At 37.1% G+C, this 72,089-nt stretch overlaps 1 protein-coding gene and 1 non-coding gene across 4 annotated transcripts; one reads left to right on the top strand and one right to left on the bottom strand.

Moving 5' to 3' along the window:
• The first annotated feature begins 33,426 nt into the window (after window positions 1-33,426).
• Window positions 33,427-58,684, top strand: PWWP3B (PWWP domain containing 3B). 3 transcript variants are annotated; one of them, XM_056125776.1, is made up of 4 exons: window positions 33,427-33,555; window positions 52,566-52,687; window positions 55,220-55,294; window positions 56,374-58,684. In XM_056125776.1, exon 4 carries the CDS (start codon window positions 56,585-56,587, stop codon window positions 58,628-58,630), a length of 2,046 nt encoding a protein of 681 aa, XP_055981751.1. In that variant the 5' UTR covers window positions 33,427-33,555; window positions 52,566-52,687; window positions 55,220-55,294; window positions 56,374-56,584; the 3' UTR covers window positions 58,631-58,684. The 3 variants fall into 3 exon arrangements, with proteins under 3 accessions (XP_055981751.1, XP_055981750.1, XP_055981752.1); XM_056125775.1 differs by having other exon boundaries at window positions 52,546-52,687; XM_056125777.1 differs by lacking the exon at window positions 33,427-33,555 and adding an exon at window positions 38,188-38,226.
• On the bottom strand, window positions 44,867-44,973 carry LOC130034343 (U6 spliceosomal RNA). The gene has a single exon (XR_008794109.1). It is a non-coding gene; the product is annotated as a U6 spliceosomal RNA (small nuclear RNA).
• Window positions 58,685-72,089: the final 13,405 nt, after the last annotated feature.

Genomic DNA, 72,089 nt, shown 5'->3' with positions numbered 1-72,089 from the left:
GACCCTAACAAGAGATGATATCTGCCTACAGGTGCTCCTGTGCTGATTTATTAATGATTCTCTAGGTGACCAATGAGCTATTGTCGGAATGAAGAAAGTGTAATAATCCTCACTTGCTCTTTCTTGACTTACTTACACTTCTAGAAGTCACTTATTATGTGGGGACATTCAAGAACCCCTTATGTTGACATTAGTAATGGATAAGGAACTGGTACTTGCATCCAATCTCCAATTCTCTCTCATACTGTCATAAGCTATCTCAGAAAGCTATCCTTGAATTTTTAGTGCCTGTGATGAACTAATTGATGGCTAATGGCCCAGTTATTGAGGATATGTATTCAATGAAATCATCTTCAGTATAATATAATTTAACATTAGAATTCCTTGATGATCCAACTTTTGCATATTTTTTGTTTTTAATTTTAAATAGTGAGACATCATGAGGTACAGTTGCAGACTTACACATTTTTGTGCTTGGGTTTCAATTATACAATGATCAAATGCCTATCCCTCCACCAGTGCCCAATTCCCATCACCACGGATCCCAGTATTCCTCGCACCTCCCAACCCCCCATCCCACCCTGCCTCTATGGCAGGACATTCGCTTTTGTTCTCTCTCTCTTATTGGGTGTAGTGGTTTGCAAAAGACGCAATGGGTGACAATCATGTTCAGTCTATACTCTACTTTCAGCATGCTTCTCCCATCCTGGGAGGATCCTCCCAACACCTTTATTTGGTGTTCCCTTCTCTATATGAGCTCCCTTTTCCCCTAGCATGTGTGGTCGGCCTCCAAGCCATGGAGTAAAATTCCTGGTACTAATCTTGGCTGTTCTTGGGTGTTAGTCTCCTATTTTGTTACTTTATGTTCCCCAGATGAATGCAATCTTTCTATGTCTATCCCTTTCTTTCTGAGTCATTTTGCTTAACATGATACTTTCCATGTAGTACCACTTGTATGAAACTTTTGTGACTTTTTCTTTTCTAACAGCTACATAGTACTCCATTGTACAAATGTACCAAAGTTTCTTTAACCAGTCATCTGTTCTCGGGAACTCAGGTTTTTTCCAGATTCAGGCTATTGTAAAGAGTGCTGCAATGAACAGACAGTTGCAGATGTCACTTTGACTATACATTTTTGCCTCTCTGGGATATATTCCCAGGAGTGCTATTGCTGTATCAAATGGGAGCTCAATTTCTAATTTTTTGAGAATCCTCCATACTGTTTTCCAAAAGGGCTAAGCCAGTCGGCATTCCCACCAACAGTGAAAGAGTGTCCCTTTCTCGCCATGTCCACGCCAGCCCGGTTGCGTTTGTTCTTGTGCATATGGGCCAGTCTCTGTGGTGTGAAATGATATTTCATTGTGGTTTTGATCTGCATCTCCCTGATGATTAATGATGTGAAGCATTTTCTCATGTGCCTTTTAGCCATTCGGATTTCTTCTTGTGAAAGTTTCTATTCATTTCATCTCCCCATTTTTTGATGGGGTTGAATGTTTTCTTTTTGTGGAGTTTAACCAGTACTTTGTATATCCTTGACATTAACCCCTTATCGGATGTGTATTTGGAGAATATACTTTCCCATTCTTCAGACTGTCTTTGTATTTTGGTCACTGTTTCTTTAGAGGTGCAGAAGCTTCTTAGTTTAAGATAGTCCCATTTATCTATCTCTGTTTTCACTTGCTTGGCCAGCGGTGTGACATCTTGGAAGACACCATTAGCTTCTGTGTCATGGAGGGTTTTGCCAAATTTTTCCTCAATGTACCTTATGGATTCCGGTCTGATGTTGAGGTCTTTAATCCACTTAGATCTTACTTTTGTACATGGAGTTAGGCAGAGATCTGAGCCCATTTTTTTGAATGTAGCCATCCAGTTTTGCCAGCACAATTTGTTAAAGAGGCTTTCCCTGCTCCACTTCACTTTTCTTGCCCACTTATCGAAGATTAGGTGATCGTATGCTTGCGGGGAGATGTCAGTATATTCAACCCTGTTCCATAGGTCTGCAGCTCTGCCTTTGTTCCAGTACCATGTGGTTTTAATTATTACTGCCTTGTAGTAGAGTTTGAAGTTAGGGAGGTTGATTCCTCCCATTTTCTTTTTCCCAAGAATTGCTTTAGCTATTCGTGGGGGCTTATTGTTCCATATAAATTTCAGTAGTGTTTGCTCCATTTTTGAAGAATGTCATGGGTATCCTAATAGGGATCACGTTGAATTTATAGAGTGCTTTGGGAAGTATTGCCATTTTGACAATGTTAATTCTCCCGATCCATGAACAGGAGATAATTTTACATTTCCTCATATCCTCTTTTATTTCCTGAAGTAGCGTTTTGTAGTTTTATTTGTACAAGTCCTTTACTTCCTTTGTTAAGGTAATTCCTAGGTACTTGATTTTCTAGGGCACAATTGTAAATGGGATTGTTTTCTTCATGTCACTTTCTTCTCTTTCACTATTTGCATATAGGAAAGCCATGGACTTTTGGGTATTGATTTTATAGCCTGCAAGTTTACTATGCAAGCCTATTGTTTCTAGAAATTTCTTGGTAGAGGTTTTAGGATTCTCTAAATATAGTATCATATCATCTGTGAATAGTGAGAGCTTGATTTCTTCCTTTCCTACCTGGATGCCCCTAATATCTTTTTCCTGCCTAATCGCTATTGCAAGTACTTCCAGTACTATTTTGAACAGCAGTGGAGAGAGTGGACATCCTTGTATCGTACCTGATCTTAGAGGAAAGGCTCTCAGTTTTTTGCCATTAAGGATGATGCCTTCTGTAGGCTTGTGGTAGATGACTTTAGCTATATTGAGGAAAGTCCCCTCTATCTCCATTTTGGTGAGTGTTTTCATCATAAATGGGTGCTGGATCTTGTCAAATGCTTTCTCTGCATCTATTGATATGATCATATGATATTTATTTTTTCTTTTGTTGATATGGTGGATTATGCTGATTGATTTCCGAGTGTTAAACCAGCCTGGCATCCCCGGGATGAATCCCACTTGGACATGGTGTATGATCTTCTTGATGAATAGTTGAATTCTATTTGCTAGTATTTTGTTGAGAATCTTCTCATCCATGTTCATCAGGGATATCGGCCTGTAGTTTTCTTTTCTCGTGGTATCTGTGTTTCCTTTTGGTATTAGAGAGATATAGGCTCATAGAAACTGTTTGGGAGAGTTTCCGTTTTTTCAATTTCCTGGAAAAGCTTGAGAAGGCCTGGCAGTAGGTCATCTTTAAATGTTTGGAAAAATTCGCCAGTGAATCCATCTGGACCTGGGCCTTTGTTTTGGGGAAGACTTTTGATTACAGTTTCAATTTTGTTGATGTTAATAGGTCTATTCAGATACTCCAGATCTTCTTGATTCAGCTTTGGGAGATTATAGGAGTCCAGGAATTTGTCCATTTCTTCTAGGTTCTCTTGTTTCGTGGCATACAGACTTTCAAAGTAGTCTCTGATGATCTTTTGGATTTCTTTGGTTTCTGTTGTGATATCCCCCTTCTCATTTCTTATTCAGTTTATTAGGGTTCTGTCTCTGTTTCTTTCTGAGTGTTGCTAGTGGTTTATCTATCTTGTTTATTTTCTCGAAGAACCAGCTCTTGGTTTCATTGATCTTTCAGATTGTTTCTTTGGTTTCCACGTCATTGATTTCTGCTCTAAGTTTTCTGATCTCTCTCCTTCTGCCTGATTTAGGCTCTTCTGTTGATCCTTCTCTAAGCTCTTGAGTTGTGAGGTCAAGTTGTTTATGGGCATCCTTTCTACAGACCTAAGATATGCTTGCAGAGCTATAAATTTTCCCCTTAATACGGCTTTCGCTGCTTCCCATAGGTTCTGGTAGCTCGTGTCTTCATTCTCATTTGTTACCAGGTATCTTTTGATTTCTTCCTTGACTTCGTTCCTGACCCACTAGATGTTCAGCATTGATCACTTGATCACTTGACTTCCCATTAATCATCGATTTGCTCGAGTGGGCGCCAGTAACATCTCCATTTGTCCCTGTCACGTGCTAGTCTAGCCCAATGGTGTCTGTTCGCTCTAGGAACCGGAAGAGCCTCAAACCGATCGTTCATGATCTTGATGAAGAAGTCTGACCATCTGGTAGGTGGGTGGCCACGCAGTCTTTTGACATCCTGTGGAATCCTGTCAGTAACAGCTCTGGTCCAGCGGTGGTCTTTAAATCTCATTACGTGACCAGCCATCTGACTTTTGACGCCTTGGCAAAGGAGACAGCGTCCCTGATTCTTGATCGTCGACGGTCAGAACTCCAGACTCTTTCTCTCATTTGAGTGAAATGTGATATTCCAAGCATAGCTCTTTCAATTCCTCTTTGGGAGATCTGAAGAGCGTTCTCATACTGTTTGTGTAGGGCCAAGGTTTCTGAGGCATTGATAATGCAGGAAAAACAGTGGAATCAAAGAGATGTGCCCGGAGCAAGAGGTTCTTCGTCCTCTTAGCTATTTCTTCGACGCTCTTGAAGGCAGTCCAAGCTACTGTCTTCCTCCTGCGCATCTCGGTGCCAGGTCATTTGTCATGTTGACTTCTGAACTATGTACACATAGCTGTTTCATTCAGAAATGGTTGTTCCGTTGAGAGGGAATGGGTGTCAGGAACGAGGCTGTTTCTCATAAACATTGTCTTCGTAGGATTCAGCTGTAGTCCGACCTTTCCACACTCACGGTTGAAGTCGGCCAGCATTTGTGCCGCTTGGCTAATGTTTGGCGTTTTTAAAACAATGTCATCAGCAAAGTGGAGGTGGTGTAGTTGCCGACCATCTATCTTCACTCCCTTCCTTCCCATTCCTGTCGTTACATGATGTTCTCGAGGATGGCATTGAAGAGTTTCGGTGAAATGGTATCACCCTGCTGAACCCCTCTTGACATCAATGATTACTTCGTTGTAGAATGGTGAGATCCTGGTAGTAAATCCGTAGTACAGCTCACGGAGGATCTTGATGTATTGAGCTTGAATGCCCTGATTTACTAGGGCTTCAATGACCACTTCCGTCTCAGCAGAATCAAAGGCCTTCTTTAAATCAATGAACGTTAGACAGAGCGACATCTTGAACTCCCGAGAAACCTCAATGAGCTTGGTTATCGTGTGCATATGGTCGATGGTGCTAAATCCTTTGCGGAACCCGGCTTGCTCGCATGGTTGTCCTTCATCTAGTGTTCTGCCAATCCTATTCAGGATGACTCAAGTGAACAACTTGTAGATGACAGACAATAGGCAGATCGGGCCATAGTTGCTAATGTCATGGATTTCTCCCTTCTTGTACAGTAGTACAGTCCTGCTGGTTTTCCATTGGGACGGAACTTTGCATTCAGACAGGTAGCATGTTAAGAGCTGAGCCAGCATATTGATGAGTACTGACGGAAGATTCTTCAGGTGTTCAGGTCTGACCTTGTCTTGGCCGGGTGCTGTTCATTTCTTTACTGACAAAATGGCGTGTCGGATTTCGGAAGGGAGAACGTTGGGAACGACATATCCATCCTGTAGAATTTGGTATGTCGGCAAGTGGACATGGCTATCGAAGAGATTTGAGTAGAAGCCATTGATAATCTTCTCTATTGCTGTTCTGGAAGATGTGATAGATCCATCAGGATGTCGGAGGGCAGTCATCTTGGTCTTGTAGTTGGCGAAGGACAGGCAGGCATTACGAATACTTTTCCCGGCTCCTGCCGCATCTACCAGCACTTCTGCTCTTCTCTCTTTGAGGTCTTCCTTGATCACATCTCTGCACTGCTTTGTGAGCTTGGACATTCGCTTGCGGTTGCCTGAGGCATGCTCCAAACCACATTGGCAAATAAGCTCAAGAGTTTTCGAAGACAGGCGTTTTTTTGTAGCTATCTCTCTCTTGGTGTTCCTCGCACAATCATGGAGGTGCTGAACCTGTCGATCGTATTCCTCATCAATGTTGTCAACAATGGCATCTTCCCATGTTGCCGCAATAGTGCCAAAGAGTTCCCAGTTGGTGGTCGTTCTGGGAGTTCTCTTTTTAAACTTTGCAGCCCCTTCTCCCCGCTCTGTGAAGTAGAATTTTGCACAAAGGAGACGGTGGTCCGATCCCCTTTGGAATTTTGGGACAATAGTGACATTGGTCAGGCATAACCGTCGATTGAATATGATGTGGTCTATTTCGTGTGGAATCGTCCACCGGGAGACTCCCATGTCCAACGTTTAGATTCGGCCTTCTGGAACTGTGAGTTACCATGGAGGGTCTTGGTCGACATGATGAACTCAGACAGTCTCTCACCCTGTTTGTTCCATTCTAGGCCATGGGTCCCGAAGTGAAGTTCTTCAGCTGATCTTCTCAGTCCTATCTTGTCATTAAAATCACCACAATGATCTTGTAGAAGGTGTGGTCTTCTTTATAGAACTTCTCCAGCTCCATGTAGAACTTCTCAATTTCTCCTTCATCATAATTAGATGTTGGTGAGTAGACAACGAAGATAGAAACTGCTGGCAGTGAGCCACATCTATTCAAATGTAAACGTCCGATTCGGCTTGTTAGGCATTCGAATGAATCACTGCTCATGGACAAGTTTGTGTTGACAAGGACACCGACGTCTCCGACACCTATTTATCGCATGTTCCGAGGAACAATTCTTCTCCAGTGTCGAAAACAGCATGATGAGATTGGTGCCTTCTTGTCTCGGTTAGACCAGTGATGTCATACTTGATCTTTCGCACTTGTACCATCGGTTCCTCGATGGATGCATCTGATGCTAGCGTATGTGCATTGAAAGTATAGACTATCATTTTGTATTCCGTCGTTGTGGCAGCCTAGTTCGGCCTTGAGATTTTATCGGCCTCTCCTTTCTCGTCTTTCTCAATGCTGCCATCTTGGTGAAGCCTTCAGGGTCAGGTGAATGAGACCCATTGTATTTACTGGTTTTGGCATATCGAATACAGAACGGATAGCTTGCGAGGCTCTGCCGTGCGGGCGGAAAACTCTCGGTAGCTTGCCAGGCTTTCCAAGAGGGATGTTCAGCATTGAGTTGTTTAATTTCCAGGTGTTTGATTTGGTTCTCCGTTTCTGTGTGTGATTCACTTCTATCCTCAGTGCATCATGGTCTGAAAAGATGGCTGATACTATTTCTATCTTCCTGATTCTGTTGAGGTATATTTTGTGTCCTAGCACATGGTCTATTTTGGAAAATGTTCCGTGTGCACTGGAGAAGAATGTGTATTTTTTCTTTTTGGTTTGTAAAGCCCTGTATAGGTCTACAAGAGCTTTCTCTTCTATTTCTTCTTTCAAAGCCAATGATTCCTTGCTGGGTTTTGTTCTTGTTCATCTGTCCAGAGGTGATAAGGTCATGTTGAAGTCTCCAAGTACTATTGTGTTGCTAGCAATGTCCTCCTTAAAATCTGTTATCAGTTGTTTTAAATATTTAGCTGTTCCCTCATTAGGTGCGTATACATTTAAGAGTACGATTTCTTCCTGCTGTACATATCCCTCGATGAAGAGAAAATAGCCTTCACTGTCCCTTCTAATCTTTTTCAAGGTGAAATTAATGTTGTCGGATACTAGTATGGCCACCCCAGCTTTTTTGAAGAGCTGTTTGCTTGCAGGATTGTCTTCCATCCTTTGACTTTGAGTCTGTGTTTGCTCTGAGTGTTGAGATGAGTTTCTTGTAGGCAGCAGAATGTTGCGTTCTGTCTCTGTATCCATTTTGCTACTCTGTGTCTCTTAAATGGTGAATTTAGACCATTGACATTGAGAGAGAGTATGGTTATGGGGTTTTGTGTCATCTTTCTGTGCGGGTGTGTTGTGGTTGTAGGGTTTGTCTTGTCTTATAGTAGCCCCTTTAGCCCTTGTTTTAGGTTTGGTTTTGAGTCTATGAAGTTCCTGAGCTGCTGTTTATCTAGAAAATCGTGTACCGTTCCTTCAATTTTGAGTGAGAGTTTAGTCAGATAGAGTATTCTTGGTGAAGCCTTCATTTCAGTGAGATTTTTCACTATATCTCACCACTGCCTTCGGGCTTGGAGAGTTTCCTCTGATAGATCTGCTGTGAATCTCAGGGGTGATCCTTTGTATGTGATTTCCTTCTTCGCCCTTGCTGCTTGCAGTATTGTGTCTCTATTGGCAGCATCGATCATTCTAACTATAATATGTCTTGGAGTGTTTTTGTTAGGGTCTCTTTTAGCTGGCACCCTTCGGACTTCTTGAATCTGAATGGCTGCATTGTGGAGCTCTGGGAATTTCTCAGCGATGATTTGTTTAACCATGGTTTTTTCATTGGGATTGTTTCCCTGAGCTTCTGGTAGTCCAATGACTCTAATGTTGTTTCTTTTGGAATTGTCTCCTAGGACTCTGATTCTCTGTAGTGCTATTTTGAGGTCCTTTGCCACTGTTTGTTGTTGCGTGTTGGCTTGCTGCAGCTGATCTTCCAGTTCACTGATTCTTTCCTCAGCTGTGGTCATTCTATTTTTGAGGGCACAGATTGAGTTTTTGATTTCATCTATGGAATCTCTGATTTGTGCCATTTTTGTGCGAATCTCTCCAATTTCCGCTCTCATTTCTTCCTGTATTTTGTAGATTGTGCGATCGATTGTTTCTTTCATGTCCTCTTTCAATTTACTGGATATCTGTCTGTTTCATTGAGTTGATTGAACATCTTAATGACTTCATATCTGAATTCTTTGTCGGAGAGGTCCCTAAGGTGGCTAGCACCTACTGAGGCTTCTGGACTTGTTTCCTCGCCATCTCCCTGTGGCGGGCATTTGCGTTGTTTCTTCATGTTGGTGTGTAGGTGTAGGGCTTAGATTTCTTGGTATGAGTAAACTATTTGCAGCCGCATAAGCGTTGGCCCGCCCAAACATAGGCCACGCCCACTTTTTAAAAGCCACGCCTACTTCTAACGTGGCCACACCCCCACGGATACCTGGTGTGTGTCCGGGGAGTAAAGACTGTGTGGGGAGAATAGACCAGCTCGGCTTGGGCGGCGGAAAGGGAGAGGCAGAGAGGCTCAGATATGCTTTGTCTCCTAGCATCTGGGGGACACCTGGGGGCTTGCAGGGTGAAATCCAAGTCCCGGGTTCGAGAAGAGGCGGGAAAACTTACCTGGGTGGGGAGAAGAGATCAGCTCGTCTTGGGTGGCGAGAAGGGAGAGCTGCATATTTTAATTTGTATGTTTGTCTGAGGACTGAGCACTAGGTCCAAAGTCCCTTGGTCAGTGACTGAGACCTGTAGTTTTAGGCAAGCTAAACATTTCCCAAACATGCATCCAGTTTGTTGAATGTATAATCTTAGGATCAATTCATGTCAAGTAGTGTTGAAATTGGATTAGGCGCTTTTTGAATTTTGCGAGCTGGTTCACCAAATCTGTTATGAAAGACCTCAAAAGGGACAAAAACCCAAATCACAGAAGTTAGAAAAGACACTTATTAATGTTCCCCTGTGTCTTCTACCCATTCTTTGAAAAGTGCTCACCACTTCAATGCATTTGTCCAAAAAATTTGTCAGAATGGAGATATAGTAAAGGGGTTAAAGAGTTTGCCTAGTATGCAGACAATTCCACTTTGAATCCCCAGAACTACATACACTGCATACTGCCAAGGGGGTCACTCCTGATACAGAGCAATGAATAACCCCTGAAAACCACAGGGTGTGACCCAAAACAAACCATAAAAGAAATCTCAACTGATATTTCTTGTTATTAATTCATCTCCTTGATTAGGATGGCTACATTAACTAAAGTATAGATTTTGCTCTCTTTTTCTATTTTCTTTTGGTGGGGCCACACCATCTGGTGCTCAAGGGGCTTACTGCTGGCTCTGTGCCCAAGGATCTATCCTGTAATGCTCATGGTACCATATGTGATGCCTTACCCTCTGTACTATGTCCGTAATACCAGACTAAGATATAAATGTAAGCTTTTCATCTGAAGAATAATTTGTATTTTCCCGGTTCTGTGGAAACCTTGCAACAATTAGAACATCTAGTAACATTTTGCCTTCTACAGCAACTGACATGCCTTCATGTCTTGAAGCATACATATTTTAAAGAGCATTTAAAACGAGGGAGTTCATTATACCTGTATTAACATCAGGACTATGTATTATCCACCATTTTGAACTATTTCACCTTTGAGGTGAGGAATGTAGGTGTCATATATTCTGAACATATTGGATTAGACCCATATCCTCCTACTTTTCACTATCTCACTAGGATGGTAGTTGATTCCTGCCACTACTGTCTCTATGCTGTCTCAACATTTCTTATGTTTTCATTAATTTTGGTTTCCTTTAAGGATTAAAACTTTTAGAAGCAATTCATTATTGATATGTATTTTAAATACGTAATTTTTCCTTCACATTTTATTTACAGTAATTTCACTATGATATATGTTGGTCAGATTTTTTTGCATTTGTTGATTTTATAGCATTTATTGAATGACTTACAATATTTTTAAATCAGTAAAGTGTCAGAATAAATCCTGAGTACAGCCAGGCATGGCTCAAACTTCCCACATCCCACGACAGTTTTAGAAGTACTTAAATATTCCCACTTCCCATATTTATTTCATTCATTTCATATTTTTCTCTTTCTAAGACTATAATTACAGTTCCCTTCACCTTTTGTTTTTAAAGTTATTATGTCTGAAACCTAATCAGATACAGCTTTGTAAGGGTTTACTTCACAGAGATTCAATAAAATATATATATTTTAAAAAAGACAAAATATCTTAATTCAGGAAGGTTATTTAAAGGTGAAAATCAGTCTTTGGAGAGGCTAATCAATATTCGTAGGACTTAGGTTTTCCTATTTTTTTTAAATCCTCAGATATATGTAGGTCTTTCTCTACTGGTATAAGATACAATAATTCTATTTTTGCTCATCTAGTCCAGTGATACTACTCGAAGTTCTGCTGGATATGTATCAATAATTGCCTGCTGTTTTTTTATATCAGCAAGCGTCATTTGGTCAACCATCCAGTCAAACTTTTCCTTGCATTTAGCTTTCTGTTTCACAATCACGATCATCCTGTTGTTCATTGATTGTTTCGAGCAGGCACCAGTAATGTCTCCTTCTTCCTAGCCCTGAGATTTTAAAAGAGACATATTCAATGCTCTTTCAGGGTTAGGAGAATGAGACCCATCATTGTTACTGGTATTTGGCATATTGAGTACGACACGGGAAGTTTGCTAGACTCTGCTGTGTGGGCAGGATACTTTTGGTAGCCAGCCGGGTTCTCCAAAGGGAAAAAAATGAGATAATAAGATGTCGCGTGGCCGCAGGAGCTGTGTTTTATAGTCTCTGCATCTTGGCCATTGATAGAACCAACCTGGCGCTGGTGGCAGCTGGTGGGTGTGACATCTACCTACTCGAAGATGGGGGATCTGGGTGGAGAAGGCCCAGTCCCAATCTGAGCAGGCTTGGAGATCTCAGCCCTGGGACCCACATGCCTGGGTTCCTCTGCCAGTTCCTTCATGCATGAGGCTTGTCCGGACTTGTGGAGAGTGGTCTCAGCATGGCTGTGGCTGGTTCTGGAGGTCTTTGGCTGCTGAGGCTCTGCTAGGGGGGAGGGGGCAGGAAAACTCAACCCTCCTCCCTCCACAGGGCCCCAGTGAGGACAGCCAGGCATGGGGGCAGGAGACTCTTTTTATTTATTTATACTTTCTTTTTATTTATTTTTATTATTTTGTGTGTGTGGGCCACACCTAGCATTGCTCAGGACTTAGTCCTGGATCTGTGCTCAGGGATTACTTCTGGTGATGTTCAGGGAACCATGTGAGATGCCAGGGATCGACCCCAGGTCAGCCATATGCAATGTCTATACCCCAACAGCTGTACTCTACTCTACCCCATATTTAGAGATTCTTGTTGGCTATTAGTTTTGCTTGCCCACTAGCTTTCTTATACCTTCGAAGAAATATATAAATGCTAGAGAGATAACATGAATGAAGCTAGTCTGTCATTTCTAAATAAGTTATTTTCCAATTTTTGTAGATACTGCTGATATTCCTTTCAAAGTTTTTTCAAAAAGTTACCAACTTAGGTTATATGATGCAATTTATACATTGTTTCTCAATGTTGTTGTCAAGATTTAATATGATGAAACTTTAAATAATGTTCAAATTTGGGATCAGAGATTTATTACAGGTGTTAGGTTACATGTATACATGACTTGGACTTAGCTCTCTGGCACAATATGGCCTTACAAGCATTGCCAAGTGCAGCCTTGGAGGCCCTTTAGCACAGTTTCCATGATCTTAGTGGTACTTGGCACCTCAGATTTCCAGAAGAAGTATATCCGTGGGTCTTAGCACTGAACCACCAGCCCTTTTGTCCAAGTATTGGCAAAGTGTTCCTTGTACCCTTTGTACTATAAAGCTTGGGAGGTCTAAGGACACCCTTAAAATTTATGTAGGTAATAGAGTACTTTATTGTGGTCTTAAGATATATTCTTTTCAACTTTAATAGTTTAGCATATCAAAATATGTTAAAATTTAACATATTTTGATACGCTTTTTAAAAATTTTTATTAGTGAAACAGTTGTAGATTTACAATTTTTTGTGCTTGGGTTTCAATTATACAATGATCAAACACCCATCCCTCCATCAATGCCCATTTTCTACCACCACAAGTCCCAGTATCCCTCCCCCCCCCATCCCACCCTGCCTCTGTGGCAGGGTATTCCCTTTTGTTCTCTCTCTCCTTTTTGGTGTTGTGGTTTGCAAAAGAGGCATTAAGTGGCAATCATGTTTGCTCTATAGTCTACTTTCAGCATACTTCTCCCATCCTGGGATGATCCTCCCAACATTCTTTATTTGGTGCTCCTTTCTCTATCTGAGCTCCCTTTTCCCCTAGAATGTGTGGCTGGCCTCCAAGCCATGGAGCAAAACTTCTGGTACTAATCTCGGCCACTCTTGTGTATTAGTCTCCTATTTTGTTACTTTAACATATTTTGATATGCTTTTTTGGAAATTTTCCTTCCTCACTAATCTTTTTCGGAAGTAATGTCTGACATAAAATCATTTGTCTGAAATTATTTCATTTCATTGTCACTTGACCCGTAGATAATACTTATATGTGTATAGTTATTTTTTCATTTAGTATACTATGTTGTTATATCTCTGGAAATACATTTTTGAATGAATACATTGGTTGCTATCTGATTTACAAGTTGTATTCGACAATAGTAGAATGGATGTTATAAATATTTGATAATCTTGAGCTAAATTCTTTGACTATCTTATCACATTTTGCAGTGTTACAACATATGTATATAAAAATGTGATTTTGTTTCCCATACTGTCTCTTTTTCCCACTTTCTCCAGACCTAAATGCCACTCACTTAACTACCTGTCATGTCTGGCACTTGCTTTCTACTGATCTATATCTTACATATCTTTGTTATATTTCTTCTTATCTAAGAAATGTATTATAATCTCTCAAAATTATAATACCATTTTATATTTTAATTTATTTTTAGTTTAATTAACAGCTTAAATGTTAAGTTCGGGGGCCAGAGTGATAATACAGAGGTTAGGATACTTGTCTTTCTTGTGGTCAACATGAGTTTGATCCCAGGCATTCCAGATGTTCTCCTAAGCACTGCCAAGAGTAATTCCTGATTGCAGAGCTAAGAGTACCCCTGAGCATCACAATTGTGGCCCCCAAACTAAAACCAAAGTTTAAAGTCATCACAGACTATTTTGCCTTTTTAGGTTTCTTAATTTTCAACCTTGGACAAACTACTGTAAAATCTATCTAATAAATTAATTTTCATTAATAATAAATGATGACATTTTAAGGGGAACATTAAGAAATTACTATTATACATAATAAATATAATGAATTATTAAACATAAAGTTTATATACAGGTGATACTCCTGTAGATGATGTCTTCTTTTCCAAAAATTACAGCTCAGAAGTGTCAGAGTTTTGAACTCACTGAGGAAATTTTGAACACTGAGGTAGATAAATAAGAAAGTGTTTCATTAGAGCCATAGTTGTATTGGGGTTGGGATTAATATGTGTTATTACTTTGAAAGAAATTATCCAAATATTTCCTGCTTAAATTTTTTCAAACAAAAAATTTAAGAATAAATTAAAATATCTTATTATACCTTACGATTTTAAAATTCAATAAAGGGACCAGGGAGTTAGTATAGTATATAAGATACTGTATCACACTGTTTCACTGTCATCCCATTGTTCATCAATTTCCTCGAGCAGCCACCAGTAACATCTCCTTCGTCTTAGCCCTGGAATTTTAGAAAGTGCCACATTTGAGGCTCTTTCGGGGTCAGGGGAATGAGACCCATCATTGTTACTGGGTTTTGGCATATTAAATATGCCACAGGGAGTTTGCAAAACTCTGCCGTGCAGGCAGGATACTCTTGGTAGCCTGTCGGGTTCTCCAAGAGTAAGATAATAAGAGGTCGCTTGTGGGAGCTGGGTTTTATAGTTTCTGGGTCTTGGCCATTGATGGGATTACACAGCACCAGGGGCAGTTGTTGGCTGTAATGCCTACCTACTGGAAGATGGGGGATCTGGGTGGAGGAGGCCCAGTCCGATCCAAGAAGGCTTGGAGATCTCAGCCCTGGGTCCCACATTCATTGGCTCCTCTGCTGGTTATATAAGGTACATGCATTACATATGCTGACCCAGGTTCAATTTTCGACACCCTATATGGTTCCTGAGCTTGCCAGGAGTAATCCTTAATCATGGTGCCAGGAAAAGGCCCTGAGGACTGCAGGATATGACACTAAAACAAACAAAAGTCCAGTAAGGCTCCTGCTTGAATTAGTGCAGATTAAATGTTTAAGCATGCCATTTTAAAATGTAAAACAACCAATATTGACTTAACTTCTTAAATAGGATTGTTCAGAATTACTTGTCAAAAATTTCATAGTTCTTTATTTCCTTAGTGTCTTTATGGGGCCTTTATTACGTTCCTTTAGTGGTATGATTTTTTACCTGATTCTTAATGCTTTTTGTATCTTTGCATTGGTATCTGTACATTAAGATAAGTATTCTCTTCTAATAGCTTTTACAGGTTTACTTCAACATGAAAGACCTTCACCAGTTAGTTAATTTTGAAGTATTGTCTTAGTTAACTTTTAGAATTCCAAGGGAAATAGGACTTGTTTTCATGGTATTTAGTTGCTAAAAACCACTGCCTTGTACTCTGAAGGGGCTGCTTCCTGGGCTTCACTATTGAGTTTAACTGTTGACTGTAATCTTTGTTTGCCAGGGTCTTCATGGTGAGATCCTGGATAAATAGGGTTATTCCACAGTCAGTGAGGACCACTTGCTAACTTTGCAGTAACTTGTTGTCTGATGAGTACCCCAGATCTACTCTCCAATCAGATAGTGCCACTTTCTGGGCTTCACATTCAAGTGTGTGGTGATAAAGAGGTGAGGTCAGGGACATTGGCAGGAGTAGCATTCCTGACAAAATATAATCTTTCAACCTCTGGTCAGGCCCACAATACCCATTTGCACTCCTAAAACCATTTGATTCTCTTATCAGAATTTTCTCCCCTATCTTTTGCCCTTGAGAAAGAATCCGGAGTTCCAACATCCATCGACAATCAAGAATCAGGGACGCTGTCTCGTTTGCCAAGGTGTCAAAAATCAGATGGGCTGGTCACGTAATGAGATTTAAAGACGACCGCTGGACTAGAGCTGTTACCGACTGGATTCCACGGGATGTCAAAAGACCGCATGGCCGCCCACCCACTAGATGGTCAGACTTCTTTATCAAGATCATGAACGATCAGTTTGAGGCTCTTCATGTTCCCAGAGCGAACAGATGCCATTGGGCTACACTAGCACGCGACAGGGACAAATGGAGATGTTACTGGCGCCCGCTCGAGCAAATCGACAACTAACGGGAAGTTAAGTGATTAAGTGATTAAGTGATCTTTTGCCCTATTGCTCAAGCCTTCCCAAGCCTTGTATCTCCAGTCTTTAACTTTGTATGCATTTCAAAAGGATGCTATGTACGGCTAATAGAATATAGTTTCTTTGCTTGGTCTTTGGTCAAGGTCTTGCTAGAATCTGGGTGCTTGCCTGGTCTTGAATAAATCTTGTTTCTAAGAAACATTGTAAGTAAGTGAATTTTCTCGTTCTGTCAGGGTTGAAATCACTCAACAGTGGAACATATTCTATACTCCGCAATTCGATGGTACCTAGGGTGGCCCTCCAGGTTGAATATAAAACCACAGGGAGTGTCCTGAAATTGGGTATGATTACTGGGTAAACTGTGCTATTAGATAGGCTTTCGGCTATGCTTCACTGTTATTCAAGACTGTGGGATGGGTTCCTTTCTCATGTGGGATTTCTAGAAGTAGCCTCAAGTTGGATAGAACTGAAGAAAGTTTTCCATATTTGAACAAAGTGACAATTCAGGTTCCCTGATCTAATCTAATGTTGGTTGTGTTTCATTATTAGGTGGATTTATTGGCTGATTTTTCTCTTGGTGAGGCCACAAGTTATGCTCAGTAATCAAAGCAGGTGTGTGGGATTTTTTTTTCTGTTTCTAGGTGAAGTTATTGATTGAACTTGTAGTATAAGCTCTGACCTATAAATATAAAAAAAATGACTGAACCATCAGCCTATAGTATAGGCTCTGAAGTCCCTCACAGTTTATGGCCATGTTTTCTGGTTATGCGAGTCAAGAGGCATTACTTAATGCAAGTCTGGTTTGGTTTCAACCCCAGGTGGGCAATCAGACTTGCTCTATGCTTTTCAGGTGTCTTTGCATGCATTTCTCAAGAGAGCTAGGACTAAAAGCCATACTCTGCCTTGAGTGAGAATGAAAATTAGCTCTCATCACAGGGAAATTGTAAGATATATTTAACAGCTGCTGGACATCTGTGGTTATGCCTTCCAAATGAACAGGACTGCGAATTCTGATTAGCAGTTGGCTAAGGCTGCAAGTTTGTTCCTCTGCCCAGCCAGAGTGTTACAATGAACCCCATAGTCTAAACCTGTTAATGGGACATCTCCTTTAAAGAACTATGAGTCACCCCCCAAAATACTCAGCCAATCAGGCTGATGGTTCAGTGCCAGGGCTAAATAATGCCACATTGTTTGGACCCTTCTGTGTGGAGATCATGAGGGCCACCTTGGTGGTGCTCAGAGACTTCCAGAGCCACATTCATCATGCTTCATGCTTCCAGGGCAATACTCAAAGATGCTTGATAAATCATGTGATTCTGGGGTTCCAACACCATTTGGGAGCTTGCAAGATATGTACCCTAACCCCTGCACCATCTCCATAGAACCTTGAAATAGCCTATTGACTGGGGATACAAATGAGTCAGAACTGCCAAAGCTCCCTGGGTGGAGGGGAAAATAACTAGATTCTACAGATATTCAGAGTCTCATAATTCTGGGAAAGGTGAATGTCTATTTCAGGTTATTTTTCCTGCTGAAGAAACCCTAAGCCCAGGGGTGGCCACTCATAGTGGCATTATGCCCACCTTAGGGAAAGTCAGTGGGATAAAAGTTAAGCTTATTATCTTATACTTTTAACATAGTCCTTCTTGTTTTGTGGTCCAGGGGTGTGCTTCAGTTTGTTCCCTGTTTCTGGAATTTTCACAGTGATGTCTTGCTCATATGCAGTTCTTAGCTGAGCTTCTAGTGAAAGTGATTAAAGCAGAAATGACCAATATATCTCAACGATATTAATCCACAATCCTTTTAGAGTATATATTAGAGTGATACATTACAACACAGTAATAAAAATTCAAAAATCCTACAAATTCACATTCAACACTGATGAATGTAATATATGATTAATGAAAAATACATGCTGTATAGTTCCATTCATATGAAATTAAAAATTATACAAACCTAGTGTTGTTAGATCAATAGAAATTTTGGTTCATAAAGCATAGTTGCCAAATAGAAAGGGCACAAAGATTATCTATAATAGGGCTGGAGCAATAGCACAGAGGTAAGGCGTTTGCCTTGCACGCAGCAAGCCAGGCCAAGCCGGGTTCGATTCTTCCACCCCTCTCGTAGAGCCCAGCAAGCTAAAGAGAGTATCTCGCCTGCATGGCAAAGCCTTGCAAGCTACCCGTGACATATGCAATATGCCAAACACAGTAACAACAAGTCTCACGATGGAGACGTTACTGGGTCCGCTCGAGCAAATTGATGAATAACAGGAGGACCGTGACTGTGATATGTATATATATATATATATATATATATATATATATATATTTGCATGCAGCCGACCCAGGTTCGATGGTGCCTGAGCACTGCCAAGAGTAATTCCTGAGTACAGAGACAGGAGTAACTCCTAAGCATTTCCAGGTCTGACACAAAAAGCTCAAAAAAAATGATATTGAGTCATGCAGTTAATATTTGTTTAATTTATAAAATGTTTGCCTGTATTAAATAAAATGAAACAGAAAAAAACATTGAAAAGTTAGTTCAGATCAGTACACTTTATATAGGAATATGGGTCAACTATTAAACGGAAATATATTTTTTCACTTTAATAAAAATAATGCTGAATTGGAGTCAGAAAGATAGTTCATCAGGTAGAGTGCTTACCTTGAATACAGCCAATCCAAGTTGGTTCCCCTGGCACCCCATGATCTCTGAGCCTCACTGAGAGTGATCCCTGATTGCAGAGCCAGGAGTAAGTCCTGTGTACCACCGGTATGGCCCCAAACCAAACTACACCCAAAATAATGCAGAATAAAACTAAAAGTATACAATATATAATCTTTTCAACGAAATCAAAACTACTATAATACTGATAGCTATTAAAGGTAATTTTAAACTTTGAAAGATATGCATAAGATATTATAAATTAATGTTGCAGTATATAATATCACTAACAGTGAGATCCATCCATATACTTTTGTCAGCATCTTCTGTTTATTTTTAATCTTGGAAAAATGACAAGCAAGTGATTTTATATCATTTTATCCATACGTAAAGAGGTAATGCAGATTACCAACCCCTTCTGTAATTGCAGCTAGCTAAAGAACACTGGAAATCACAAAGAAAACTGCAAATGTAGGAAAGGATAAGACAGATTGGATAGGAAACCTGGGATATGAAGAAAAAAAAAACAAGTAATTTGTTCAGTATCCTTATTGCACCCCATATGTCCCAGAGAGTGCATTGCAAAAAGCCTCCAACAACAAATACCAACAGGCACAGAAAAACTAGATAAATAAATACAAGCTCCAAGGAAAGTTTGTTTTTCCTGGAACCTGGATAATGGTGGCTTTAAGACAACAGCAACAACAACAAATCCCACCTTACTCAAGTGAAACACTGATTACAAAATTAAACAGTGTCAGTGAAGCAAGCAGGAAATTGATTGTCAACCCCACTATTGACCCCATGGAAACAGCTGCACACTCAATTTACCCACTTGGTGTTAATCTATGTCCCATCTCTTAGAAGCAGGTGGCACTGAGATTGATTCTTCAGCCAGGTATAGAGAGGGTAGCAGGAAGCTGGTCTTATATTGTTATTACCTACAGAAGCAGACAATACTCAAATTTATCTGCCATCATACACTGCCACGTGGTGAGTTAAGAGCCTATAATCTGAACTTGCATCAACAACACAGAAAAGATAGTGTAAATCAGTATAGAATACGTTTCTTCATTTTTCACTCATGTCAGTGATGTCAATTGAGAAGCTGAACCTCCTCAGGCACCCAGTAGCTTACAGGAGTTAACAAGAAGGTGCAAAACAGGTTATCTGGAAAACTTTCCTTGGATGTTAGTGGACACAGCATGGATCTTAGATTCTATGTCACTGAATTGCACTGAGGTAGTTCACAACAGTACCCCACTTTTACCTGGGTGACTTCAATGAAAATGAGATCAAATCTAAGTACTCAGTTGGCTGGGTCTTCTACTATAGCTCAACATGGAGAGAAGCCTACCAAAAATAAGATCAAGTAGGATCTTATTATATGAGATCATAGTATATAATGTCTCAAATACAATATGTAAAATACCCCTGCTATAACTATAAATTATATCAGATGATTCAGATCCTAGTTTAAAAAAAAACAGAAAATGAATGATAATAAAGAGCCAAAAGATGCAAGCACCAAGATGAATCAGATGTTAGAACAATCTTGAGAAAAAAAGATTTTAAGGATCCATATATCGAGAACACGGATTAAACAAAATTGAAAACATTAAATCTAAGCAGCAAACACTGAAACTTTGTACTGCGTCTGTCAAATTGACAGGCTGGAATGAAGTTGGGGTTGCGGTGGTGAGGGAATCTGGGAACACTGGTGGAGGGAAGTTGACACAGGTGGAGGGATTGGTATTGAATTATTGTGTGCTTTAAACTTAAATATCAGCAATGTTATGAATCATGGCTCTTTAATAAAAAATTTTAATTAAATAACTATAATAAATTTTTTCAACAGGCATCTAAGAATTCTCTTGAAACAAATAAAAATTGAGGATCCCAGTAGAGTAATATGAATTACAAAAAACAGAAAGTATAGTAGTTTTAGAAATAACATTGCAGTAATAAAAAGAAATATTTCATTGGATGAAATCATAGTAGAGATGACAGGGTAAAAAGATGGAATCAATGAATTTGTCAGTAATTCAATAGAATCATTCAATTTGAACATAAAATAGTAAATAGGGTAAACAGACTGAAAAAAAATAGTTATCTTAGTGCCCTGTGGAATAATAACAAAAGATTCAACATTCATATTACTTAGGGTTCCAGGAGAAGGGAATGTGATTGAAAATGTATTCAGAAAAATAATAGGGGTATTTTATTTTCAAGTCTCTCAGAGGATAAAACCGTCAACTGAATTCTTTATTTGACAAAATATACTTTACCAACAAAAGCGAAAATGACTTTCGCAGACAGAAGGAAACTAAACAAATACGTTGCCAAGAAATCTATCAATAAAGAATTGCTAAAAATTTCTCTAAACAAATTAAAGGATGCCATAGTATTTGAAACTTAAAATAATAAAAAACATGTTAGTGGATAAAAATAAAGGTGTACATGTCTCTGAAATGTTATTTAATGACTGAAGCAAAATAATAGCTCCATTTTATTAATGTGCTACCTAATATTTATAAAAGAAAATTTAAGACAAATATATATTATAAGTAGGTAAGATAAGGATTCATTATGGAAAATAAAGCATTTTCACTTTATACAAAGTGGTGAAATATTGAAACCATAAATACATTACATTACACATGCATATTTTATAACTAAGACAACCACCAACAAAACTATATGTCACTTTCCTCTAAAACACTGAAAATAAATTAGGATGAATATCCCCAAATTATCAAATATTGTACTGAAAGTTCAGAAATGGGAATCAGAGAAACATGAAGGAAAAAAGCAAGGAAACATCTATCACTGCACATTTAAACTCAGACATAACAATTATCTAAAGATTAGCATAATGGACTGAAAAAAAAAACCAAATGTTTATTGAAAAAAAATTCATACTGCTCGCAGTTATTTCTCCTGTCATCCTGTAAGAAAGGCAGAATAGACAGAACAACTTACAGTTAATCCCTCACCACCTTCCTAGAGGATTAACTACAAAAACTCACCCTCAGCAGAAGTCCATCAAGCTCAATGAGCAAAAACAATATAACTGAAGACATAAACACCAGTAAATTATCAGACAGTGTCTTTAATGACACTATGATGAGGATGTTCAGTGAGTTCAAAAAACAATAGCACAGGTAATGAGTAAGCACAAGAAAATATGATAGTCGAAATGAAAAGGCCATTGCAATCAGAAATGACAGAAATGAAGAACATGGTAGGTGCCACATAAAAGATAGCAGAAGCTTTGAACAACAGAATAATGGAAGCTGAGTAAAAGATCGAGGGCTATGTTCTTTTGAATGAATATTTTTTTCTGTCTTGGGGATAGATACCAAAAAAGTGGAATTGTTGAGTCAGGGAGTTAGATACAAAGGTAGTATTAAGGAATGGTAGAGCCAAACAACAGAGTCAACAATGATGAAATCACGATACAGGAACTTTATTAACCAAACTTGAAAGGTGCCTGTCAAGAGGTCAGGCTGTATGTAGTTGGAGGATATGGGAGACAACCTGGGAATATTGGTGGAGGGATGTTGAACACAGGTGGTGTGATCTGGATGCTTCAATATTGTATGTGTAAAACTCAAAGATGAATAACTGTATATAAAAGTAAGTAAAGTAAAGGCCCTCCCGTTGATCGTCGATTTGCTCGAGCGGGCCCAGTAACGTCTCCATTGGAGACTTTGTTGTTACTGTGTCTGGCATATCCAATACTCTCGGTAGCTTGCCGGGCTCTCCGAGAGGGACGGAGGAATCGAACTCGGGTCGGCCATGTTGGCCGCTTGTAAGGCGAACGCCCTACCCGCTGTGAAGAAAACAATTTGAATTACTAATTTTTAAAACATTGAGGTGCCCCCAAATGAGGAGAAACCCACAAAGAAACAGCAGAAAGTGGAAAGTAGTCTGAAAAGAAATGAGCAGTATTCCAGAAGTATGGGATGAGTTAAAGAGGAATAACAGAAGAATCACTGGAGTTCCTGAAGAACAGGGAGGCAAATGTAAAGAAACAGTTGTTAAAGAAATAACCAATAAAAAAAATCTTCCCAGAGTTGAGGATTACATGCACCAAGATCCAAGAGTTCCTAACGGTCCTGATGAAAACAGACCAAGGTAGGAAAGTACAAAACATATATACTCAAAATGACAAAATTTAAAGAGACAGAATATTGAAAGCAGCATGATCAAAAAAGAACTTACATACAAAGGAAAACATTATCAAAATAAATATCTATAATATATACAAACTTTTTGGAGCTAGAGAGATCTTAGCTAGAATCAATGAATTTGAAAATAGGACTATAAGGAAAATCAACAAAACAAAAACAAAAATTTTGACAATTGTAGGGATGAAATTTTGGGCCTTATGAATGCAAGCTTATTCTCTAACTCAAAACACCAAGCCTCACATCCAGAATTGAAAGGAAATTATTTTCTAGAAAGTCAATAAAATTGAGGCTCCTCTAGAACAATGACAAAATAAAAGAATAGCTTTATCAACATCATGAATAAAGCATGGGATGTTTTTTTCTTCAGGCATTTAAAGGATGAACAGTTTTTCACAAAACTAGGTCTGTTTGGATAAGTATGTAATACTGTGACAGTTTTGTTCTTACAAATTAAACAATGTTGCTATTTAAATGAACAAAATCCTCAAAATACCAATGAATCTTAATCAAGATGAAATATACACTTCAAATACCCTCATATCTATTAAGCAAATTTTACTAAAATTCAATTTTAGAAGTAAATATCTATTTAGTTTTTCCAAAAAAATCCATCAATTTTTTAAAAAAAAATTAAAACATTCCATTCCCTTTCACCCTATGATATGCATGTATATGTATGCATTTATAAGTGTATATAAATAAATGATTGATTGGTAGGTAGAAATACACCGAGTAGAGACTGAGTTTATCTATTCAAAGTGCATACTTGAACAATTCTGGTCCATCCTGATCCATTTTTTATGTATTCCTCATGAAATAAAATGGTCCCTTCTTGATTTAACATCCTCAAGAAAATTACAAAATGTAGCTTGCTAATTCTATTTTTCTGGTTCCCTTGCTTTAAGGTAGGCTGACATTCAGTAAGTATGTATTCTTATAGTCATATTACTTGTTTGTAGCACATGTACAATAGTGATCATTTTTACTCTTTTAAAATGTCTTAGAAAGAATTATATGTTTTGTGTATCAGTTGATGAAAGTTTGCTATAGACAAATTTATTTCTGTAAACTGGGATCAATTTTAATTAAACCTGGGAATTAAATTAAATTCAGGTAAGGAAATCAATGAAATAAATAAAAAATCTATAAATATTGTGCTTGGTGAGAAAGAGTATCAAAATAGAACAGTTATAAACCAGAGAACCTGCTCTGTTTGCATAAGTAAATAGGGTTTTGTAGTTATTAAAGATAACTTTTGTAAAGTCTTAGACACAGGATGTCTGCCAGTTGTTTCAAAGAAATCTTGCAGCTGGAAGTACATGCAGACTATTAGAAGACACAAAACAGAGCATATAAAATAGCAAACTTTCCAAATATATCTGCATGAAACTGGGATTAAGATATCAATTTTCAGAGATATAAAGTAGCATCTCTCAGGAAGCAAATGAAACAGAAACAATAGAGATTTGATGCAGAGCAACAAATAATCAGTACCCATGTTTTCCCCCTCTCCCTACCCAAACTGAAACAAAAGTGCAGAATATGTAGTTTCCCCACATCTGAGAATGGGAGTATTTTCATTTCTTTAACTTTTGCACTTTTTAATTGCTTTCTCCAGAAAGCAGTAATAATTTGCAATTTGGATCACTGTTTAACAGATTTTGAGTTTTGAATATGGCAAAGACAGGTTTACTTTATACAATGTTATTAGAACTATGATTTGATTCTATTGACAATTCTTCTACTTATATATTATTCGTAAAATTCAACTTCTAACATTTAGAGATATTCTTTGAATTCCAAGGTGCATCTGTCTTAATGCTAACAAGTCATATTTCTTATGATCTGGGCTTCTTGAATAATCTTGCATATTCTGACATTTACATAAATTAACAATGGGCATCACTAAATATACATGTCTCCTTATCGTAGAGTTAGCAACTCTCATAGTGAGAGAACTGCAAGAACCTATCACTTTTTCAAAAAGTTTATGAGATGAAGCCAAACTATCGCTCTTAACAGCCCCTTTTTCATTGAGGGCTGAAGGTGAATACCTGGGTGAGGGGTGAGGTGTTCTAATTATATGTGTTGTAAACCATAGTTAACAGTATTGTTAATTAAAGAACATAAGTCAATTAAAAAGGTACAAAAATAAAAAATATCTAAAACTATCTACAAAACAGTGGCCACTATTGTTTCAGAAATGTCATGTGCATTTTTATAACTTTATATTCTACAAAGATAGAAAACAAAGAATATTTTGGTGCAGCTCAGTTGATTTTCTCTTTTCAATTTGATAGTATTTTATATAATGTATATCTGAAACAAAAAAGGCTCTTCTAACACTTTGGGCCCAATTATAAAATAAAGATCAATCCATATACACTTAAGTCTATTTTTTATCCTTCCTTTTAAAAGGTCAGGGAATATCACCCTGTAGCCATCTGGAAACTGCCAAAGATTTGGGTGTAAGAAACACTTTACACTCACACTTGACAATTTTATTGCTCTAAATTTAGTATTGGATTTTGTGGAAGAAAATAACAAAAGGGGTTATTAGAGAAAACTGACTGCTCAATTAAAATTAGAACACAGGTACCTTAGAACATGAAATAGTTTTATCCATGGCTGCCTCATTAACTACAGAGACAAAATGGTACGTATAATAAGCACTGCCGAAAGAAGAGTCAGTTCTTCCTGAAATGAGGAGTCTATAATACGTGCTCAATTAAGATTGGAACACAGGTACCTTAGAACATAAAAGAGTTTTATCCATGACTGCTTCATTAACTAGAAAGACAAAATGACATTTACGATAAGCACGGCAGAAAAAAGAACAAGGAGTAAAAATGGCCAGTTCTTCCTGAAATGAAGAACCCATGTGCATGAAAAATGGGCAATTTAAAAGGATACAGGCAAATGTTTCTATTTTGACATCAGTGCAGGTGAGGCATATTAAATGAATTTTACAATGTAGACACAATATTAAAATAAGATTCATTATGACAGAGGATAGTATATTCTAAGTTAATTTTTTATTTTATTTTGTGTCCTTTTCAGTTTTCCTAAACTGTTCTTATTCAAATTATATGTATGTCTTAAACATAAGGACCTAGAATGTGACCAAATATACATATATTACAGAAATTATAAAGTATATTTTAAAAAACAGTATAAGCTTGAGTTTTAATTAGAATAAGAGCAGTTTCCTAAACAGTTCTTATTCAACTTAGAGTACCATTATATGTATATCTTTAAACATAAGAACCTAGAATGTGACCAAATATATACATATATATATTAATTTTATTGAATCACCGTGAGATAGCTACAAGCTTTCATGTTTGGGTTACAATCACACAATGATCAAACACCCGTCCCTCCACCAGGACACATCCCCTAACACCAATATCCCCGGAATACCCCCCTTTCCACCCTCCCCCTGCCTCTATGGCAGACAAGATTCTCCATAATCTCTCTCTACTTTTGGGCATTATGGTTTGCAATACAGACACTTAGAGGTTATCATGTTTGGTCCTTTATCCACTTTCTGCACACATCTCCCCTCCTGACCAATTCCTCCAGCCATCTTTTTCTTAGTGATCCCTTTTCTATAGCAGATGCCTTCTCCCCTCTGCTCATGAGGCAGGCTTTTAGCTATGGAGCAATCTATCTGTTCCATGTATCTACTGTCCTTAGGTGTCAGCCTCATGTTATGTTGTTTTATACCCCACAAATGAGTACAGTCCTTCTATGTCTGTCCCTCTTTTCTGGCTCATTTCACTTAGCATGATACTCTCCATGTCTATCCATTTATAAGCAAAGTTCATGACTTCATCTCTCCTGACAGCTGCATAGTATTCCATTGTGTAGATATACCAAAATGTCTTTAACCAGTCATCTGTTGTAGGGCATATGGGTTGTTTCCAGATTTTGGCTATTGTGAACAGTGCTGCAATGAACACATAGGTACAGATGTCATTTCTACTGTGCCTTTTTGCATCCTCAGGATATATTCCCAGAAATTGAGCTTCCACATTACCTCACAAATAAATATATATTACAGAAATTTTAAAGTGTATTTTAAAGAAATAGTATAAACTTGAGTTTTAAAATATAATTAAAACACTTGCATATAGCAAGATGATATATGTGCCACATTAATTTTACCATTATAATTTGAACTGTTTAAGAAGTAAATGCTTTTCATGTGAGACTCTTAATGGAAAAAAATGTCTTGGAAATTGATGTTTGAATCTCTCACATTCATGGAATCAAAATTTTTTAGAAATAGTCTAGGAAACTAAAATATTCATACACAATTTAATTGTCTGAAAATTCATTACAGAACTTATAATTTAAGTTTAGGTTTGCATGAAATCCCACTAACTATTGACATTATCATTTGTTTTTATAATATCACAATAAAATTCTTCAAAAGGAATAACTGAAGATTGACACATTTTGTAGCATTGTCTGAAGAACTCCTTTTCTTTTGTTAAAATTTAATTAATTATAATTCAGTTTCTCGATATCATAAACATTTAATTGGTTTAATAATAGCTTCTGTAAGCAGCAAAATCAATAACTGCACTGATACCTGTATTTGTATGTGTGTGTATTTTGGTAACTCAAAAAAGAACAAATATGACTTTCACTTTGAAACAAATCATAGAAGACAAAAATATAACTTAACTTGTGCTTCCAAAAGTCCTTTGAAAAGTAGTATTCTGTACATAGGGGGTTACCACCAAACACTTCACAGAACAATTTCATAAGGACTAAATATTCATCCATAATCCCTGACTTTATGGTCTATTAGTGTGATTTTCAGCTTTATGTATTGTTTGATATGTTTTATAAGTTATTCATTGGACCTGGGGAACGCTAACAATATTCCATGAAAATTAGTGGCAATTGCTTCTTAACTTTAGGCCATTTCATCTTATGAAAGATTTCATAAGGAATAATCTGTAGCACTGTAGCACTGTCCCCACATTGTTCATCAATTTGCTCAAGTGGGCCCAGTAACATCTCCATTGTGAGACTTGTTACTGAGTTTGGCATATCAAATACATTACGAGTAGCTTGCCAGGCTTTCCTGTGTGGGCAAGATACTCTCGGTAGCTTGCCAGGCTGTCTGAGAGGGGCGAAGGAATCGAACCCAGATCGGCGGCAAGCAAGGCAAATGCCCTACCCGCTGGGCAATTGCTCCATTTTCCAATATAGGCTGTGTACAAAATTCAGAATCACTAATCATTTTTATGAGTCTATCCCAAACCACACATATTAGGGAAAATACAGGAGACAGAGCTATATGAGTTGTGAGTCCTATAACAGACATCTGCATATGTTTTTAAATTATCAACACTGTAGAAACTTGTCGAAATGAATGTCATATATCAATAAGGCATATGTTGTGCTACAGAACAAATAATTTTGCATAAGTGTTAAATTATTTGTAAGTATGGGTCAGAACTATAATATAGTAGATGAAGCCCTTGCCTTGCACACGATCAAGCCAGGTTCAAACAACATGGAACAGTATCCCATATTGTCCCTTGAACCAGCCAGGAGTGATTCCTGAGTGCAGAACCAGGGGTAACCACTGAGTACTACTTGGTATGTCCCTAAAAAGTGTTTGTGAATATAAAATTACTGAGTAAATAAAGTTTTGAATGTCAAATTTTAGTGTTTATTTCCTACACTCCATTAGATAGTTTTATACATGCTCTGGAATATACTAAGCTATAGGGAACATTCCTCTACTATAGTTCATGCCATCCTACTACTGGAAAATGACAAATGTTCTCTGTCAACTTCTCTAGGCTTTCAACTTTGGGGGATAATGCAAAGTATTTCCCAAATAGTTATTCTAATTTATACTCCAGCAGTGTATTGAATCTTTTAGTATAACATCTTGCCCTCACCAGCACTGGTATATTGGCTATTTATATTTTGGTATGTGTATTTTCTGTATTCCCCTTGTTTCCATTTTATCATTTAGGAAGCGTAGTTGCAATATTGTGTTGATGAACAAAATTTCTGTGCTCTCCCATGACCAAAGTGTCCAAGGTCTTCCAACATAGGTCATTCTAGTTCATCACTTCATTTTTACTGTCACTTTCCCCACTGCTTGGTAATCTGGGTTCCTTTGAAAGGATTTTAATGCCAAAGAAAAATGAAAACAATATTAACAATACGAAAAGAACCACCCCCTCCTCCCTCCCTACAAGCAACAGAGACTTTTTGTTCTGAAAAGCAACGTTTTTCAAGAACTTACGATTTTAACGAAGAAAGTGTTATTACTTACCTATTTTTTATTTTACAGTGAACACTGTTTTAGCATTATGTCCTTGCTAAACAGCAGAACTGATTCCAAAATTTTGCCAAGTCTCAATAAAGTGAAACTTTTTTTGTAGAGTTGAAATATTGAGAAGTTTTGGTTATTGAAATGAAATCAGATGCTTGCTAAAACGTGCAATTAGAAATCACATCAGACTTTACAAGACTTTCTTTATGAGAAAGATCACAATGTTCTAATGATTCTCAGAAAAACAAGTTCAAGGCTATTTTTATTTGACCAATTGTGTTCATTGCAAGCATTTCTAGGTTCATGCCTTTTAACTTTGACTTATTGTAATTTTACTATTGATACTTTTTTCAATTTCAGTAGTTAGGAAAGTCACTGCATTTTTTTTTTCGGGGTCCGGGGGATCACACGCAGTAACTCTCAGGGGTTCCAATGCTCTGGCTCTGCTCTCAGGACTTGCTCCTCGTGGTGCTCGGGGGACCGTACGGAATGCCAGGGATCGAAATAGGGTTGGCCACGTGCAAGGCAACCTCCCAAGCTGCTGTACTATGGCTATGGCCCCTGTCAATGCATTTTGTTGAAGATTTTTCTTTATGAACGACCTAAGGGTGAGGGTTTATAAGATCTGAGGGAAACACAGTATGTCTCTATACTGATTCAAAACCGTGTAGAATTATTCAACCTAAAACAAGTTACTAATTTACCTCAACCAGAAGCAAAATGCTGAGCATTTTTCTTTCTCAGCAGGACCCGACCAGAAGGTCTTAACTTTACTCTAAATCCAAGAGAAAGCCTGACAAACATGTGTAAGGAATACTTCGATGAGTTCTTTACTGCATCCAAAAAATTTTTGGATGTGTTGCTTTTTGTTTGTTTTCTTTTTTTTTTCCAGGAAATCTCCCACCCTAGGGATCTGAAAGCAAATTGAAAAGACATATGTTGTCATTAAGCTTTCAAGCATTTTTGAAGGAAGATTTCTTCCCTTTCACTGTATTTTAGTTCAACTTGGAGATTCTCCTCCCTCTCTGAGGGAAGGACCTTCTGCTTTCCCCATCACACAGAGGGGGTGGAGCGTTCTCGAGGAGCTTGAAAGGGAGCTGTGGGAGCCGTGCCTGGCCAGTCTTGTGGGAGGAGCTGCGTTACATACAGACCTCAGAGGCTTCCGCCCGGAGGAGCAGCTGGGAGGTAATGGCTGGCGAAAAGGCTAGTTCTTTTCGGTGATTTCTGCAGACTTGGGAGGAAAGGTGAGGAAAGAAGGGACTGCTGCTTTGGAGCAGGGCGAGGGGAGCGTCGTTGGGCGAGTCGGTCTTTCTCTGAGGAATGCATATGTGGGTTTCAAAAATCCTCCCTGTATTTCTTAAAGCCCACGTTTGCAAAGTGGGGGAGGTGGTGATCAGATTACACCTGCGGGGGTGGGGGGCTCCTTGGTAAGATTTCCGAAAGCTCGCCTTGGAACGGGCGTTTTAGGTTTTAGTCAAAAAGTTGGGGTAAGATAAATGATGACACCGAATCAGAGACACTGATTTTCTTCTTTTCTTCTTTGGAAAAATAAGAAAGGATGATGATCACCCCAAATGCAAAAGTAGTTGTGGGAGTTGGCTTTTTTTTTATGACTTTGGCTGCCTCGATTGTGTTTCCAACAAGTTTGACTGTTTTGGTGATGTTTGCATAGTGATCTTCTAAAGTAATATATAGCTGAAATTTTAAGTACCTCAGAGAATTAGAAGTTGAGTTCTTTCTCAGGAATTACGTAGTATTTTAGAAGATTCTTCTTTTACGTGCCCACGCTCATTTCTGCTTGTGTCTCTTCATATAATATATAACGAGATTTACATATGCCTATTGGTACTGTAATATGAAAATATCTGAAAGATTATAAAGTAAATAATGGCATATTAATATAACTAAAAAGCAATTATCTCTAGTAATAAAAGATGTGTAAGTAAAAAAGAACGTTTCCATTTCTTTCCCCACATTTCACATAGCATGTAATATCTACCTCAGCATAAAAAATAATTGAGATGAGGATTAAAAAACATGGGAGAAACTATCTTCTCTAAATATGTAAAAAATATAGACATAAATATTATGAAAATGTTTTTAAATATATAAGTGAATAACTATAGTTTAAAATAGTATATTTATACATTTGTATATATACATATATGTGGGGGAAATCAAAGAGATAAGGCTCAAATGTAAGCAGTGAAGAACATGTACTGGCAATGTGTATTTTTTTTTCTTTAGGTCCCGCGTGCCTTTAGATTTTTGTGGAAACAGCATAACAGAGCTACAAAAGTAACAACATATTTTGTTATAGTCCTTAAATAGGTTGCCACAAAACTCCATTGTCTTTAGTCAAAGGTATATTTTTCTGTGGATTTAAGAAGGCTGGTTAGTATGCTACTTACACTATTGATGCAACTCAACTGTTTAACTGTTCATAATATAGTTCACACCAAAGATTTTAAAGATTTTGCCTACATTTTAAAGTAATTGGGAAAAATACTCCCCCAAAATTTGAAACATGGAATAAACATGTAGGATTGAACATCTATAATCTTGAATATTATATAGTTGTAAGAATAATAAGACAATGCAATGAGCAAAATGTAATAAGAAAAGACATCAATACTATAGCTTAACATACATAACCTACAGAATGAGTTTTGTCATGTTGGTATGATATACGAAAGAAAGATCTGGAAATATACCTGACACTTTATTTATTGGAGATATAAATGTAACTGGAGATACAGAGTAGTTCAGCATTTTACATTTTATTTTTTTACATTCAAAAGATCTTGGGGCAAGAAGGTGCATTGATAGTGATAGGGGGCTTACCTAGCCCGTGGTTCACCCGGTTCCGTTCCCAGCACCCTGTACAGTTCCCCTGAGCCTTGTCAAGAGTAATTCCTGAGTGCAGAGCCATGAGAAAGACCCGAGCAAGCCAATTGTGGCCCAAAAACATATAAATAAAAAATCTTTGGGCTAGAGAGATAGTAAAGGACTTAAGGTATTTACCATGACTGCATTCCCCCTACTTCCTTTCAAGCATCACAGGGATCAGTGGGAATGATCCCTGAGAACATTGGGGTGTGGCTCACCCCCCTCATAATACCCAGTAGTAAGCCCTGAGCACGTGAAGCATATAGCTAAACTCCCTCCTATCTTACTGTGAAAAGAGAAAGTTTGCATTATCATCATTATAAGAAAATAACATAAAATTTTAAAAACACTGTAAAATTTTTTAAAAGTAACTCACAAAAGATGGTAGATAAAAATAGATATTCATTAACATAGAAAATGGTGGTATATTCTAGATATGGATGAAAATATGTTTAAAACATATACCTGTATAACTGTAGGGAAATATATATAAATATATAGAGCAAAATATTATATTTTGACTGTTTATGTGATTTGCTTTCTTCATCAGAAGAAAAAGATGCTTAGTAAATGTGAGAAATATTATTCAAAATACAGTAAAATGAGGACTTATGATGCTGTTGTTTTTCTTTGGTAGATGACTTTTGGGTCATATCCAGCATTGCTCAGAGATTACTCTTGGATTTGTGCTCAGGAATCACTCCTGGCAGGGCTCAGGGGAGCATATGCAGAGTTGGGGGTTAAATCTGTGTTGGCTTTGTGCAAAGCAACAGTCATACTTGCTTGTACTATCTCTGGCACCGTTCCTACTTTGTTTTTATGACACGCACACACACACACACACACAAATCAGCTTGAGGATGAGTAATTTGAGAATTCTCCAGAAGGCTTCTCTGTATTTCTCAACCTTGTGAAATAAGAAATTCAGGATTTGAGTGTTTGCAGTTCTGGTTCTGGTCACAAGATGGTGCTTGCTGGATTTCTTAAATTTTTTCCAGGCATCCATTTTTCATGAAGTGGACAAAGCCATAAAGTATTTTATATTTGTGTGTTATGAAAACACGTGCGGTATGATTAAATTTATCTATAGAAGTTTTACGTGTCTAACAGGAAAAATGGAGAAATGAATTTATGTGAAAATTCAAAAAATGTGGGTACGAGACGTGGCTTAAGGAAGACACAGGGTATTTGTTAATTCCCTTCTCTCTGGTCCCTACCTCATAGTTTTCCTGAGACAGATGATTTAAGCATCAACCCAAATAATATAACTGTATCACAGAGATAAATTCAATTAATAAAACCAAAAAGGAAACAAATGTGGCATCTGTATCATTGGTGAAATTTCATCTTATTCCTGTTACCTAGAGGCATGGCTGCTAAGATTTTGTTAGGGAAGTTTCTGTAGGCCACTTCCATTTAATAGACTTCCTTCCATGTCTCCTTTTGAACAAATGAGATTAGTATTAAAAATTCACATGATCTAAGAAATTTGCTTGTGTTCTAGTTGGGCCCTGGAAAGGCAATCTGAACAGCAAAAGTGTTGAGCAGCAGAGAAGACGGCTGAACAAGCAGTTGGAGAGATTTAAGATAACCAGATCACAGAACCAGACGCTCTACCAACCATCCATGTGACATTGAGTAAGGTTCTTTCCGTACCATAAAACCTTTTTATGTTAAGAAAATGTTTATTATGCTTCCTGCTCCGCAACTAGGAACATTTTAAGTTGGAACTTATATTGCATCTTAAAATCATGTTGGATTGAGAATTTTAATTATATTTTTGGTCCTTATTCTGTATCATTTTTGTACTTGCAAATCAAAGCTTCTAACTTGGGGAAAGTATCTCGTGTGCTGAGTTGATGAGATAGTATAGGGATTAATGTGCTGGCTTTTCAAGAACACAAATGCAGTTCGATCCTTGCCTACAACCAGGGGGCATCCTTGACACAGAGTAAGCTCTAACACGAGGCTGACAGCTAAGGATAGTAGATATACGGGACAGGAAGATTGCTCCATAGCTGGAAGCCTGCATCATGAGCAAAGAGGAGACAGCAGCTGGAATAGAGAAGGGATCACTAAGAAAATGATGGCTTGAGGAACCAGTCGGTTTGAGAGATGTGTGCAGAAAGTGGATAAAGGACCAAACATGATAACCTCTCAGTATTGCAAACCATAATGCCCAAAAGTAGAGAGAGAGAGAGTATGGGGAATCTTGTCTGCCATGGAGGCAGGGGGAGGGTGGGAAAGGGGGTATACATGGGATAGGTTGTGGGGTGGGTGTTTGATCATTGTGTGATTGTAACCCAAATATGAAAGCTTGTAAATCACAGTGATTCAATAAAATTAAGAAAAAGAGTAAGCTCTGAGCACTGCTGGGTGTGACCAAAAGAGTCAAAGAGAGACCGAGACAGAGACAGAGAGAGACAGAGATAGAGAGAGAAAGAAAGAGCAGAAAAAGAATCTCATATGATTAACACAAAATATGAAGAAATCCTGCAAGAGGCTTGCTGAAGTCCTAACCAATATTAGCTGACTCTCCAGTTCTTGACAGCTATGTGTAATTACTACAAATTAAATAGCAACGTTGCAAAAATTTCTTAATACCACCCACCTAAGGTTTTATAATTAAATAGTGATCTACATCTATTCTTGGATAGTATTTTGTGGGCCAAATATAAAGCTATTCAGACTGTAAGGCATACTTTACATGTGGGAAGCCTGTATTTGATTTCTAGGACCATATGGTTCCTGAGCACTTCCAGAAGTGCCTCCTGGCACTGAACCAGCAGTAACTCCGAGTATTGGTCCCGGACATCATGATTTTAATGTGCTTATTAAGTTTATTGATGATCTAATTAACATAATTATATATTAAATGTGCATTTAAATAATACATTTAAATTGTATATATACTTACTATATTGTTCATATTTTGCATTGATTTAGCACACTTAATAATTCTTTCCTAAAATGCATCACAGATCAGTCACTCCTAAATTTATGCTCTTGATGATATTGTTTATCCTGAATCAAACTCTTGTGTGTCTGGGGGATCTTTGGTTGCTTTGAACAGAAAGAGCAATAATGTCAGCTTAAGAAACATTAAAATATAATATTATTTCATGATATTCCTTCTTGAGGAATCAAAAGACCCAAATGATCCAGTTATTCACATTTGAGCAACTCTACTTTTGCTTCACCTCCTTATACTTGAGAGAATATTTAAGAAAGAGGTATGCAAATCAGCAGAGTAAACATGTTCCTGACAGTACAAAAGCCCCTCCTATGCATATTCCCCTTCAAATAATACAATAAAAGTAGTGAAGATGAGATAGGAGATTTTGTTATTATCCTATTCAGTTTTTGTTCTCCCACCAAATATTTTCCATATCTCTAACCTTCTTTGACTGATCATGTTTACTCTTCTGATTTGCATATATCTTTCTTAAATATTCTCTCAAGTATGAGGAGGTGAAGCAAAAGTAGAGCTGTTCAAATTTGAAAATTATCTCTTCACTGATCAAGAAAAACCTCAAACCACCACTGCCTTCCAGTCTACCTATTCGAAAACTTCAAAAACATAAATGTTATGATGCCTCAGTGACAAATCTTAAAATCCAAATATTGGAATGAAATGATAGTATTGTTGGTAAGGTGCTTACCTTGCATGCAGCCAACCTGGGTTCAATTTCCAGCTTTGTCCCCCTAACCCCACCAGGAATGATTCCTGAGCTCAGAGCTAGGAGAAAGCTCAGAGCACTTCCAGGTGTGGCTCAAATTTTTTTTAAAAATCACAATATTGAATTTGCCAACAAAAATCCAAAGAAGCATCCATGCTTTATATTCAAATACTTCACTGGAATAATTGTAATATTATAACATAGCTCTTCTCTTAAGTGTCTCTTGAAGAATGAATGATGGCTTCTTTCTTTAGACTTCTCACTGCAGACAGTTTTTTTCCTCTTTTCTATATTCTGTAAGAACAGTGTCATACCTCAATTCTTTTCTGTTTAATCAGAAGAGTCAGAGGAGTCATGTTTAAAGACATAGAGTTTATGTTTACCTGGTCATTGTGATAATGGGTGGAGTTGCTGGGGCCTTACCATTTACACTTTAAAATAGTTTTTTAAATTCAGCATGGTATTATCTTATGAGACATAACCCTCAGAATAATTACCCATTTATAGTTGATAGTTTTTGTTAGCACTCTGAGAAATAAGAGCTCAATGCTAAAGGCAATAAGAAATATGAATTTAAATTTTAATTTCTTCACCATTTTGTGAGCAAAGAGATAAATGAGGATCAAAATGCAATTTTCCACAATGAATTAGCAACTGTAAACAACAAAACACAAGATAAAGTAGCTGCTCATTGTAAGTGAGGGTGGATTGAAATGGGCTCTAGTAAGCATAAAGAATTTTTAGCAGCTGTCTAGAAATTGCCATATCTGAAATGGAAGTTACTGCCAGAAACTGCAACACAAATGAGATATGTCATAACTAATTTTGACAAGTGAATGCTATCATACAGATATGTGATATCAGTGGTTAGCGAAAAGCATGATGCAAAAAAATATTTTTGGTATGGGAATGTGAATGTATGTAAGAGATGAAAAGTTTAATAGACAAATATGGTAGTGACTGAAGATGACTGAATTACACATTGCTTGTACTTCGATGTATTCACTGGAAATAGATTATATTCATCAATTTGAATAGATTATATTCATCAATTTCAGTTGAGTCGGGCGCATTCAGGGTGGTAACATTTACTAGTTTCTTCAGAGTCCGAAGGTGGATGACATCATCCTTAAGCCCAAAAGACAGTGAGTACTGATGCAGAGAGAACATATCCTCCCGTTTGAAATTCAGAAATACTTGTTTTGATTTCATCCTGCTCTCTTCCCTGCTTTCTGATCTAGCTCATAAAAGAGTACCCATTTCCTCATTCTCTTGCCAGCTGTTCATTCAATGTATCATTTCTTTATTTATTAAGAAGTTAAATTAATTATAGAAATGAAATTTCACTGCTATGTTTTCATCTTTGATTATTAGAGAAGGTGAATATTTATTATGCACTGTTCAGTTTTTTAATTTTTTATTTAATTTTTAAAAATTAGGCACCATGATTTACAAAGTTATTGACAAGAATTTCAGACATACAGAGTTCAAACTCCAGTCCCACCTCCAGTGTCCACATCCATAATCATTTTTTATTTCATGTTTGAGTTTTGAAGAGCCCCAATGAGCAGCACCTTCCTTCTCCACTAAAAATAACAAAATAATTGATATAAGACAATGAAATTGCACATTAGAACTAATAGGTAAATTTTTATTTAGGGGGATTTTAAGTCTCAGAGTAGTTGTTTGTTCTTAGATTTAAATTGTCCTTATATAATCTAAAGCATCAGGCATCCCTTACATTATACTATCTGGTTCATGAAAAATTAAATTTAGGGAGCTGGGAAAAATTATTCTTTAAGAATATTGTGAATTGGCTATCTTTGACTTTGCTCATTTTTTCAGTTTTGGAATTTATCAGAGTAATTTCTAAAAAGGCAACACTAGAGATATTTAAATAAAAAATAGGAGGCAAGCTGTATTTTCAACTTGGTTTATTGTGCTTTTTCTAGAGATAGTTTTAATTTTTTGTATATTCAGATACATGTATCTTTAAGGATTTTGGCTCAAGTTTCATATTTAGAAATCACTTTTCTTCTAAATGTGAGGAAACTTTCTGTAGGTCAAATTACTACACAGGGGAATAAATCGGGATATATTCATGGCCCAGAGTCAGAAGCATTAAGTTTGCAGCAATTTATTTCTACAAAAATGATGTATTAATTCGCGGAAAACACAAACACAAGATCTTAGCACATAAGCAAAATCTTAGCTTGTCGATTTTAATGAACCTTCACCAGTTGAACCTTAAAATCTTTGTGCTTACACAGAACCATAAAGGCAAATAAAATACATAACAAGATATTTTTAACTGGATCTTTATGGTACAATAGAGATTTTTTCACTTTTCAGGAAATTGCCTAACCCTATAGTGTCACTGGAAAGGACAGGACAGACACGTGTTGTCATCTCACTCACAAGTCCTTTTAAAATGAATGTTTTTCCCCTTTAAGTGATTTCAGTTTAACTTGGCGAATCTCCTCCCTCCAATTGAGGGAAAGGCCCCCAGCTTTCCCCTTCCCTGGGAGGAGGCGGAGCATCCTCCTAAAGCTTGGAAGTGATCTGTGCGTGGCCAGTCTTGGGGGAGGGGCTGCATTTCTGGAGGCTGCAGCTGACAAGAAGCTTCAAGGTAATGGCTGTCTTAAAGCTAGTTATTTTCTGGGAATTTTGTTCGGGATTTAGTTTAACAGTGACAAAAAAGAGGTGATTGTGTCGGAGAGATGGGATTGGAATATGGTTTCGAGAAATCGCTATTCTTGTGACAGGATCGATCCCCTGAAAATTTACTTTCTCCCTATATTTTTTTGAAGTCCACAGTGTGGGAATGGGTGATCAGATTACAGCTTCTAAATTAAGACTAAAGTAAGGAATGCCGTTCATGTAAAAATTTTACATGACATTCCATGTTTCTGTGTTTGTACAGATTTTGGGTAGATTTAAACACTAGCCTACAGAAAAATAGCTGATAGTAAATTTAAACACACGGAGTGATTGACACAACAAACAGATGTAAATGAACCTCATTCAGAGATGCTATTCAGTGGTAAGGTTTGTTTAAAAATAGGCATTTTCTTTAGAAAGAAAACTAGATCCCATGTTAACATTCAGCATCTCTGGAGTGTTCTGATTCCTGGCGATTTAAAAAAATATTTTTAACCAGTTTGGAAATTTTTTACAGTTGCTTTATTTCTTGACCACTCATCTAATTAAAAGAGAAAATGTAGTTAAAGAGCACACCCACTTGATTTTAGACACATAAAACATTTATAGACATGTAGATAGGACAAACATAACTCCCTTGTCTTTTGCCGATACTGGAAATTTTCCTGGACCTCATCAAGAGCAGAGCTGGTTGCTGTGTTGGCTACAGTCCTGTGTGTGTTCTCCTTGTAACTCATTCTTTCAGAGCACAGGTAGGGTTGGTGCTACAGAACCTTTTTTCCCCTACATATTTTAGGTTTAAGAGTGTGGTAGATGATTTTATTTATTTCTAATTGCAGTTTAAAATAGATTATGTAGCATGTTGTGTTCATACAATTGAATAGTACATAGCTGATAGACACGTGATTCAGTGAAAAAAAGAAAATTAAAGCATGAAAATTATACTTTTATGTCCGATAAAGATAAAGGGTTGTTTTAAAATTATAAATGCATGGAAAAAACAAAACCCTTCTATTAATAGGAATATTTGTGTGGTTGCAAGGAGAAAACAAGTTTCACTGTCTTTAATTAAATATAATTATTAACTCACATTTAATCATAATATGTATTAAGTCAACCTCAGAAGAAAGTTTGATATCAAATATTGCCAATTAAAGGTTAAATTTCATTTGAAGCGATTCATAAACAATAATATTGAAAATATTCATTGATACGTAAAACTTATTCTGTCCAAGTGCTTGTGTATGGCAAGTATAATTTGAAGCAATGTGTACTGCTATATCTATGTAAGGAGAAAAGTTGGGAAAATACATAGGAAACTATTACTTACCTTTTAGAACAGCATTTTCTTTTTATAAACCTCTCCATTTTTTCGTAAACATATATTTTTCACTGTATTAGAAGTAAAATATTGACATCCAGATTTGGTATGGTCCATAACAAAACACTAAATTTGTACATGGTATATTCTAGAAGCCTAAGAAAACTGCTGGCTTGGCAGGAGGATGTGGTTCCCACCCTCCTCATGTTGTAACTAGAGGAGGTTGTAACAAGATGCACCTGGTTGTAACAAGATGCATTTCCAGCCTTTATCACAAGGTGGCGCTTGTCAGGTTTTTCAGATTTTCTCCTGGCAATTAGTTTTATGAAGTAAGGCATAAAATGTATTTTGTTTTGTAAGACTGTGAGACAGCAAGTGCAGTATGACTGCAGTTCAACTGAAAAAAGTTTTTTTCTAGAAGAAAAAGTCTTAAACAATGACTGATGTGAGAACTCTAATATAAAGCAAATTTTAAACATGACTTGTGGACATACTAAACCACTTGGGTTTCATCCCTGGTACCACATGGCTCTTGAACATCACTAGGTGTAGACCCTGAGGCCCCAAAATCCCTTGGTCGTCCCCTGGTACTATTTGGTACCATAGAAGTCAGCAGGACTGCATCCTTGGGCACTAGTACTGAACTGCCAGTTGAAAAGGCTAATGCCACAATATTTTAAATTAGCAATACATATATTTGAGTGTTAAGAAAGAATTATGCATGTTATACTTTTATAAAGTAATTATGTAAATGGCTCTGTTGTCTTATGGAAAACTTGTAGTTTGGAACCAACTGGCTAACTATCCAGACATCCTTGAAAACTATCCTATACATTAAATAAGTGTCCTCAACCTGCTTTATAAATCTGTCTCATGAGCTCATCAACCTTTGAGTTTTATTGGGAGTCCACCTCTGGCGGAGCTCTGGACTTATTCTTGGCTTTACATTCAGGGATCACTCCTCCTAGGACTTTAGGAACCACGTGGAATTCTGAGGATCGAATCTGGGTGAGCTGCATGTAGGGAAAGTGCCCTACATACTGTTCTGTCTCTCCAGACCTATAAGCTCTTCATCTAAATGAGGAAATCACATCATTTTCTAAGGTCAGAGAATATAGAGACCCATATCTGGCTGCCTTAAAGCAACATTGAGGACTTTAAAAAATTTAAAAATCATCCTAGAATAAACCCCAAGAGTTCCCAAAGTATCAAAATACCCAGTAAGCAAAATCTATCCCTGATATAGTCCAGATCTGCATACACACTTTCATACACTTTTCAATTTCACCTTATGCACTTACATTTAATAGTAATTTTAGGTCCATAATACCTAAAGGGCATTAAAGAAGTACCTATCTTTAATTTCTCAAATTATGTTACATTTCTTTAGTGCCTAGTATTTAGACTTTTTGTATATCTTCTATATTGTCATTGTCCTCCTCATTGAAGAAGAAATTCCTTTGTATGTTCTCTTTTCTTTTAGCCTTTTAATTAATTTCCTTCTAATATCATCCATTAAAATTTATGTAGATTTCCCTTACTGATAAGGATATGTATACAATAAGAAACTTCCTGGTAGTCCTCAAGCAATGGAGTCTTCTAAAATCACATTTTTATGGTTAACTGGGCAGTCAAAGATCAAAAGATTTTTCTGGATCAATCATATTCACTGACTGGTACCTGGTCCATATTAAGATATTCAGTGGTTCATTTTAAATTTTTATTCTTTCCACCCTCCTTCATATCCACATCCATCCCTTTCTATGCACACAGGCGGCCGGTCAACTTAAAACTATTTTAAACTTGTAACATGTTTTGATTCCTGGTACTAGTAATAGTTGTTCCTTCAGTCTAGTAACAAGAGAACTGGATTCCAAACCTGTGTCTCTATATGAAGTTTGAGTACTTAATAAGTTTGCCATCACAACGATCACGACCATCCTGTTATTTGTCGATTGCCTCGAGCAGGCTCCAGTAACGTCTCCTTCAACCTAGCCCTGAGATTTTTTTAAAGGTGCCATATTCAAGGCTCTTTCAGGGTTAGGAGAATGAGACCCATCATTGTTACTGGTATTTGGCATATTGGGTACACCACGGGGAGTTTGCCAGACTCTGCCGTGTGGGCAGGTTACATTCAGTAGCCTAATATTAAATAACTAATATCAAATAACTAATATTACGAGGAAATTCCCCAACATGAAAAACAAAAAATTAGTAAACATAACTCAAAGGAAAAGTGACTATTCAAAGGTAAAACAAGAAACCTTCCTCCCCAAACAGCCTCATCAAACAAGAGACCATGGCTGGTATGGGGGAGTGATGGGAAGGAAACTGGGGACACTGGTGCTGGAAAATGTACACTGGCGGAGAGATGGGTGTTGGAACACTGTATGAATGAAACCTAATCATGAACAGCTTTGTAAGGGTCTATCTCACAGTGATTCAATTTAAAAAATTAAAAATCAAAAAACAAAAAACAAAGAGACCATATGACAAAGGAGCCTGGTCTATGACATAGAGGAAAGGTAGTCTCATCAACAAATAGTGATGGGAAAACAGGAGAACTTCATACAAAAAAAACAACCCTATGTTGGATGTGTATTTTACACTTACACAAAAGTCAATTCAAAGTGGATCAAACATTACAGATTAGAATAGATTCCACAAAATACATTGAAAACAATATAGACAGAGCACTCCAGATTAGCACTCCATGATTTACATAGTTGTTTACAGGGGTTACAGATGTTCCCACCTCCAATTCTACTACCTGATGACCCCATCCCTCTGCCAATGACCCCATGTTCCCTCCGAACCCCCACTCTGATACATTTTAAAGTTTATAATAGTTTGTGTTCCATGTTTTCAGTCGTGTTGGATTTACTGGTTTAAATATATACAAATACCTCTCCTCTGCACCACAGAGGAAACCCAAAGATCCTGACCATTGCCCCATATTGCTTGCAGACCTCTTCTTGTTTTTCCCTTCCAATTCTTTCCTTAGCATTTTTGTTTTGTTGTAATGTTTGCTTGATCACTCACACTGAAACAACTTTTAGGTGAGAAAGCAACCACAGCTAGACAATCACCTAACTGCGTCTGAGACTAGGAGTTTCAGAGCACTTTTATAAGAGTTTTTCTGGCAATCATAGTAAGGTGAAATAAAGAGAAGAGCACAAGAATGGAGTTTTTTATTGGTTACTTCACCATAGTACACTGAAGTCACAACAGAGGACTTGGAGGGGGAGGGGGCCCTTGTTCTTGGGAATCTTTGTGGTGGATACATTCTGTTTTGGGCCCAGTAGAGACATAATTGTATCTGTGGCCCCACTCCTCTCCTTGTTTGAGGTAACAGGTAGGTTTGATTGGGTGCTTCTGTTGTGGTCAGCTTTATGATTTATGACCTATTCTTCTCTGCCATCATACTTATTTAAGAATGAAGGCAGGACTCTTGCTCTACACATGACCTACTCCCCAGAATTCCGTATGGGCCCCAGAGACCCGCCAGCAGTGATCCCTGAACTCAGAGCTAGGGAGAGCCACAACACAAGAATCTGAATTTAGACAGTGTGTATTAGCTGTTGTATGTTCTCATTAAAGAACTGATACATACCTTTTATATAGTGTGTTGACAGGAAGTATTTTATTTCAAGTTGAATCTTAACCTATGGTGGTCTCAGAGAATAACTTGGGGTAGGGTGGGAACAAGAAGGGTATTATTTTATAAATTCCCCAAGGCGGATAGTGTTTTTCTCTTTGCTTATTAATCCTAGAAGAACACTGTAATTTTGGTCTTTGTACTTAAAAATTCAGAGGCAGTAAAGCTTCATTTGCTCCTGAAATAGTTGTGTGGCTTTCATCTAATTTTTGGTTTTATTATTTCTAATATGTTTTTCATTATCCCGAGTCTTGATTCCCTAGCAGCTTTATGCATTGGCACTGTGTAAGTCTCATAATTACCAAGGAAGTTAAAAAAATCTTTAAACATGGGGAGGTTAACCTTGTTACCTCTAGGCTTCTGGTACTTTTCCCATTTTTATCCTCTGTAATATTCATATTATCTTTGACCAGTGATTATAATGTCCTTTTGGCCCTACCAATGACATGCTCTCTGACTTTGCGTATTTTTTACAAGGGACGCTCAGATTTCTTCTGATACACTTTATCTACATATTAGCTGACAGTTAGCCTATAAATATTAATAGTAAGAGTTTATATTTATAGTCATTTATGTCTGTGCATCAAGGGGTCATTGAATATTTTAACTGTCAATTAATTTGTGTTACCAATGCTCTTGACCTTTAAGAGTGTACTAAGTGGACCCTTTTAACAATTTTACATGAACCTGTTACATTAAGATATTGAAATTTACTTATCTACAACTACTGTTTCTAATGCTATTTGGCTTCTGTTTTCTCATTGTGAATGTATTCTCATCCAGATTCCTATCTCTTTATCATAACTCTTGAATTCTATGCTCTGCTTGAATTGTGTTCTTCCTCTACTTGTGCTCATATAGTTGAGTGGCACATGAGAACTTAACTGAAGATATATTAAAAGTAAAGTAAAGTAAAGGCCCTCCCGTTGATCATCGATTTACTCGAGCGGGCCCAGTAATGTCTCCATTGGAGACTTTGTTGTTACTGTGTTTGGCATATCGAATATGTCACGGGGAGCTTGTCAGGCTCTGCCGTGCGGGCGAGATACTCTCGGTAGCTTGCCGGGCTCTCCGGGCTCTCCGAGAGGGGCGGAGGAATCAAACTCGGGTCGGCCATGTTGGCTGCGTGCAAGGCAAACGCCCTACCGCTGTGCTATCGCTCCAGCCCAACTGAAGATATATTACACAAGGTAAATAGCAATTATATCATCTGAATTCTCAACATTTTTCTTGACATTTGAAATAGCTATTAAATGAATATATGAATTTATAAGAAGACAAGATTACCATGTCATAAGTCAGGTAACTTAGGAGCTCTCAACATTTTGAGTAAATTCAGAAACAGAAGTTAATAAAAATAAATTAGAACTAGTATAATCAATTGAATTAATGACATTCTTTATTCACTCTGATTTTTTTCATTAACATTTTTGCTTTTGGGGCTACACCCAGCAGTGCTTAGAGTATTACCTGATTCCGACCAGGTTTCATTCCTGACAATGCTTGGGGGACTAAATGCAGTAGTACAGTGGACAGAACTAAAGGTCGGCCGTATCCAAGACAGATGCTTTAACCCCTTTTCTGTCTCTTCAGATCTACAGAGTGTAATTTTATTTTTTATTTATTTTTTTAAATATGGAACGCTTCACAAATTTGTGTGTCATCCTTGCGCAGGGGCCATGCTAATCTTCTCTGTATCGTTCCAATTTTAGTAGATGTGCTACCGAAGCGAGCACCAGAGTATAATTTTAACATATCTAGAGTGCCCACAAGTTTTTGAGCAATCTTTAAATCAAAATCAAAATAAAAAAATTTACATATGCATTCTCATTTCTCAGAATGAACTACAAACTTCTTTAAAAGTCATATTCTGATTAGATTTTTGTAAGATTAAGTTTTTTTTCAAGATTAAGGTTTTACATAGAATTAAGTCTATTCTTTTAGGTGTACCATGGGTGACTTCTGACAAACATGTACATATAACAGCCAAACAGGCCAGGCCTTATATTATTTTCACAACTACAGAATGTTCCCCCTTGCTCTGTCATAATCACTATTCTCTTACTGATAATAACTGACCTGATTTCTCTCTCTAGTGTTAGATTTCCCAGAATGTCATATATAAGTGGAACTAAACTATGTATACTTTCACATATGACTTTTCTCACTTAACATGGTTTTTCTGGTTTTTACCCATATTCTTTCATGTCAGTAGTTTAGTATAAATCAGAGGCAGTGTTTTATTGTAAAAGTTATGGGTACACTTACTGATACATTTATATCTTTGGGGAATTCTTTTATTGCAAATTACTATTAAAGTTATAAACATCCCAGAGTCAGCGAGAGAGTGTAGAGGATAAGACATTTGCCTTGTATATGGCTGACTTTTGGTTTGATCCCTGGTAACCCATGTTGTGATTTCTTAGTACACAACAAGGAGTAAGACTTGACTACCTCCAGCTGTGGCCCCAAAATGAAATCAATTTAAAAGTTGCTACAAACACTCCACAATAGGTCTTTGTCTGTATATCTCTATAAATTTTCATTTATCTTGGGTAAATGCCTTGAAGTAGAATTTCTGGGTTAAATGCTAAATATATATCTAACTATATTGGAAATTTCCCAACTCTTTTCTATATTGACTATGATATTTCACACTTCTACTATCTCTAATTATAGTAGACCTATATCTTTGTGAGTAGTTGATAGTGTAAAATTAGTTTTCTCTTATTAATATTAGCCAGTATATAAAGGTATTAGTGCTGTCTCTCAGTGACTTTTTGTATAATTATTAATTATTGTTTAACTACTAATAATGTTGAGCATCTTTTCATGTGTTTATTTCACATCACTTATCATTGATGAAGCTATGTTTCAGTTGACTATCTAATTTTATTGGGTTGTTAATCTTATTGAATTATGAGTTACATATAAATTCACATTAAAATGCTTAATGAGATATGTTTTACAAACACATACTTTTTATTCTGTGTTTTCATTTAATTTTCTGAAGAAAATAAATGTTCAAGTCTAATTTAACTTGTTTTTTATTGTTTTGCCAGGGATTAACTCAGTGGTGAGCACTTGCCTTACATATGTAAGGACCTGGGGTCGATCCCTAACACCACACAATATTTACAGTCTACATTTTTATTTTTCTAATAAAAGTTTGCCTAAATGAAGATCTCAGGATTTGTACTTTTTATTCTAAAAGTTCTATGTTTCCTTTTACATTTAGATCGAGAATTTATTGAGGCCCTTCTCACCTTTTGGAATTCAGTTTATAGCAGTTAATTGTGACTGGAGCTTTCTAATTATTCAAAGATGGGTTTTGCTTTTGATGCCATTAATGTTTTAGGAAGAATGGTATGGGTTTAAATGTGCATCTAGATGATTTTTTATGTAACATTATTTTTCTTCAATTTTTATTGAGGCACCATTATTTTGATACTATTAATGATTGAGTGTCACACATATAGTGTTCCAAACACCATTCCTTCCACTGGGGATTTCACTTCCCTCCAAAATGTCCCAAGGTCCCTCCATTCCTGCTATTTACCTATGTTAACTCAGTTTGTTTTTATTATTTAAACGATCAAAATCATTTTTAAAATACTATACATTGCTTTTTAAAATAAAATTCTTTGGACTTTGCAAATTTATGGTTTCATTTAAGCATGACCCCTAAGCCAGAATATGATGAGTTCCATCACAATCTAATTTTTGTGCTCTCCCTATATAGGCATAACTCTGGAAAGCTACTTGTCATATAATTATTAATATAAGTTCCATTTAAAAGTATAATACAAATGAAATCATGTAATATCATGGTGGACACACTCAAGGAAATTCTCCTCCTGTGTACTTCCTTCCTTGTATGTGTGAGTAAAACCTGTGTCTTGCTTCCATTAGGATTCGGCAGAAGTGATAGAAATGCTCATTCACTTGATGATAGAATGGTATATAATGCTCAGTTAAGTAAAATTAGATGGAGAATTGGACTCAAAATTCTCTTCTAAGATTCAGTGATTCCCAGTTTTCCTCCTGCCTACCCCCGCATCCCACCCGCAGCCTGCTTCTGTGGCTGACACCTCTCTCTCCTCTCATTCTCATTTTCTTTTGAGACAAAGTGGTTTGTAATACTGTGACTGAAGTAATCATGCATGTCACTTTATTGCCTTTGATCACTCATTTTTGTCCTTTTTGTCTAGAAGGATCATTTCCAGCTATTATTGTCATAGCAGGCCCTTCTCTAACTGCCCTCCCCTCTTACTTTGTGGCAAGCTTTTTACCATGGACCAGTCCTCCTGGCTCTTTTTTCTGTGTGTCTTCATTCTTTTTAAAATTTTAAATCCCACAAATGAGTACAATCATTCAAATGTCAGAAAATGCAGACTGGTGAAAACATGGGTATTGGAACATTGTATAATTGAAACTCAATCATGAACAATTTTGTATCTGTATATGTCATGGTGATTCAATAAAAAACCCAAAGATTTAGTGATTCCTAGTGTATAATGATTTGAAATTCATTAATAAATTTCCCCATCCATCCATCACACCTTTATATTTTTTATTTGCAATAAGATAGGTATATCACTGTTAAGAAAATGACTGGAGTCAAAGTAATTGCGTTCAAATTCCTTGTGCCATATATATATATATATATATGTATATATATGTATATATACATATATATATGTATATATTACAAGGGGAAACATCTGACAGTGCTCAGGGATTATTCCTGACTCTGTGCTCAAGGATTGCGCCTGACACGTTCTGAGGATCATATGAGATGCCAGAGTTGAAACTGAGGTCAGCTATTTGTATGCCAAGTGCCCTACCTGCTGTACTGTCTCTCCAGCCCACCAGATATATCTTGTAAATATTCATTCACCTTTGAGATGCCTCATCTGCAAAACTGGAATGCTCATAACATTCACCTAACAGTTATTACTCAAAATCAAGAAGGATGGCATGTACAAAATATCTGACAGTGTCTGGCACATTGGAAGAAAATACTTTTTGGTCCTAGTATGTTGATCATTATTATTAATATTACTGTCGCTAAAATAGGACATTTGTTGTACTTTCTTGATGAAATATCCAACATATTATTCAATAGTATGCTAAGTGTTGGGAGTAGTGCCACTGATAGAAGTTTTCATAGATATTATATAACTGTTGTCTGTCTTTGGTATTGTTGTACGAACGTGCGGTTAGGTGGTCTGTGGTGCTGAGACAAGGACCGTGAAAGAAATTAATGTTCATGGAGGATCACAAGACTCGCTCAGATCTTGTGACTAAGAGCAGCCTTTTCAGCCTCCTTTTATTTGCTGGCTTATTATAATCACATACAATGAAATTCAACAAGGTAGGAAATTCAACAATGTAGGAAGGATTAAAACAAACAACCAGAGTTAATGGAAAACATGGTCAGTTACAGTACCAGAAACATAGTTACAGTTAATAAAAAACATGGGTCGTGACCTCCTCACTCCTGGCGTCTTTTTACATCTAAAGTTTAGCTAGGTCTAAGGTATGTGAGGAGAAGCTGCTGCTTTGTGCTGCAGGAATGTACTGGCCACAGAGGGTCAGTTTTGCCTTTTCCATATCAATCACACTCTTAAGCTTAGGCTCGCCCACTTAGTTGAGTGTGGGGTCCTGGTTCTGCTTTCTGCTTGCAGGGCAGCGTACAAGGACTCATCTTCATTACCTGGTTGGGCACCAACATGGTATTATAATAGAAGTATCATTAGTAGCATTTATTATTATTGAAAATTATTTCCCCTTCCTTATACAGTAGAGGTAAATATAAATTATTATCCAGGTAATTTATTTGCATTTTGTTTGAAAAGAGTGACCTGGTATATCATTTGCTGATTTATATGCTATATAGGAAGAAGGTAGAATAAATACAAGAAAGTATATATATTTTCATTTTTTAGTAGTTGCACACTAGAAAGCCTTGCTCTGGGTATACTACTGATGACCTAATGGTTCCCTCATGGTGAAGAATGCACATAGTATCTAATGCAGTTACTTGACTTTATGTTTACCTGTTTTTCCAAACATGAAATGAAAAGCCATAGTAAAAACTATCATCCTGTAAAATATTTAATTAATTATAGGAACCAGAGTGATAGTACAGAGGTTAGGGTGTTTGCCTTGCACGCAGATGACCTGGGTTCTATTCTCGGCATCGCATATGGTCCCCCAAGAACCGCCAGGAGTAATTCCTGAGTGTAGAGCCAGGAGTAACCCCTGCTCTTTGCTGGGTGTGACCCAAAAATCAAAAAAAATTAACTATAGCTCTGTTTAAATAATTATAGTGTCCTTAAAACATCTGACTGTAGAATAAAACTATCATCCCGTAAAGTATTTGATTTCATCTCTATTTACATAAATCAATATTTATAGTGTCCTTAAAACATTATAGATTTTTTAAAAAATTTTATTAGAGAAACACCATGAGATACAGTTGTAGACTTACAAATTTTTGTGCATGGGTTTCAGTTATACAATGATCGAGTACCGATCCCTCCACCAGTGCCCATTCTCCACCACCACTGATGGAGTATCCCTCCAATATCCCTCCCATCCCCTAATCCCCCCATCACCTTGCCTCTGTGGCAGGGAATTCCCTTTTATTCTCTCTCTCCTTTTGAGTGCTGTGTGGTTTGCAAAAGATGAATTGAGTGGCAATCATGTTTGGTCTATAGTCTATTTTCAGCATGCATCTCACATCCTGGGAGGATCTTCTCAACACCCTTTTGTTTGGTGCTCCCTTCTCTATCTGAGCTGCCTTTTCCTCTGGCATGTGCGGCTGGCCTCCAAGCCATGGAGTAAACCTCCTAGTATTTATCTGGACTATTCTTGGGTGTTAGTCTCCTATTTTGTTACTTTGTGTTCTCCAGATGAAGGCAATCTTTCTATGTCTGTCCCTTTCTTTCTGACTCATTTCACTTAGCATGATACTTTCCATGTAGTACAAATTGTATGTAAATTTCATGACTTCATCTTTTCTAACAGCTACATAGTACTCCATTGTGTAGATGTACCAAAGTTTCTTTAACCAGTCATCTGTTCTTGGGCACTCGGGGTTTTTCCAGATTCTGGATATTGTAAACAGGGCTGCAATGAACAAACAAGTGCAGATGTCACTTCGACTATACATTTTTGCCTCTCTGGGATATATTTCCAGGAGTGGTATTGATGGGTCAAATAGGAGTTCAATTTCTAATTTTTTGAGAATCATTCCATCTGAATGACAAAAAGGCACATTAGATTATAGATTAAAAACTATCATACTGTAAATTATATAATTATGTCTATAAATATTTACAGTGTCCTTATAATGTTTAGATTATATAATAATGTATAATCAATGAATAACAGGATGTCAAGTGATCAAGTGATATAATAAGTTCTGGAAAATTTAGAAACAATCTTATAAAATGGTACTAGTTTTTGGTGTGATTTTAAGGACAGCAATTTTTTTTTTACTACTAGAGAGACTAGAAACACAGTGACTTAGGTAAGATAGAAGATCCACTAAGTTGAAATGATTGAGAAAGGGTCATTATTCCATTGTTTAGGATCTTCTATTCCTATTGATCATATCTCTTTTCCTATTTTATTTATTTTGGGGTGTGCGCAAAAACCAGATGTGTTCATGGCTTACTCTCATTGTGTACTCAGGGATCACTTTTGGCAGCCTCAGGGGATGACCATAGGGAGTGCGAGGAATTGAGTCCAGGTCAGAGACATGCAAAGAAAGTGCATTGCCCACTGTACTATCTCTCTGGCCCTGCATCATTTTCAAAGTCAATTCTTTGTACAAAAGGACTGGAGAGGTTGCACAGTGGATAAGGCACTTTCCTTACATGTGATTGACCCAGGTTCAATCACTGGCATCCCAAATGGTCCCCTATGTACCTCAAGTAGTTATTCTATAGTGCAGAGCCACACTCTAAATTTGTTGGGGGTACGATGGGGCAACATCTGGTGGTATTTATGGCTTACTCTTGGCTCTGCCCTCAGCGATCACTCCTGGCAGACCTCAGGGTATCATATGCAGGTCCAGGGATCCAGCCTATGTTGGATCCTATCCAACAAATGGTAAAAGTGCCTTACCTACTTTACTCTCTTGCCAGCCCAAGATCAGAAGACTTTTATTTTGTTTTATAGTTTTGCTTTTTGAACCATAACTGGCTATGCTCAGAGCTTAGTTGGCTTCTGTGCTCAGGGATCACTTTTCGCGAGCTCTGGGGCTGATATGTGGTACTAGGAATCAAACCCAGGTTGCCTGTATATAAGGCAAGCCCCTTACTGGCTGTACTATTTCTCCAGCCCCATTGAGCAGGAAAAATTTAATGAAAAAAATCTCAGACATACCAGCTTTAAAGTTTATGTACCCATATTAGTAGCCTTGGTGAAAAATACCAACATATTTTCAGAAGAAGGAATTGTCAGTTATAGACAAGAGCATTTGAAATCTCCTGCCAGACGGTGGCTTTCAGACTTCAATCTGAAGTGTTGGTGTTTGTGAAGAAGTTCTCAGAAACATTCCTGCAGCTTTTACAAGAGAAAAACAGAATAAAAGTAGAGACATACCATGTCCTGTGCTATCGCTATCGCTCCAGCTCTGTAAACGGGGAAAAAATAAGAAACCACTCTTGTTAAGAAAAAAATTGTCATACTCTTTAAAAGAATTTTAGCAGAATCAAGACACTAACTGGGCTATTTTAATGACAGTTGACCAACTTACCTACAGAGCTAAGTTGCCAATTAGGAATAAATAGGTAATGAATATTTTAAAATAGAACTTTATGTTTTAGTGTTTTATTTTGTTGTGCCAATGATTGAATGCAGGGCGTCAAACTTGACAGCCAAATCCCTATCCCTAGATTTTAAAAAAATTAAATACATTTTGGTTTTGAAGGCCACACCTTATGGTGTTCAGGGCTTGCTGTTAGCTCTGTACTCAGGAGTAACATTCTGGTGAGGCTCAGGAAACCACATTGAGGTGCCATACCTGCTATCCTATCTCTATGGCTCTGATTTGTTTTTCAATAATTATTTTCTACTTCTTTTTAAGTAATCACATACCATAAAGTCTTTGAATAGAAATTAAATGATATTTGTTTGCCACTTTACTTTAAAGCTCTTTAAAGGAATATTTCTACCACATAACACTATAGTGATTAAAAATTAATGATTAAGATTCTGTGGTTGCAATATTGTTAATAATGGTTTCTCATGCTTCTCTTAAGAAATAACACTATAATAATTTAATTTGTCAGTTCTCCTTCATCTAATTCAGAGAGGGGCCTCCTGTCTTCATCATCACAAGAACAGGACGGAGCATCTGCTAAGTGAGCTGTGGTGGCCACTCTTGCAGGAGGAACTTCATTTCACTAGATTGCAGCTGACAAGCACTTCAAGGTAATGGGAGTGTCAAATTATGTTATCATCTAGAAACTTATCAGGACTATAGAGTAAAGGTGAGAAAAATAGGCAGTGTACTTAGAATGGTGGAAAGGCATGTGTGGTTTTGAAAAACTTGCTGAAGGTTTGAAATGTTTATGTTTCCCGTTGCTTTAAAAGTTGACAATGGGAGAAGTAGTAAATAGATTATAGCCTGTATATTTACATTTCAATGTAGCATATCCATTCATGGTGATGTTTTGACTTGGCATGCCTTATTTATTTTTGTAGTCTCTAATTCAGGGAGCAGAGAGATAGGTAAGAGTACATGACTAGCGTGTACCTGATCTAGGTTCTATCACCAACACCACATGGCTCCACAGTGTTGTCACCATATGTAGCCCTAGAAGCTCCCCAAGCACTACTGGAGTAGTCCTGGTGTGCCTTAGCATCCCAGGGTTTGATATTCACTGCCTCTTCAGGACCTATAGGGATGTATCAGAGGGATTTGCTCAGAATTGCTAGGAATGGTCTCAACTATGCTGCACCCCCAAACAAAACAACAAAAAATTGTTTGATAGCATTGGGGAAATATTCCATTAATTGCTTGACATTCTACACATCAGTCAACAATGTTTGCATCACATATATGTGAGCACAGAAATTAGAACAAATGCAGAGTTGAATGAACATACTTTTATAAGTATACGTATGCACATGTATATACAAAGTGGAAAAGCAATTATAGAATATCATATGTCATCTCTTACTTAGAAATAAATATGTTAATAGGATTAATGTATACTACTATAATTTATGCAACCACGTCAGACGAAATGTATTGATCTGCCACACTATTAACAGGATGATTTTTGTAACTAAAAGAGATAGACTTGCTTTCCTGCTTCATATTAAATATTTTATTAATATATATTTTTCTCATTTATGTTTTCATATCATCAGCATTAACTGTTGAGAAAAATTCTGAAAATGTTAATTCATAGACACAGTACAAGGGCTAAAGTGCTGGACTTACATGTAGCTGCCTTTGATTTGATCCTTGACGTAGATAGGAATGGTCCTTCAAGCATTGTGATCCCTGGGCATAGAGCAAAGAGTAAGCCCCTGAACACTGCCAAGTATAGAAAAAAATCACATAAAAGTAACCCAAGCACCAAAATTTGTAAGTCTACAAATGTACCTCATGATGTCTCACTAATAAAAATTAGAAAATAAATAAAAATAAAAAAGTATGTTCAAACATATCACATTTGTAGAGAGGGACCTCCCAAACATTGAACTAGAGGCCACCCTGAGCACTTCCCAGTTGCTTGTCGCTCAAGAATAGAGCCTAGCCCAAGAATGTGGTGCTTCTTCATCCGTGTATTGCTTGGTATTAACCATGGCCAATGCTGAAGGATCCTGTGGTGCCTCGGCTGAAACTAGGATTGGCTACATGTATATGTCCTAAATACTGTACTATCTTCCCTGCCTATCAGGTTATTGAATTTGATATTGTTTTGAAATGATATGCATGTATATATGGTATATATGCAATATATGTAACTGATATATCTCATATTTGAGAAAATCATGGAAAAACAAACTGATTATTTTGATAGAATTGCACTTTGATTTATGCATATCTTTCTGTGCCTTTTTAATTTTTACAAGTTTCTAGATGTCTTTATAACCAGATATGTTTTAGATAAAGACATTTTGATTATTTTAAAATCATCTGTTACAAAACCCATATTCTTAGAATAAAAAATGTTAGATGTCTGGGAAATCTCCTGAACGGCTAAATAAATGTATTTGCCACCCCTTTCTCATTAAAAGGATCTGTTAGTTGTAGAGGCCCTGCATTTATCTCCTGGGCAGTCTTCAGTGATTCTTTACACAAATTGACACCTGTTTTGTTGCCTAAATTTTCTTCAGTCAATCATTTTTATGGAGTAGGCTAATAAAAGCAAAGGAAGATATTTTGTATTGGTAAACGTGATATAACATGTAGAGTATATTGGGGTCAGAGAAATAAAAGAACAGTAAAATACTTGTCTTGCACTGAGCTGACTCTGGTTTGATTTTTGACACCACATATGATCCTACAAGTCCTTCCAGGAGTTATCCATGAGTGCAGAGACAGGGGTTGAACCCTTACCACCAAGCCAAAAATAATGCAAAGTGTGAATAAAATTATTTTTTGAAAATATTCAAAGGAGGAAAAGTCCACATGCATTTTAATGTGAAAAAGAAAATTAAATGAATAATTTAGCCCATGCTAGACACAAGGTAGTTGTTACTTCCCTTCTCTCTTGTCCTTACCTCATATTTTTCTGAGAGAATTTCAGCTTCAACCAAATAGCATAATAGTATTATATATCAAATTTTAAATAATAAGGACAAGAATGAAATTAAAAATAATATCTCTATCACAGTTGATGATAGATTTTATTTCATTTCTGTTATTTCATTTCAGAATATGTCTGCTAAAATTCTGATATAAAAGTCTCTTTATGTTTGTTTTATTCCATGTTTTCTTTTGGACAGCCTGTCTCCATTTTGAGTGAGAATCAAGACAGCCTGATCATTGAGCTGGAATCTAGCCAATCCACATAATACTAGGTAAGGCACTGCATCTCAGAGAACATTTTACATTTGCAGCAGTTGAGATTGGGGATGTAGCTCATGATATAAGGCATGATTCACATATAGGAGGCATTGAGTTGAATCCTAGCACCGAACAGTCCCATTCATAACACTGAGAACTTGTGATATGATTTATTTGGTTTTCTACTTTGCAACCCATAACAACTTAAAATGGAAGCCACATTACATATTTAAATGATGTTAAGTTGCATATTAAAGAATGTTTGAGCCTCTGTAGCCATAATATTTTGTAATCATAATTAATAGCTTATAGTTTAGAGAAACAGTATCATATTAATCTGCTATTCATACATCATGTAAGAGGTTATTCAGATTTCTACCTTAGGTCTTAATTAGCTGTATGACTTTCAGATAATCCTAGATAACTGTTCTATTAGATAAGCGACTATAGATGCTATGATGAGTCTCTGCCTTCTAAACTCATGTTTTAATAAGGTCTTTGTTGTTGTCAGTATACAGATGTTCTTTGTTACTTTCTGCCTGCTTTGGATCAACAGAAAAGCCTTCCCAGCATAAGTACTATAAAGTTGTGTGGTTGACTAGAATAGTGATTCTTAAAGAGTTATTCTTAAATAAATAACATCATAATCACTTGGAAATGTATCAAAAACACAAGATATTAAGCCTAATTCAGTCCTTGTAGATTAAACTCCCACATTATTGCCTGAAAAACTAGTTTTAATGAGCTCTTCAAATGCTTCTGATGCATGTGAAGTTAAGAGTCTTTAAGTTCTAGAACTTTATAATGTTAGGGGCACAAACAGGCTGAAGTATTAGTAAACAACACATCTTCACCCAACCCTGCTATCAAGATAAAACACATTTACTCTTTAATAAGCATGTTCAATAAAGGCAAGTTCTTGAGTTTACATTATTAAAAATAATTTCTGTGACTCAGATCCCCTCCTTGAACAATGCTGTGTTTTTCTTCTCTGTCTTTTATTGCACTAATCATTGTTTTCTTCTGTTTATTATTGATTACCTTCTACTTTGACAAGAAATGATGCTAATGCATTTTCCTTTTCTCATTTCAGTATCTTCCGTATTGTACCATTCAAGCAACTTGATCAAGCATTCCTTGGAAATTCAGCTGAAGAAGAACAAACTGTATGAACTGAAATCCTTACTTGGTTAAAAGACAAAAGGGGTTTGGGTATAGGTTTGATAAGGACTCATTTATCAGTGACAAGAATTGCCAGGCACTTAAATTCTTGGTAACAGTCTCTTGGTACACAAATTTAAATCATGAATGCTGAGTATGTCTTATGTAATTGGAATGACCAGTTATGGCCCGCAAAGGTTTTGTCTGTATCTGAGATTACATCAGATAGTAAGAGAAAAAGGGTATTTTCCCTCGAAGTCCAAATTCTCTTACTGGGTGAAATAATTAAAGTGGAAAGCACTGAAACAAAGGCCCTAGATAAATCTCAGATTGAAGCAATTGTCTCCTCAGTAGCAGCACAGTCAGATATCAGTGCATCACCTAGAGAGGAAACAGCCTATGAAAGGTCTCTAAAAGTGGCACTGAGTATTCTGAATGAGAATCAAGATTTGATTCAAATAAGCAGTTCAGATGAAGAAGAGACCACTACATTGTCTGGAAGCATACCACAACCCCATCTTAAAATGTATCAGAACCAAGAAAGTGGAAATTCACCATCCCCATTTGTATCTTCAGAAAGTGATAATTCCCTTTGTGACGACAAATTACAGGTGCCCTCAACCTATGATACTAATGTAAGTGTAATGGAAATGAAGTCATTGCCAAACTTCAGTTGGTGTGAGACTGTCCCTTCACCTTCAGAAGAAGGTGATGATAAAAAGGAGAGTAAGAAAAAGATTGACATGTCAGCAGTCATATATTTTTATTCCACAATGAAAGAGGAGGGTGATCTTGTTAAAGAGGAAAAGTTCTATCCAGCACCATCAGATATATTCACTGTGCCCAAACTTTTGAAAGAAGAGTCACAGAATATCCCCACAGAAACCCTGGATCTATCCTATGAATGCTCTAATTTGCCTTTGCCTGAGAATATTGAAGATCCTGGAGAGGGTCCTTCAAATGCATGCTCTGTTATCACTCGTTATCAACCTGTAGTGGTATCAGAGCCAGAAATTGAGGCACCCCCAGAACCCAGTTCAAGTGACTGTCAGCTTTCATTAAGTGCCTCTAACAGTAACCTGGATTATTCACTCCCACTAAATAGTGAAAGATATTGGCAGGAAGTGGATTTGGAGGAAGTAGGGGGAGAACAGCAAGCCTCTGACAAATCAGGGCATCAAAGTGCTCTTGAAGCTTCCATCCTCAATGAAAGTGAAGAAGAGGAAGAACTTCCACGCATGATTCTTCATTATGAACCACGTCCATTTGAAGTAGGAATGATAGTCTGGTTTAAATACCAAAAATATCCATACTGGCCAGCAGTAATAAAAAGCATCAGGCGAAAGGAGAGAAAAGCCAGTTTACTCTTTGTTGAGGTTAACATGAATCCTGCAAACAGAGGCATTAGGGTGTCTTTTAGAAGATTGAAGAAATACGATTGTAAAGAGAAAAAAGAACTAGTAGAAAAGGCCAAAGAAGAATACTATGAAAGTATTGAGTGGTGCCTGTCACTGATCTGTGACTACAGAGTTAAACTAGGCTGCCGTTCTTTTTCAGGCTCTTTCTTTGAGTATTATGCAGCTGACATTAGTTATCCACTTCGAAAAGGAACCGACCAGGCTGCTTTCAGACACAAATTTCCAAAACTGCGTAACGAAGATGCCAAGGAATTGTTGGCTGTGAAACCCCCTGAAAAGAGAAAGATTTTTCAGAAAATTCTTCCTGACCGAATGAAACCTGCTCGGGATAGAGCCAATCAAAACCTCCTAAACTTTATTGTGAATGAGAAAGGAGCAGAGGGCCATCTTCTAGGTATTTTGAATGGCACAAAAGAATCCAAGTGGCTGAATGCATTTTTACATGCAAACAGACTTTCCCGCTGTATTGAGACCTACTTTGAAGATGAAGATCAGTTGGACAAGGTGATGAAATACTTAAATGAAATCTATGAACAAATAGATGGAGAAATTCCGAGTATGATAAAAGATGATAAAATCAAATTTATCTTGGAAGTTCTTCTGCCAGAAGCAATCATTTGTTCAATTTCTGCTGTTGATGGCTTAGATTACAAGCTAGCTGAAGCAAAGTATCTAAAAGGACCATCTCTAGGTTACAGGGAAAGAGAATTATTTGATGCAAAAATATTAACTGGAAAGAGACGGAGACCAGCGACAAATGAAGGTCACTAAATATTTTGGTCTCCAACTGTAACAGGAAGATTTAGCTTTCACAGATATTTTTAAAAAATATATAATATCTGAACATTTCTCTCCAACATATATTTCCAACAAATAGAAGACTGTTGATAATGTTTTCATATTTTTGAGATCTCTAGGATCTATTTGATACATCTTCATTTCCCTTTTAGTGCTTCTTTAGTCAACTCAACATTTCAGCTTTACCAGAAATTTTTAGAATGCATAATTGTTACATGATTCTTAAGGAAAGGTACTATTTTTCTTTTGAAAATTTCTGTGGCTATGCTGTATAGTTAAATACAGTGTGCACAATCATTTTAATATTAAAATTGCACTAGTATTAGATATTAAGCAAGATGATTAGAAAAATCTTTAAAAGCTTCTATTATATTTTTTGCTTAGTTTTATAAAGTAATTGGGTTTTCCTTTAAGATAATGAAATTATTTTTTCTGCCATGCCTATTTATTTTTGGAAGAATATCTCTGAGATATAGAACCAAAGATAGAGATGCTTTGCTATATATTATAACTAACTGCAATTGCTTTTTTAAGAAAACAATCTGAAATTCAAAATTAAAGTAAGTGGTTAATTTGCAGGCAGTCTCTATTCACATACATTTATATGTGAATAACATTTTAGCACGCAGAAAATCTTTCTGATGGCCTTGAACGGGATTGTTGATTCTATACTTTCCTGAAATGACGTTTATGTGATTGCCTGTGAGTAAATGGTTGACAGGCTTTTTAAGCTTTCTTCATAACTGTGGTTGCATCCTCTTAATGCAGCCATCTGTCCACATGGAGAAGGAAGCTAAAATCACTGTATTCATGGTCTGGCTACTCCAGATGTATAAGTCCAGACTGACTGCATAAGAGCCCATCTAGTTTGATATAAACTGTAGAAAATGCAAGCACTTTGTTCTGAGTCTTGTTTCCTCAGATGTATAGTCATTTGTCTCAAAAAAAGCAATCTCTGTCATCTGGCTTATTTGTAGAGTAGTTTCAGTTGGTTCTAATAATATTAGTGCCAATTGGTAATTCATTCCAAGCTACCATAGAGAGTAGATGAATCTGGTGATTTGAAAATGTGCTGTAAGACAACTCCATTTAGCTAAATATGATAGCTATCTCAATATGTTTAAAAATACACAATTAGAATTTGAAGTGTGAAGCCAATGATTTGCTTATACTAACTTGAAACAAAATTTTTGTGAAAATAGATGCTTATAAAGCTACTTTATTTAAATACCTTGACATAAAATAAATGTGAAAGGCTTAACATGAGTCTACAATTTTACTTTTAGACTAAAACAACTGTCACTCTCCAGCTTTTGTATTTCTGCTCATATTATCACATGTTTATGTAAAATTTCTAAAAGTTAGATGTCTTGGTTGTCAATGGCGCCATTCTATAGTTCACCTTGGATGTTTATTTCTTCATAATTTGGATTACAGCTACATAAGTGGTGTTTCTGTTGATTGCTGTATATATATGTATTTATACATATATATAGTTAAACCATTTACTTATTGTAGTTGTCACATTTTAATAGCTGTTATAATTATCTTTCTAAATAAATATTAACTTCTATCGTTGTTTTACTACTTTAAAAGAAAGTTTTAAAATAGTATAAGCTTCATGTTTTACATAATCTTCGCTTAACTCTGCCTGAAATTTTACTTTGAATGTGAAACAACTGTCACTCTTGGCTTTATTGCATACTCATGGATCGCGTTTATGTAAAATTCTCAAGTTGGATGATTTGGTTTTCAATGAAACCATTCTATATTTTACCTTGATTATTCCTTTCTTTGTATTTAGAATACAGCTACATAAGTGGTGTTTGGCTTTATTACATACTCATGTGATCGCGTTTATGTAAAATTCTCAAGTTGGATGTTTTGGTTTTCAATAAAACCATTCTATATTACACCTTGATTGTTCCTTTCTTTGTATTTAGAATACAGCTACATAAGTGGTGTTTGTAGAATGGGTGAATGTTTCTGTGTATAATTGGACTATGTGTTATAATTTTATTATAGTTTTTAAATTTTTATTAGTGAAACACCATGAGGTACAGTTGTAGACTTAAAAATTTTTGTGCTTGGGTTTCAATTACACAATGATCGAGTACCCATCTCTCCACCAGTGCCCATTCTCCACCACCACTGATCCCAGTATCCCTCCCACAACCCATCCCCCACATTTCATCCTGCCTCTGTGGGAAGGCATTCCGTTTTGTTCTCTCTCTCCATTTTGGTGCTGTGGTTTGTAAAAGAGACATTGAGTGGCAATCATGTTCGGTCTATAGTCTACTTTCAGCATGCATCTCCCATTCTGGGAGGATCCTCCCAACACCCTTTATTTGGTGCTCCCTTCTCTATCTGAGCTGCCTTTTCCCCTAGCATGTGTGGCTGGCCTCCAAGCCATGGAGTGAACCTCCTGGTACGTATCTCGGCTATTCCTGGGTGTTAGTTTCCTATTTTGTTACTTTATGTTCCCCAGATGAAGGCAATCTTTCTATGTCTATCCCTCTCTTTCTGACTCATTTCGCTTAGCTTGATCTTTCCATGTAGTGCCACTTGTATGTAAATTTCATGACTTCATCTTTTCTAACAGCTACATAGTACTCCATTGTGTAGATGTACCAAAGTTTCTTTAACCCGTCATCTGTTCTCAGGCACTCGGGTTTTTTCCAGATTCTGGCTATTGTAAAGAGTGCTGCAATGAACAAACAAGTGCAGATGTTACTTTTACTATACTTTTTTGCCTTTCTGGGATATATTCCCAGGAGTGGTATTGCTGGTCAAATGGGAGCTCAGTTTCTAATTTTTTAAAAATCGCCCATGTTTTCCAAAAGGGCTGAACCAGTCGGCATTCCCACCAGCAGTGAAGGAGGGTCTCTTTCTTGCCACATCCACACCAACACCGGTTGCTTTTGTTCTTTTGGATGAGGGCCAGTCTCTGTGGTGTGAGAGGATATCTCATTGTTCTTTTGGATGTTGGCCAGTCTCTGTGGTGTGAAGTGATACCTCATTGTTGTTTTGATCTGCATCTCCCTGATGATTAATGATGTAGAGCATTTTCTCATGTGCCTGTTAGCCATTCGTATTTCTTCTTTGGGAAAATTTTTGTTCATTTTGTTGCCCCATTTTTTGATGGGGTTAATGTTTTCTTCTTGTGGAGTTCAACCAGTACTTTATATATCCTTGATATCAACCCCTTGTCGTATGGATACTGTGCAAATATCCTTTCCTAATTTTCATTATTCAAATGTTTGTACACGTTATCTAAATATCTTAACTCTCATTGTTTACTCTTAATTATTTCAAAAGAAAGATTTTCAAGTAGTACAAGCCTGATACTTTATAGAACATTCTCTGGACTCTACTTGACAAAGGGCCAAGAAAGATTCTTTGGACATATAATCTGTACCCATCTTATAGATCTTTCTCATCACCGTATTACTTGACAGCAGACCATCACAACACTACATGTGAACCTCAGACCTGGAAAAGACACTTTATTTACTCTGCAATGATCTGTCACATTGATGAAAAGATCACAGTATATATCCGTACATCAGTTTTCACAGAAAAGCCATCTTTATCTTTTGTTCCTAATGTTTTTATTTCATATTTTACTCACTAATTATGCACACAATTGTGAGTTCAGAGCAAGTAATTTCTGATTTGCCAGATGTCAAATCTGATTTTCAGGATGACTACAAAATAGTACTTCTTCCTAATAGAAATATTTATGACATCATATTAATAATGTATCATGTTTATTAGCTATATGTATTTGAAAATATCTTCCCCAAATTTTTCAATTTCTTGACACCTGGTTTGAGGTAGAGATAGAGCACTTGGTACCTTCTGGGGTGTCATTTATATTGTATATATTGATGCAAGAGATACGTAGCTCAGATGTGCACCCTTTCTCTTTGTTAGATAGAATTAGCATTTGGGACTTGAAAGTGAGATTCACTTCTAATTTGTGAACTCGTCTAGTGTGAACTCATCTAAGATCAGTTGGGAATATTGAGACAGCTCTGAGATGGCCCTAATCTGGATCCCCAACCTGGATTGCACAACTAATGAGAAAATTCAATTTTTCACCCGCCCTAGCCTATCACACTAAGGAGACAAATCCCTTCCCTAGTTTTAAGGCAGGATATTGAATACTAGACCCACATTATAGGTGTACATTCTCAGAGCTATGCAAAAACTCAATTCACTAGATTTACAGGTCTCTGTATCAATATTTTTCCCTAATAATGAAGGAGAAATTTGAGACCTGGTATAACAATAAGAATCTAGAATACCTACAATCTTATGAAACCTTAGTATGACAAGAGTAGTGCAATAATCCTTATAGTTGGAGAGCAACCCCCCTCCTTCCTCTTTTCTAGTCAATAACTTCAAAGCAGCTACCTAAAATGTCACTGCTTGCCAAATAGACATTGTAGGGGGTAAAGGTGCATGCTGTTTGCCAAACAGCCCCAAAATGATCCTTTAGCACTTTCAGGTGTCATTCTTCAGAACAAAGATAAAAATGCTTTACCACATAGCACTAATATTTTTATTACTTCTGAATCATAACAGTGGTATGATATCACCAAAGAAGAAGCTAAATGCATTCTGTTTAGGTGGAAAGTCTAGAGGGCATTATAAAAACTAACTAAAAAGCCTATAATTAGTTTGGCTAATACATGTTGGAATGGATTTTGATGATTTTTAATAATATTTTAATAAGGGACGGAAATAAGTGAATATGTAAAAAAATTGTTAACACTGTACACAGTACTCAGGGTTCAGTAACAAAGCTCCTAAATTAGATCTTAAATGGTGTTTGAACAAATTGAACTTCTTCACCAAAATACCAAGAAAATGGTGAGGTTGAGAGGATGGGTGTTATGATTATTGCTGGAGCTTGAAAGATAGTACAGGGCTAGGGAGGTTACCTTGCACACAACCAACCCAAGATTGATCTCTGGAACCCATAAGCTCAACCAGGAGTGGCCCTGACTACAGAGCAGGAATAAGCCTGAGCACCACTGGATACAACACCAAAACAAAAAAATAATTTCCTGAGACAAAAGAGCCTATTTCTGAATGCTGTTTCTTGAGACGGTAAAAAGTATATTTAAAGAATGCTAGGGAGAATGAACTGACATATTTTTTAAAATCACAATATTAGTTCTTTACAAATTATGGTTTAAAGTGAACTGTGTTGCAATGGAGATTATAGGATACCAGAATTGTAGGGCTCAGAAGAAAGCATAATCCTCGGGAACAAGTTGAAAATCACCACAAGCAGAAACAGGTAGAATGGCGTCAGAAAGACTAATTTGTTCTACACATGTGGTGATGCTTTATATTACTAACTCATAACTGGATTTATGACGAAAGATGAAAGATGAAGAATGTATTAATTTTTTCATTTCAGAAAAAAAACATGAGACGTGGCAACTCGGAGCTGGTATGAACTGCTACAGTGGAATCTTGTAATCCTCCTTGATGGTTACAAGTGTAGTTCAAATTTTTCTACTACTGAGACAAGCCGAATCATTCTATCTGATATAGCTTACTATGTCTGGTGAATGAGTGTGCTTATCCATCACTTCTAATGTATAATATTGGATTTGTGACACAGGATTCTTGACATATCTCCTATGCCCATATACTTGTCACTGGGGAAAGAAAAACTGCGCTATTTAAATTTAGAAATAGAGTACCAAACCAAGAAGTAGTAACTAACAATATGACAAGAGGTGCCTTATAAGCTGTACATTATAAGATAGAAGGTTTAGCAATTTCAAGATCAGTCCAACATGTATATGCAACATTTGGTATCCTTTTTGAGCATACGTAAGTCAGTAGAATGCACTTGTCGTCAATGTTCATTGGCATTACCTACAGTCACAGTGATGCCCCCAACTCAAATCACTTTTCCCATCTCATTTGATAAGTAATAATATATGACCAACCGACAAAAACATTCAAGCTTGGTAGAGGAATTTGTCAACATTAAATACTTTGTGTCAACGTTAAATACTGGAGCGATAGCACAGCGGTAGGGTGTTCGCCTTGCATGCAGTCAACATGGCCTACCCGAGTTCGATTCCTCCGCCCCTCTCGGAGAGCCCGGCAAGCTACCGAGAGTATTCGATATGCCAGACACAGTAACAACAAAGTCTCCAATGGAGACGTTACTGGGCGCGCTCGAGCAAATCGACGACCAACGGGAGGGCCTTTTACCTTAAATACTTTGTGAACTCACTGCTGTCCCTGTTAGAGTAACCCTAGAATTCATGAAGGAAAAACTTACAAACTGGCAGAGTTTTGAGCATATACTTGTTTCTTCACTTTGTATGGATGGCTTGACATGGTCTGGACTATGGAATATGACTTGGCTGGAAAATGTCACTGTCTTAGACATATATAACATAAGTCCTTAATTCTTCATCTTTCAAACTTATCACCCAGCCATGTCATTACATGGTGAATTCATTGCATCTATTCTATATTAAAGTGGTATTTCTTCATCTTTACAGAAATGAGAGCAACTATGTTTCTGTATGATCCAACACCATCACTTGCCAACATTGGTATAAAGTTTCATAATATGTTACTTTTTTACTTTTCCTCCTTCTCTATATCACTATTCATTTTTCTCACTGATTGACTTGAATCACTTACCAATCACTACTCTATGCATCAAAATCTTATGTGCTAATAGAATCAAATATTAGCAGGTACTTATGTATTTAAAACATATTAAAGGTTTTTAACTTATCCATCAATGAAAGTTATTTAAAATATAAGTTTTGAAGTTCTATATGAGATTAAATATGTTTTCCTCTAATCTTCCTGCCAAAATAAAATGTTTCACCTTAGGAACCTAGACAGACATGAACTTATTATGTAGAATAAACATAAGAAAAAAATAAAAGGTATAACATAAATCAGCAAATTTGAAAACAGGAAGAAAATGGAGTAGTACAATGGAATCTAAACCTGGGCATTTGAAAATAGGAATATATTTGCTAAAAAATACGAGAGAGCAAAAAATATGAGAGAGAAGACAACTAATCAATATCAGAAATGAAAACAGGGACATCATTACTGATACCAGGGCATTCAAAGCATAATAAAATGCTAGCAACACTATAATATAAATTTAGTAACATAAAATAGATCAATTCCTCTTATATTTTCAAAGGAAATGTTGTTTTGTACAATTTAATTTACACTTAATTATTTTAAATTAAGATCAGGTTTGCTTGCTTTTTCTTCTAAGTATGTGTTGTCTCTTGAACATGTATCTTTCTCTTTCTCCTACTTTCACCTTCTGGAGAAGGTTGTGCTTACTCTTGAACACCTCTCTCTATCTGTCTCCTCACATAACTAAATTTCTTTCAATTAAAAATATTAAACTTCTCAGTATCTGTATTGCAAACTATAATGACCCCCCAAATAAAGAGAGAGTAAGAAGGAAATTTTCTGTCACAGAGGCAGGGGCGTGGGAATGGGTGGGAGTGGTGGGAGGGATACTGGGAACATTGGTGGTGGAAAATGTATGCTGGTGCAGGGAGAGAGAGAGAGAGAGAGGGAGAGGTAGAAGGAGAGAGGGAGGAAGGGAGAGAGGGAGAAGAAAAGGCAGGCTGCAGGTACGGTTTTGAGGGAAGTGGATAGAAGGGAGGGAAACTAGGGACATTGATGGGAAATGTGCACTGGTGAAGAGATGTGTGTTGGAACATTGATTGACTGAGACTCAATTATGAACAACTTTGTAATTGTATATCTCATGGTGATTCAATAAAAAAATTATAAAGCACTGGTGCCAGGTAATTTAACTAGCTTTCCTTCTTTCCCAAGAAAACAATCTCAAATTAAACATAAAGTATATATTATGTGCATAATGTATATATGTCTGTGAATAAAATCTCAGCATGTAATTAATAATTTTGGTCCACTGTCCACTGTCCTCCCGTTGTTCATTGATCTTCTTGAGCGGGCCCAGTACATCACGAGTAGCTTGCCAGGCTTTGCCATGTGGGTGAGATACTCTTGGTAGCTTGCCAGGCTCTCCAAGAGGGGCAGAGGTATAGAACCTGGGTCAGCCAGGTCAGCCGCGTGCAAGGCGAACGCCCTACCCGCTGTGCAAGAAAGATCTACACTTCTCTGAAATTCTATTTATGACAATCCCCATTAAATATCTGAAGGCTTTCTTAAATCAGGCTTTTTAAACTTTCTGACAGTGACCTTACTCACTGTATTAATGACTTGTCTAATGTAGATGAGTCCAAACTGCAAGCTGAGAGGTTCATCAAATCTGCTATAAACTGTAGGAAATGCAGTTGGTTCTGATGCTTGTATCTCCAAAAATATATTTCACACACAAAGCAAGCTTTGTCATCAGACTTACTTGTAAGTACAGTAGAATAAAAATTTAGGCATAACTGAACTCGCCAAAGGCTTTCTTCTGTGAAGATACTTATATCCGTCCTTTAACAATGGAAACGGTAGAGATTTCCCCACACATTCTACATCTTAGCTTCTTATTGAAGCCATTATGGTAAATAGGCCAACTGCTAACCACTGGGTTTGATCATCCTTCAAACTAATATCAGAAAATGTTAAATCATATTTCTTGAATTGTATTTCGTATACCAGTAATATTTCCTCCCTCAGTACTTCAAAGTCCAAATGCAGCTTTTTTTGTTCAGCTAGGCTGAATGGAATTACCAGAATTCCACCAAAAGCTACATTTTTGTCTCTTCCTAACTAAATATGAAATGTAAATTTCTGCTCTATTGAAATATCAAAATGTTAAAAACCGAAGTCTATATAGGAGGAGAGGGGGAGCAACCACATACATTCTTGTTGACTTCTACTGTCAGGCATCCCTGAACCACTGAAGGGGGGAAGAGAAAATAAGATCTTTTTCAAAAGAGCCTACCATAGAGGCAGGCTGGGGTGGGAGGTGGGTGGCAGGAGTGATACGGGGGATATGGTGGTGGAAAATGTACACTTGTGGAGGGATGGGCATTGGAACATGGTATGACTGAAATTCAATCAGGAAATCTTAGTAACTATCTCACGGTGACAGTGATTCAATATTTTAAAAGTCCAAATAGAGAAATATGCACTCTTAAAAATTAAAGTTTGAAACAATTGTTTATTCTACTGTGAAGCAAAAGTTTTTGTGAAAATGTATGTTAAAAAAGCTTACTTTCTTAAAAAAAAAAAACCCATGTTGTGGCTGGAGCGACAGCACAACGGGTAGGGAGATTGCCTTGCACGTGGCTGACCCGGGTTCGATTTCCAGCATCCCATATAATCCCCTGAGCATCACCAGGAGTAATTCCTGAGTGCAGAGCCAGGAGTAACCCCTGTGCACCGCCAGGGGTGGCCCAAAAAGCAAAAAAAAAAAAAAAAACTATGTTGACTTAAGCCATCAAGTGGAGAGGACATTGGCAATAAAGTCCAGGGTACTATAAAAATCAGTAATAGTTTGAGAAATAAAAACCCATCAAGTCAAGAAGTATTTGTGTTTTTAACATATTTTATTGATTGAAATTCTGTGATTTACATCACTGTTAATGATGCACATAATTCTAGCACGTCGATTTGCTCGAGCGGGCCCAGTAACGTCTCCATTGGAGACTTTGTTGTTACTGTGTCTGGCATATCGAATACTCTCGGTAGCTTGCCGGGCTCTCCGAGAGGGGCGGAGGAATCGAACTCGGGTCGGCCATGTTGGCCGCTTGTAAGGCGAACGCCCTACCCGCTGTGCTATTGCTCCAGCCCCAATTTACTCACCTCTTTCTCCAAAAGGTGTTTGGAGGAGCAAAATTTCTTTAAAATGTTTTGGATAGATCTTCTGACTAGATGTTATCCTGCTGCCAGCTCAGGAAAAAGAATAGACTCTACCTAGGAGAGACCCCTTGATCACTTTATATCCCGTTACTCATCGATTTGCTTGAGTGGGTGCCAGGAGAGACTACTGGAACCAAATATCCTTTACCATGACAATTACCTAGCAATAAACCGTAGCACAAGCTGAGGCAGCTAGGAGAGTAATCCTATGTAATCAGCTTCCCCAAACAGCTCAAGGCACTTCGTTCTGGATTCATCCACTATCCATCTAAGGATGTTTTTATTAAATTGCTCTTTCTCTTATATGGAGAATCCTGCATTCACCTGAGAATTAGTAACCTTCCTTAATAACGTTATTTTACTTCACATTGTGTCTTCTCTTGAATGTCGGAACTGATTTTTATTACTGTGGTGAGTACAACTTCATCTCAGCCTGAGAACAGCAGCTCCCCCAATATCTGTGTGGAAGAGACAAGCTCCCCTATTATGAAGATGACTTATGTCTTGGCTGTGGCTTAATAGTTACTTTAGTGAAGCTAGCTGAACACTTGTATCCATGTGTGCCACACTCCTGCAACTCTGATGTTTGAACAGTGAGATGGCTTTTCCTGTTGTGGCTACCTCTTGCTCTTCTGTGACTTTGATTTGCACTACACCTACAGCAATATGAAAAGAAATGCTAATGGTGGGAACAGGAGTTGGCTCAGTGGGCTGGAAGATCTGAACACCAATGGGTGCACCAAGATGAGAGTATCCCCTGAACATCACTATATGTGGCCTCAAAACCGAAAGCAAAATATATGCTAATGACTTAAACTAAATATGAATGCGTTTTTATCTTTCACTATAGGTCAACTGCAATTGCACCTCACATTTGATGTGGAGACATATGCATGTTTTATAGCAATATCTAAAGTAGTATAAAAATATATTTACATATTTACTAGATTTATGGAAAGACAAAAACTATAGTAATAATTGCCTCTTCACCTGACAAAACTTTTTTAATAAAAATTCAAATATGTTTCCCTGTAGGATAATAATTTGTTTCCCCCTTTCCCTATTCAGTTAATTTTACACATATATAGCTGTGATCATTCTTGCAATTCTTTAATATTGTAAATCAAGTATGTCAATATTTTAAAATTATTTTAAAAGGTATTGCATGTAGAGAGATAGTTCAGCAGATAAAACACTTGCCTTGCACACGGCTGACCGGGATTTGATTTTCAGCACCAAAATATGCCCCACCCCCAATCCCCATGAGTAGTTATTCCTGAGTGCAGAGCCAGGAGTAAGGCCTGAGTACCAGGTATGACCCTAAAATCCAAAAAATAAAGAGAGACATAGGTGTTCAGTAAAAATTTGCAAATAAGTAATTTTATATACATATTTTAATGTTTATATTAAGATTGTGACGTTGGTATTAAAATGTTATTCTAATGGCATTGGCAAAATTGTGGCATAGGGAAGGAAATGGTTTTTTCAGTACACTGAAACAAAGAATAAGCTAACTGGCAATAAATTCCAGAATAAACATTTTAAATGCTGGAATCCAATAAAAATTAATGTCCAGGCCTGAGTAGATGACTCAAAGAGTTGGAAACATACTAGGAAATTATGATGAAGACAAAGCCAGAAAGATAGTGCAATGGGTAGGAGGCTTACCTTGCAATGGCCAGCCTGGGTTCCATTCCTGGCACCCCATATGCTCCCCTGAGCCCACCACAAGTTATTCTTGAATGCAGAGATAGGAAAAAATGCTGAAAACAACTGGGTGCAACCCAAAACACAAAATAGAATAAATTTTTAAAAAGGAAATGATGCTTTTATAATCTTTTATAAGCTATATAAAGTAGTCAGGCTTGTAAAATCAGATGCAGAATTATTGTTTCCAGGAAATTCATATGGGGAATGGGATTATTGAAATGTTTAATATTAATATACCTATTTTTGGTTATTTTATTTTCATAATATCCCTATTAAGGGATTCGCTTTGACATTTTTTTAAAAAAATTTTTATTAGTGAAACACCATGTGGTACAGTTGTAGACTTACCAATTTTTGTGCTTGGGTTCCAGTTATACAATGATCCAGTACCCATCCCTCTACCAGTGCCCATTCTCCACCACCACTGATCCCAGTATCCCTCCCACCCACCCCCCCCATTTACCCAGCCCACCCCGCTCTCTGGCAGGGCATTCCCTTTTTTTCTCGCTCTCCTTTTGGGTGCTGTCGTTTGTAAAATAGACATTGAGTGGCAATCATGTTCGGTTCATAGTCTACTTTCACCATGCATCTCCCATCCTGGGAGGATCCTCCCAACACACTTTATTTGGTGCTCCCTTCACTATTTGAGCTGCCATTTCCCCTAGCATGTGCCTCCAAGCCATGGAGTAAACCTCCTGGTACTTATCTCGGCTATCCTTAAGTGTCAGTCTCCTATTTTGTTACTTTATGTTCCCCAGATGAGTGCAATCTTTCTGCCTGTCCCTCTCTTTCTGACTCATTTCTTTGGCATTTTTAAAGTTCTAGAAAACGGCATCATGACAGTGTGAATATACATCATTATTTTTAATTATAATTATTGCTAAGATAGGCTGGAGACATAGTAATGGGTTTAAAGTGATTGTCTTCCAGTCAACCTGAATTTGATCCCCAGAACCACGTGTAGTTCCCTGAGCAGAGTCAGGAGTAAGCTTTTGAGAACTTCCACTTGAATGCTGGAATCCAATAAAAATTAATTTCCAGGCCTGAGTAGTGTAGGCCCCAGAAACAAACAAACATATAAAGAAAAGTTTATTGTGATGATAATTTAATGTTGTATTTGACTTCCTAGTGCTGGATAACAAAATTTAATGTCTCTTGTGTGTGAAAGATGTGTTCTAGCACTGAGTTATATCTCTGACTCTCTTTGGTGTTTAGAAGCATATTTAAAAATATTCAAGAACCAGGGCAATATTTAAAGATAAAAAGTCGATAAATTATAATAAATGATTTTTTAGACATTTTTACTTATCTTACTGTAACATGCCACTCCCCAATTCATTGGTGGCTCTGGATTAAATAATTCACATGTCTGGTATGGCTTGCTCATGTAAGAGCAATACATTCCTTGTTTTCAAAGAACACTGACTGCCAGTTTGAACTTATCTAACAAAAACTTATTTGAACTTATTTTTAAAAAGTTATCTGACAAATACGTTAAGGTGTAGCCTTTTGCTCTACCTCCTTCAAAAACTTCTCAAGGTTGAAGAAACTTCCCTGGTATTTTTATCAAAAGTAATTCATAGCACATATAAGGCATCAACTACAGCCAGAGAAGAAGAAAACACCCAAAGTCTGCAAGGTAAATCTGACATACAAGCTACTTTTTTTTCCTTTTTGGGTCATACCCAACGATGCCCAGGGGTTGCTCCTGGCTCTGCACTCAGGAATTACTCCTGACAGTGCTTGGGGGACCGTATGGGATGCCGGGGATTGAGCACGGGTTGGCCGCGTGCAAGGCAAACAGCCTACACATTGTACTATCACTTCGGCCCACAAGCTACTTTTTTTTAAA

This window comes from Sorex fumeus, unplaced genomic scaffold, assembly GCF_029834395.1.
Source record: "Sorex fumeus unplaced genomic scaffold, SorFum_2.1 ptg000058l, whole genome shotgun sequence".
Lineage (NCBI taxonomy): Eukaryota > Metazoa > Chordata > Mammalia > Eulipotyphla > Soricidae > Sorex > Sorex fumeus.
This window is presented reverse-complemented; position numbering and strand designations above follow the sequence as displayed.

Coding starts and splice junctions, on each gene's coding strand:
- PWWP3B (XM_056125776.1), top strand. CDS start 56,585: ATGAATGCTGAGTATGTCTTATGTAATTGGAATGACCAGTTATGGCCC.